Source organism: Salvelinus namaycush, chromosome 2 (genome assembly GCF_016432855.1).
Source record: "Salvelinus namaycush isolate Seneca chromosome 2, SaNama_1.0, whole genome shotgun sequence".
In the NCBI taxonomy this organism is placed as follows: Eukaryota; Metazoa; Chordata; class Actinopteri; order Salmoniformes; family Salmonidae; genus Salvelinus; species Salvelinus namaycush.
In genome coordinates this window covers 53,820,240-53,892,328 of record NC_052308.1, presented here as the reverse complement: position 1 = coordinate 53,892,328, position 72,089 = coordinate 53,820,240, and the positions used below count along the sequence as shown (strand labels likewise).

General features: G+C 41.7%; 4 protein-coding genes across 4 annotated transcripts; 1 reads left to right on the top strand and 3 right to left on the bottom strand.

Annotated features, from left to right (window-relative positions):
* Nucleotides 1-14,296: 14,296 nt before the first annotated feature.
* On the bottom strand, nucleotides 14,297-17,498 carry mych (myelocytomatosis oncogene homolog). Its single transcript, XM_038971419.1, has 3 exons — nucleotides 17,331-17,498; nucleotides 15,602-16,177; nucleotides 14,297-15,134 (listed from the first exon to the last, which is right to left on the bottom strand). The coding sequence occupies exons 2-3, from the start codon at nucleotides 16,164-16,166 to the stop codon at nucleotides 14,557-14,559; spliced, it is 1,143 nt and encodes a 380-aa protein (XP_038827347.1). The 5' UTR covers nucleotides 16,167-16,177; nucleotides 17,331-17,498; the 3' UTR covers nucleotides 14,297-14,556.
* An 11,839-nt stretch (nucleotides 17,499-29,337) lies between these two features.
* On the bottom strand, nucleotides 29,338-45,764 carry ergic3 (ERGIC and golgi 3). The gene is made up of 14 exons (XM_039015150.1): nucleotides 45,604-45,764; nucleotides 44,241-44,311; nucleotides 42,445-42,532; nucleotides 42,040-42,159; nucleotides 41,772-41,865; nucleotides 41,314-41,479; nucleotides 40,896-40,953; nucleotides 39,430-39,444; nucleotides 38,910-38,941; nucleotides 38,734-38,830; nucleotides 35,384-35,448; nucleotides 35,007-35,143; nucleotides 30,678-30,733; nucleotides 29,338-30,319 (listed from the first exon to the last, which is right to left on the bottom strand). Exons 1-14 carry the CDS (start codon nucleotides 45,689-45,691, stop codon nucleotides 30,240-30,242), a joined length of 1,167 nt encoding a protein of 388 aa, XP_038871078.1. The 5' UTR covers nucleotides 45,692-45,764; the 3' UTR covers nucleotides 29,338-30,239.
* Nucleotides 37,552-39,158, top strand: romo1 (reactive oxygen species modulator 1). The gene is made up of 3 exons (XM_039015143.1): nucleotides 37,552-37,711; nucleotides 38,111-38,241; nucleotides 38,450-39,158. Exons 2-3 carry the CDS (start codon nucleotides 38,111-38,113, stop codon nucleotides 38,556-38,558), a joined length of 240 nt encoding a protein of 79 aa, XP_038871071.1. The 5' UTR covers nucleotides 37,552-37,711; the 3' UTR covers nucleotides 38,559-39,158.
* Nucleotides 45,765-51,913: 6,149 nt separating the features above from the next.
* LOC120064530 (cytochrome c1, heme protein, mitochondrial) lies at nucleotides 51,914-66,193 on the bottom strand. The gene is made up of 7 exons (XM_039015142.1): nucleotides 66,088-66,193; nucleotides 59,469-59,659; nucleotides 59,102-59,228; nucleotides 57,330-57,487; nucleotides 56,096-56,256; nucleotides 53,153-53,253; nucleotides 51,914-52,244 (listed from the first exon to the last, which is right to left on the bottom strand). The coding sequence occupies exons 1-7, from the start codon at nucleotides 66,166-66,168 to the stop codon at nucleotides 52,140-52,142; spliced, it is 924 nt and encodes a 307-aa protein (XP_038871070.1). The 5' UTR covers nucleotides 66,169-66,193; the 3' UTR covers nucleotides 51,914-52,139.
* Nucleotides 66,194-72,089: the final 5,896 nt, after the last annotated feature.

Genomic DNA, 72,089 nt, shown 5'->3' with positions numbered 1-72,089 from the left:
TCAAATTGTTATAGGCTTCTATATAAATCTATGTACCTATGAATATATATAGTTGCTCTGGTATAAGACCCCTTTAATGTATTACCTATCATTGGTATAAAATGATCACATACACATACCTTTTCCTCTGCAAAGTGGATGAACAACACTATTTGGGGTGTGTGAAAGTTATTATATGAGTTTTGTGATATAAGAAAACTTTCTTGACAGAAAGTAAAAATTTGAAATAAGAAGCGATCCGTGAACCGGAATCTCACTTCATTCTGATTCTTTGTATGGTGTTCCTTTATAAATAATTTCCCCCCACGTAACATTTTAAACCTGACCAGAAAGAAATTGCGAAGGAAACTGAACTGAAAACTCAAAAGCTGACATTATGACACAGCTTCTCTGTGTTAACCCAGCACTATACAAAGAGTGTTACCACCAGTGATTCTCCTAAATGCATTTGTAACACATGACCAGTCCACCTCTGGCTTCCCATCCCTCCTTTCGATGGGAATTGGTCCGTCCATGACCGTAATGCTCTCTAGCGGGGTGGTGAAGACGGCCCAGTACATCACTGGTACCCTGCTCCCACCCATCCAGGACTTGAAACGGTGCCTGAGGAAGGCCCGCAGCATCATCAAGGACCCCACACACCCCAGCCACGAGCTGTTCATTTCCTTACCGTCGGGCAGACGGTATCGGAACATGAGGTCTGATACTAACAGTCTCAGAAAGTTTATATCCACAAGCCAGCAGAATGCTGAACACTTGAACTGGACTGACCACATGCTCTGATTCTCCGCACCTTAGCACACATGCACTCACTCTCGCACACACCCACACATCACAACTGCTGCTACCAGACTCTTATGATTGCTAAATATTGCACAATTTAAACATTTGCCCTCCATTCCCCCCTTTCCCAAAACATGTGTAAATATTGGACTATAAATTGCCTTCCTGTATTATACTTATGCTAAAAAATATGAGTCACTTTATGTTCGTATTGTTATATTTTATATGTTTTTATTGTTAATACATTTGAGAAGGAACCTGCAAGTAAGCATTTTGGTGGATAATGTATACCATATGTGTATCCAATACATACGACTAATAAAACTTGACACTCTTTCCTGTGCTGATTAGGTGCCCATTAGGTGATGACAGTGAGAATCTGAATGAAAAAGAGATTTCATGTTGGCATAAGAAAGGTAATTTTTGTGTCGGGAAAGTGGATACAGACTGACCTTTGACCTGTGGAGGATTTGGGTTCATTAGAAGATGACCCCCACCAACCCCCCAGGCCTCCCTCCTGTGGCCCTGAGTGATCTCTCCTGGATTAGTGCTCTTTGACCCAGCGGCAATGAGCTTACCTCCAGGGGTATCAAAGACATCAGGGGACAAAGACCTATGTATGTGAGAGACACACACACACAGAGCAGCGGCTCCAGCATTTGACTTCATTGAAAGGACATTGAAGGCACTCATCCATTCCTTTCAACACAACGATTTGATAAGCAGAGCGAATGGCTGTTCATGAATGTTAATGTGTGTTTTTTGTCATTGAATCACCATTGTCTTGAATCACTATGCATTGATTTACTCATTGTGATCAACACTGATTATAGTAGTGGATAAAACTTGAAACTGTTGCTACGGTATTTGGTTTTGCCTCTAGTACTGCTAATCAATGTGTAAATGAGACATTATATATATATTTTCGGTCAATATGAATTATCATGATTAAGAGCACTTATTACATCATTACATAGTCAACAGGGGCGTTCTCCACTATCAGTATACCTTAGAAGTACCATAGATGATCTATGGATTTCTATAAAGGCACTACATTCCTCAAACCAAGTCGTAAATAAAGTTAGTGCCAATCAATATTTGGAGCAGTTCAGGGCTCCCAAACCAAGTTCTACCATCCCTCATCCAGGGCCTCCTTCTGGAACTGTTCTGAGGAGTGCTCTTAGGCAGTGGGTCTCCCTGTAGCTCATTGCATTTGAGCATCGCCGTTATTATCATTCGTCTTGTCAGATGAGCCTCCGACTCATCTCCAACTGTTCTCTAGTCATGTTCTGATGGAACAGTGTACTTCTTTGTGGAATTCAACGGGGACCTTTGCACCCTCAAGTCTTCTGATACTCTCTGTGGATTGCTCCTTCATAAATCACTCACACACTCGCTCCCAAAAGGACCATATTGAAACACACACTCGGTAGCACGGTTTTCACACATGCATGCACACACACTTGCTTCTACACTCTCCGTGCAGAACAATATACCCCAAAGCTGACTCCTCCTCACCTGTCCTTGTACACAACTCATAACTGTCTCCTGCTCAGTTAAGTTATCATCCCACCAACGGGCTACGGTGTGTCATGGGAGAAATTACAACTATGTAGTCTACAGCTGTATGATACATTTGGCCCAAACAAATCATACGATGTATAGCTACAATCACATATAATGGAAGTTTGTGTTAACTACTGACTGAACATGAATTAGGAGAGAAAAATACTAGATTTAAAATTCGAGATTGGAATGAATTAGAAAATGTTATCCTATGAATTCCACCCAAAACCAATGCAAAAATGGAAAAGGAAACGCTCTATTGAATTATCTCTGTCATTCAGTCCAGCCAACGCTACACGGACAGGCTCCATTTAAAAAACCTCTTGTTGACATGTTAGGGCCCTGTTCGCAGGGAGGGAGACACTGAAGGATTTCAGAGAAGTGTTTGTCGGGCCCTGTTTGAAATTCACCAAAATCTCTTTCATGTTTTAGTGACTTAGGGGGTTGCTGGTGAAGGGGGGGTAAACAAATATAAAACAGCATGCAAAAGTGCACCCCCACCACCATCTAACCTCAGCCTCCACCCCTGTTCTCCCATAGGCTGTCTTAATCAGCAAATGGCCATAGCTGCCCTAAACACCACAAGTCACACCACAGTAAAAGGGAAGGGACAACCGTTAGCCACTTTTACACTATTACGAAGGGACAGCAAATACCACCACCACAGTTCTACTTCTCTATTCAAATTCCGTTCATCTTCTTCTTTACTGTAAGAAAAGCAAAATAATGTTATAGATTGACAGGGTTGTTTCACAGGGTTTATTTGGGCTCCCATGGCTTGAAGCACTTGTCAACCTGTGGCCAAATGTCAAAGCTGGATTCACAGCATGGAACTTCAGACAAAAGATGGCATTTTAAAGTTCTATATTGCGTAAAACTGAGTTGAGACCAAGAAGAAGGTAAAAGCGAGCGATAAAAAAAGTGTGAAGTTAATGTTTATATAATACAAAAAAATATTTAACCTTCGTTTAACTAGGCAAGTCAGTTAAGAACAAATTCTTAAATACAATAACGGCCTACCTCAGCCAAACCCGGACGACACTGGGCCAATTGTGTGCCACCCTATTGGACTCCCAATCACGGCCAGATGTGATAAAGCCTGGAATCGAACTAGGGAATGTAGGGAGCACCCCCCTATCCACATCGACGGAACAGTAGTGGAGAAAGTGGAAAGTTTGAAGTTCCTCGGCGTACACATCACTGACAAACTGAAATGGTCCACCCACACAGACAGCGTGGTGAAGAAGGCTGAAGAAATTCGGCTTGTCACCAAAAACACTCACAAACTTTTACAGATGCACAATCGAGAGCATCCTGTCGGGCTGTATCACCACCTGGTACGGCAACTGCTCCGCCCACAACCGTAAGGCTCTCCAGAGGGTAGTGAGGTCTGCACAACGCATCACCGGGGGCAAACTACCTGCCCTCCAGGACACCTACACCACCCGATGTCACAGGAAGGCCAAAAAGATCATAAAGGACAACAACCACCCGAGCCACTGCCTGTTCACCCCGCTACCATCCAGAAGGCGAGGTCAGTACAGGTGCATCAAAGCAGGGACCGAGAGACTGAAAAACAGCTTCTATCTCAAGGCCATCAGACTGTTAAACAGCCATCACTAACATTGAGTGGCTGCTGCCAACATACTGACTCATCTCTAGCCACTTAAATAATTAAAAATTGTATGTAATAAATGTATCACTAGTCACTTTAAACAATGGCACTTTATATAATGTTTACATACCCTACATTACTCATCTCATATGTATATACTGTACTCTACACCATCTAGCCTGTTGTTCGGCCATTGCTCATCCATATATTCATATTCTTATTCATTCCTTTACACTTGTGTGTAAAAGGTAGTTGTTGTGAAATTGTTAGATTACTTGTTAGATATTACTGCATGGTCAGAACTAGAAGCACAAGCATTTCGCTACACTCGCATTAACATCTGCTAACCATGTGTATGTGACCAATAAAATTTGATTTGATTGAGTGACGCCTCTTGCACTGAGGTGCCTTATACCGCTGTGCCACTCGGGAGTCCACAATAACTTCAGATCATTTGTTTCAGATAATCTGTTTTGGAATCATATATCATCTCAGTGAGGAATCAACAGGGCATAAGGCCTGTGTAGCTTGCTTGGGAGCAAATCCTTCCCCTCTTCTGCAGTCTCCAGTCAAAGCCAGGCCGAACCACAGAGGGCATGCTCCAACGGGACTAATCCATCACAATGACTAGGTGTGATGCATTTTACACCCCAAATGTATATGCATTTCATACACTCTCCCAGATTGCCACAGGGAATGTGGGGGACATGCCCCAATATTCAGAACAGCTTGATTCATCGCACCCAATAATTCATTTCAAATAAAATAGATAGCATATCAACACATCACAAGAAATGGCAAAATGTGTAGAATTGCAGGAAATTAGCTTTAAAGTAGCTGTCCAGTGTTTCCAGAATTCTATGAAATATGACCTATACTTAATTACAATATGAATGAAACAGTTTTCATTTCAACAGATTGCAATTAAGTATGTAAAAAAGCAGCTTTTCTGTGTTGGAATGGAGTGGGCATACCCCAACAACAGAATGGTGTGGGCGTATACCGGTCATTAAACATATTCATGCAAGTAGACTGCTGATTGGCCAGCTCATCCTCCATAAAGAAATAGCAAGCATTTTTGAAACAGTCTGTTTGAGATACAAGCTTGAGGTAGGTTTTTTTTTAGAGTTTTTTTCTTCAATTTATGCTTTGGCCACAAATAGGATGAGTCAACAACATTATTTGAGTAAGAGTAAACAGAATATTCACTTTTAAAAGTGAGATTTTCACTGGACAAGTACTTTAAAACTGAAACATGTTCTCTCTTTGCCCCATGTCAAAATGTGCAGATTTGCAGGAAATTAGCTTTAAAACGGCACCATATTCTCTCAGCCTCATGACATAATGTGTGGAATAGCATTGTAAAACTGCACATTTCTCTCTGCCCAATGGAGAAATGTGTTGAAATGAAGGAAGTTAGCGGTTTGACCCCCAAAAAGGAATGCACAGGCTTTAGCTCAGAGGGCTAAGACAGTCTTATGGTGGGTGGATGATTTTTTATTTCACCTTTATTTAACCAGGTAGGCTAGTTGAGAACAAGTTTACAACGGAGACCTGGCCAAGATTAAGCAAAGCAGTGCGACACAAACAACACAGAGTTACACATGGAAAAAACAAACATACAGTCAATAATACAATAGAAAAAAGTATATATACAGTGTGTGAAAATGAGGTAGGATAAGGGAGGTAGGCAATAAATAGGCCATAGTGGCGAAATAATTACAATATAGCAATTAAACACTGAAGTGATAGATGTGCAGAAGATGAGTGTGCAAGTAGAGATACTGGGGTAAATAAATAAATAAAATAAATAACAGTATGAGGATGAGGTAGTTGGATGGGCTATTTACAGATGGGCTATGTACAGACGCAGTGATCTGTGAGCTGCTCTGACAGCTGGTGCTTAAAGCTAGTGAGGGAGATATGAGTCTCCAGCTTCAGTGATTTTTGCAGTTCATTCCAGTCATTGGCAGCAGAGAACTGGAAGGAAAGGCAGCCGAAGGAGGAATTGGCTTTGCGGGTGACCAATGAAATATACCTGCTGGAGCGCGTGCTACGGGTGGGTGGCTGCTATGGTGACCAGTGAGCTGAGATAAGGCGAGGCTTTACCTAGCAAAGACTTAGATGACCTGGAGCCAGTGGGTTTGACGACGAATATGAAGCGAGGGCCAGCCAACGAGAGCGTACAGGTCGCAGTGGTGGGTAGTATACGGGGCTTTGGTGACAAAACGAATGGCACTGTGATAGACTGCATCCAATTTGTTGAGTAGAGTGTTGGAGGCTATTTTGTAAATGACAACGCCGAAGTCAAGGATAGGTAGGATAGTCAGTTTTACGAGGGTATGTTTCGCAGCATGAGTGAAGGATGCTTTGTTGTGAAATAGGAAGCCGATTCTAGATTTAATTTTGGATTGGAGATGCTTAATGTGAGTCTGGAAGGAGAGTTTACAGTCTAACCAGACACCTAGGTATTTGTAGTTGTCCACATATTCTAAGTCAGAACTTTCCAGAGTAGTGATGCTGGACGGGCGGGCAGGTGTAGGCAGTGATCGGTTGAAGAGCATGCATTTAGTTCTACTTGTATTTAAGAACAGTTAGAGGCCACGGAAGGAGAGTTGTATGGCAATGAAGCTCGTCTGGAGGTTAGTTAACACAGTGTCCAAAGAAAGTCCAGAAGTATACAGAATGATGTCGTCTGCATAGAGGTGGATCAGAGAATCACCAGCAGCAAGAGCGACACCATTGATGTATATGAGAAAAGAGGCGGCCCGAGAATTGAACCCTGTGGCACCCCCCATAGAGACTGCCAGAGGTCCAGACAACAGGCCCTCTGATTTGACACACTGAACTCTGTCTGAGAAGTAGTTGGTGAACCTGGCGAGGCAGTCATTTCAGAAACCAAGGCTGTTGAGTCTGCCGATAAGAATGTGGTGATTGACAGAGTCGAAAGCCTTGGCCAGGTTAATGAAAACAGCTGCACATTATTGTCTCTTATCGATGGTGGTTATGATATCGTTTAGGACCTTGAGCGTGGCTGAGGTGCACCCATGACCAGCTCGGAAACCAGATTGCATAGCGGAGAAGGTACGGTGGGATTTGAAATGGTCGGTGATCTGTTTGTCAACTTGGCTTTCGAAGACCTTAGAAAGGCAGGGTAGGATAGACATAGGTCTGTCGCAGTTTGGGTCTAGAGTGTCACCCTCTTTGAAGAGGGGGATGACCGCGGCAGCTTTCCAGTCTTTGGGGATCTCAGACGATAGGAAAGAGAGGTTGAACAGGGTAGTAATAGGGGTTGCAATAATTTCGGCGGATAATTTTAGAAAGAGAGGGTCCAGATTAGAGGTCGACCGATTAATCGGAATGGACTAGGGCTGAATAATTAGGGCTGATTTCAAGTTTTCATAACAATCGGTAGTCGGTATTTTTGGACAGCGATTCTTTATTTATTCTTTATTTAACTAGGCAAGTCAGTTAAGAACACATTCTTATTTTCAATGACGGCCTAGGAACGGTGGGTTAACTGCCTTGTTCAGGGGCAGAACGACAGATTTTTACCTTGTCAGCTCGGAGATTCGTTTTTGCAATCTTCCGGTTACTAGTTCAACGCTCTAACCACCTGCCTTACATTGCACTCCCTGAGGAGCCTGTGTGGCGGGCTGACTACCTGTTACGCGAGAGCAGCAAGAAGCCAAGGTAAGTTGCTAGCTAGCATTAAACTTATCTTATAAAAAACAATCAATCTTAACATAATCACTAGTTAACTACACATGGTTGATGATATTACTAGTTTATCTAGCGTGTCCTGCGCTGCATATAATCGATGCGCCTACTTCGACAAACGGTGATGATTTAACAAGCGCATTCGCGAAAAAAGCACTGTTGTTGCACCAATGTACCTAACCATAAACATCAATGCCTTTCTTATACAATCAATACACAAGTATATATTTTTAAACCTGCATATTTAGTTAATATTGCCTGCTAACATGAATTTCTTATAATTAGGGAAATTGTATCACTTCTCTCGCGTTCCGTGCAAGCAGTCAGGGTATATGCAGCAGTTTGGGCCGCCTGGCTCATTGTGAACTGTGTGAAGTCCATTTATTCCTAACAAAGGCCGTAATTAATTTGCCAGAATTGTACATAATTATGACATAATATTGAAGGTTGTACAATGTAACAGCAATATTTAGACTTATGGATGCCACCCGTTAGATAAAATACGGAACGGTTCCGTATTTCACTGAAAGAATAAACGTTTTGTTCTCGAGATGATAGTTTCCGGATTCAACCATATTAATGACCTAAGGCTCGTATTTGTGTGTTATTATGTTATAATTAAGTCTATGATTTGATAGAGCAGTCTGACTGAGCGATGGTAGACACCAGCAGGCTCGTAAGCATTCATTCAAACAGCACTTTCGTGCGTTTTGCCAGCAGCTCGTTGCTGTGCTTCAAGCATTGCGCTGTTTATGACTTCAAGCCTATCAACTCCCGAGATTAGGCTGGTGTAACCAATGTGAAATGGCTAGCTAGTTAGCGGGTGCGTGCTAATAGCGTTTCAAACATCACCCGCTCTGAGACTTGGAGTAGTTGTTCCCCTTGCTCTGCATGGGTAACGCTGCTTCGAGGGTGGCTGTTGTCGATGTGTTCCTGGTTCGAGGCCAGGTAGGAGCGAGGAGAGGGACGGAAGCTATACTGTTACACTGGCAATACTAAAGTGCCTATAAGAACATCCAATAGTCAAAGGTATATGAAATACAAATCGTATAGAGAGAAATAGTCCTATAATTCCTATAATAACTACAGCCTAAAACTTCTTACATGGGAATATTGAAGACTCATGTTAAAAGGAACCACCAGCTTTCATATGGTCTCATGTTCTGAGCAAGGAACTTAAACGTTAGCTTTCTTACATGGCACATATGGCACTTTTACTTTCTTCCCCAACACTTTGTTTTTGCATTATTTAAACCAAATTGAACATGTTTCATTATTTATTTGAGGCTAAATTGATTTTATTGATGTATTATATTAAGTTAAAATAAGTGTTCATTCAGTATTGTTGTAATTGTCATTATTACAATTTTTTTTTATATATTTTTTTTAATCGGCCGATTAATCGGTATCGGCTTTTTTTGGTCCTCCAATAATCGGAATCGGTATCGGCGTTGAAAAATCATAATCGGTCGACCTCTATGAGGAGGAAATTATGATGCACATGTAACCGGTTCTTCACCGGTACCTTTCTGTGTTGTGTTCTGGTAAGGTGTAGGTGGAAGATAAGGCTCTGGAAACAATTCAGCCGGTTGTCTCTCTTTTAATGACTGCATGGAATGGATACAAATACAAGGCAAAAGTTACTGCTGCAGTCTGGACTCCAAACAAGTATATTTGCCTCTCCTCATCATGCTCTGAGCAAACTCGTAGTAAGAGTATCAACAAAAAATACATTGTACATGTACATATTTTCAAAAGACTCATTATATTTTATAAATGTTGTACACCAATACACTAATAATTTACTAATAAGTGCAAAATATTTCTTCGGGTGTACTATTGTACAATTATACCTGAAGCCTACTAATGGAGCAACAACGCCATTTTTGACATGCGCTGACAAGTAACAAAATGAACAACTAACTAGGCACATTAAAATACAAAATCGTTACATTTCACAACATACCTGCATGGAATGGATACAAATACAAGGCAAAAGTTACTGCTGCAGTCTGGACTCCATACAAGTATATTTGCCTGATAAAAGACAAAAGACAGTGCAGAAAACTCATGAGAAAATAATTGTAAAAACTCACGATGTCTGAACCTGAAAGAGGCCCTCTCCCGCCACAAAGCTAATGACAGTTGAGCTAGCCTTGCAAAGTTGCACTCGAACATTATCCCCATTCACATTAATATAGTCCTATAAACAGTAATGCAACACTAAATCAGTGACGATATAACTTTTGCTTGTCTTTTCTTGTGAATTTGTGAACATGTGCATTGAAAAGACCGTGTCTTGTTTTGCACACTTTGTACAAAATAATAAAATGCAGTACTACAGGATATTTCTTAACGTAGCTCTTTATTAGCTTACCATTAGACCACCATTTGGGTGGTCTTAACCAATCATAGCACAGTATGATATGGCGGTAAAATGCATCCAATTATAATTCAGTATGTTTACACATATGAATATTACAGACCGGAGCACCTACCTCTCCTCATCACGTTCTGATCAAACTGAGGAGTAAGAGCATGGCTCCCGTTGATGACATTACAGCATTAACACAATTTAGAAATGAAATACAATAAAATAATTCACTCTTGAAAGTAATGTAATACATCTTACAATAACCTTAAAATAATACATTCAAATAAATATGAGGGATTTTCGGTGAAATACATAAAGTATATTTTACACCTGTTACACACAGCTCACTTGCTAGTGATGGCCGATGTGCTTGTGCCAAAAGCCTATCTCTCTCTTTTGTAAAACAATATTTGAGGTTGATCAAGTATTTTGGTACTCTACAGCATAGTCTTCTCTTTTCAGTAGGAGCCATTTGCTTTCCAACCTGTGTTTTCCTTTGATTGTATTTGAAATATTGTGAAAGGCCTGTTTTTTATCTTCATGCTGTTTTTTCACTGACAGATTTGCAGCGCGTTCCCAACTGTAGGCTATTCCTTGTTATTGGGCTACAATCTACAGCTAGGCTATTTAAAAAAAGAAGCTATTGATCCTATGTGGTGAAATTATAGGCCTTCTCATAGTGTAGTAGGCTATTCTGAATGATTTCATTTATTTCTGATCAGACAGCAGTAATTCTATAACTTTGGCAAATGTATTTCAATTAATCAGGGATCCTGTAGTTCCTTCAGAACCCTTCGCACAGCTATAATTCTACAAGGAAATAAATGAAGTGCAATGCTGGAGAGATGAGAGTTGCAGGCTCATGTCTATCAGAGCAGAGAGGGAGAGAGATCATAGAAAGTGAATCTCATTCTAGTTATGTGAGAGATACTGGCGCGCTTCTCACACAGCCACGCGTTGGTCTCAAACATTGGTTAGTTACTGTGTTGCGCAAACCCTGAACCCAGTCCGGCCCAACCCAAATCAACTCTTAGAATATTAGAAAATTTACTTTTTTACATTACGTTTTTTTTTGTGGGGACAGGAGAATTAGCTAATTAACTTTGATTGTTTTTAAGTTTATTTATTTTTACATTGCAAAAAGTGAAAATGAAGCACTGCACACGTGTCATATGTTATTATCAAGGCATAAAATGCAGATTTTTGGTAGGAATATTGTTCGATCAAAGAAAGGCTTGGCTATTTCTAAGACTGTATGATACACTACATAACAAAAAGTATGTGGACACCTGGTCGTTGAACATCTCTTTCCAAGATCATGGGCATTAATATGGAGTTGGTACCACCTTTGCTGCTATAACAGCCTCCACTCTTCTGGGAAGGCTGTCCAACTAGATGATTGAACATTGATATGGGGACTTGCTTCCATTCAGCCACAAGAGCATTAGTGAGGTCGGGCACTGTTGGGCAATTAGGCCTGGCTGGCAGTGGGAATTCGAATACATCCCAATGGTGTTCGATGGGGTTGAGGTCATGGCTCGGTGCAGGCCAGTCAAGTTCTTCCACACCGATCTCAACAAACAAGTTCTGTATGGACCTTGCTTTGTGCATGGGGGCATTGTCATGCTGAAACAGGAAAGGGCCTTCCCCAAAATGGCTGAGCAGTTGTCCTAGACATTTCCACTTCACAATAACAGCGCTTACAGTTGACTGGGGCATCTTTAGCAGGACAGAAATTTGATGAACTGACTTGTTGGAAAGGTGGCATTCTATAATGGTGCCATGTTGAAAGTCACAGTACGGGCATTCTACTGCCAATGGATTGCATGGCTATGTGCTCGATTTTAAACACCCATCAGCAACTGGTGTGGCTGAAATAGCCAAATCCACTCATTTAAAGGGGTGTCCACATGCAGTGCACTTTTTGTCAGTAATGTAACTCAACAATTATCTTTTGCCCTATTAATCTTAGAGAAGCAACACTTATTCGAAGTCACCAAAACCTGCACGCCTACCTCATATCACCACTGGCAGTCAGCGACTGTCCAGGGACGCATCAAGAGCCTTCAGCCAGCTCTACCAGACTCCTGGCAGGCAGGGTAATGTTTATTAATCACCAAACGTGGGAAAAAATGGACTGAAACAAGGAGGGACAGCCTGGACTTCTTTGCAAAAAATGTTTTAAAACATTTTCCTTTGTATGCCCTAATGAACACAACCTAGGAGTGGATATGATGACATCATGGACTAGCCCCAGGGCACTAGACAGACAGCTGACAATTGTGCTTATGACACAGCCAGGCAGGAAAAGCATCATAATCGGTCAGTAGGGTAACTCTTGGCCAGACATTACAGAAAAAGCCCACCCTGCACCCTCCGAGTTGCGGGTTGTTGTAGGTAATAGTTCACAGATGGGCTGTGTGCCATTCGTGACAGATGTGTTCACTACTTCTCTCTGAGTTATGCAACGTTGGTGTGTGCCATGAGAACCAGAGCTAGATTCTCAAAGTAAACTATAGCGGCAGGCAGGTTAGTACAAGATCTGGAGAATGGGGTGGGCGGGGCTTTCATTTGCTGTTACAATAACTTCTGTAGGTGGCCAGGTGCCAGGGTTCCCATGCAAGGAAACAATTTTGGTTAAATAAGTTTGTTTTCTTTCTGATAGTATTGTGATGTTGACGGTCATGCGGTAAATGTCAAAGTGAAGAACTGAGGTCATATGAATCTAGGTCTTAGGCAGGTGGTTGGGTGTATTCATGTAAGAAAGGTAGTGTCTCTCCATCTAAGCACACTGAACTTTGTGTATAATTTGAAAGCGTGACAGGAAAATTATTGCTTGTGTTATCAGTCACACCCCAGCTTGAGATAAAATTGGGATTATCTTTTGACAAGGCTTTGAAAATAGCTACGGTACCATTTCAATCTGGTACTGTGCAATCTTCACAACTGTCAATCATTCACCCACGCACCTTGACCCAAATACCATAAACTCCTACATAAGTACCATACACTGATTGTTCAATAGCTGTCTTCTTGGAAGCAAACGATATACATACACCTTGACACGATGCAAGGTATCACAGTCTGTATAATAACACGAATAAACTGATTTGTCCATTCTTTATTTCATTATAAAAACAAAGTCTGCTGATGAACAGAACTATTTACTTGCAAATAAAACAAGAAAAAAAAGACAAATAATTTATGATACATAATAAACAAAAATATATACAAAGATTTCTATATCGTTGCTTCTGAGAAACCAAACAAATTGTCAGGTCTGAGACCTGGTCGAGGTAGGTACAGTAAATCATATGCTTTTAACAAAACTTATAAAACATTGTACAGTTACGAGTCGACAACAGAATGAGTTTCAAGGCATTCAAGGCACACCAAATTCCTACCAACAGGTCGGGGCTTTAAAGTTTGTGAGTAAAAGAAGAAGTCTAATTGGGTAAATGAGACATTACATTTTTTTGCAATTAATGGCAATAATTGGAATACATCACATTCAACCCCTTATTAGAACTCAAACTTTGGATCCAGCCCAAAATACAAAATCCACAGCAAGAGAACAACCATGTTTATAACATATGGGGGAATGTGGAAGAGACCGTATTCAAGTTCAATGTTTCAGTAACAAATGGCTGCTCACTTTGATATAGCTTACTCTACAAAATAGACTGTTACATGTAGTCTACTTTATGAACAATGACTTTGGCAAATCGCTAGGACAATAAAAGACAAAAATTATTTTACTGGGCTGAACGTGGGCCTATTGCTCCAAACCAAACTTTTTAAATCAAATTTAACTGTCTCTCAGTAACATTCACTTCTTCTTCTTCTTTTTTTTTTTTTTCTAAAAATTTTCTCCCATTTTCTCCCCAATTTTCGTGGTATCCAATCGCTAGTAATTACTACCTTGTCTCATCGCTACAACTCCCGTACGGGCTCGGGAGAGACGAAGGTCGAAAGCCATGCGTCCTCCGAAGCACAACCCAACCAGCCGTACTGCTTCTTAACACAGCGCGCCTCCAACCCGGAAGCCAGCCGCACCAATGTGTCGGAGGAAACACCGTGTACCTGGCCCCCTTGGTTGGCGCGCACTGCGCCCGGCCCGCCACAGGAGTCGCTGGAGCGCGATGAGACAAGGATATCCCTACCGGCCAAACCCTCCCTAACCCGGACGACGCTATGCCAATTGTGCGTCGCCCCACGGACCTCCCGGTCGCGGCCGGCTGCGACAGAGCCTGGGCGCGAACCCAGAGACTCTGGTGGCGCAGTTAGCACTGCGATGCAGTGCCCTAGACCACTGCGCCACCCGGGAGGCCCTACATTCACTTCTTCTTGAACAGTCACTGCAGGGGATGGATGCCACCATGCAGAGTGTGCGCAGCGTTAAGCCTGAAGTCCAGACAGGTCTTCTCAACAGGTTTATTTAAATGTCTCTAAATGTTTGTGTTACACCTGTTTGTGTTACATCTCCTTGGTCCCACCATTACCTCATGAGCTGCTCCAGTTTAGCTTTGAGCTGCTCCTGCCCGTCTCTGAGCTTGTCTCGCTTGGCGTTCAGTCTCTGGCCCTCCAGCTCCAGGCCACGGATGCTGTCACGTGCCCTCTTCAGGATGACCACCTTGGAGGCCTTGTCGTTATTGGACAGCTCGGGTACGTTATCCCTGAGCCGCAGGAAGCAGTTCTTCAGCTCGTTGCGCCGCTGCCTCTCCATCACATTGTGGGTATGCCTCCTCTCCTCCTCATCTTCCACGTCCGGCGACTGCCTAGAGGAGCTGGGCTGGTGGTGACTGCTGAGGTAGTGGCGGGACGAGGATGAGCGGCCCGACGAGCCGTGGTGGTGGTGTCTGTGCGAGTCAGAGACCCGGGAGCGCTTGTGGTGGGAGTTTGAGGCGGTCGAGAGCTCTGGGCGGAGGGGTGATGTGGGGCAGGGGGCAGCATAATTGTGCTGCAGCTGGATCTCCAGGTGTTGTCGCTTGATGGCACGCCGTTGCCGCCGGCTCTCCTCTGCCGACTGGGAGGGGCTGGCAGTCCTCTTCACAGTCACTACGTCTATCTCCTCCTCTGTGGAGAAGAGAATCCACAAGAGATTGGGTTAGCAGTCATTTCCGATAACATTTGAACAACTGCAATTCAGATGCCTTGGCTTTAGACGACCACATTTTTAACTGCGACTTTCTGGACAATGTTGCCAACTTTCCTTCTACGTTGTTTATCATTTTGTATTGCAAGCTTGCACAACAGATAGCCTAACTTATGTTGTTAATTTTTGCAGAAGCTCTTGAGAAATAGCATTGAACGGTGCAAGAAAAACATGGTCCTAATTTAAAATTCCCTTATGAAATTATGGTGTTTAAAAAGCATGCATGAGGTCATCCACTCTATAGTACAACTGATGTGTCACTACCTATGTAAAATGGCCTAAAGTCACTTTATAACAGTTCCTCTTAACATTCTAGCAAATAACTCACATGCTAGTGTAACCTTTTCATTTACAAGCACAGCTCAGGCAAGAATGAGGACCAACTCACCAGTATCGCTAGCACTGCTCCCATAAGTTGAGAATTCGCCTCCCGCCGAGCCGTAGTCGGAGGTTGACTCGCTGCCTTGCTCCTGCCGGTCCAATAGTAAATCCTCATTCTCCAAAGCTTGGCACGCGAGTGCCGCGGTGTGGCAGTCCAGTGTGGAGCCAGCAATTTCCTCAAAGATTCTTGTGTCCATGTCTGAGAGCAGCGGGCTGCTGGAGAGCACAGACGATAACTTCTCTTCCATAGACTTATCACCGAGGCAATGCCACAAACAGTCGTCGGACTCCTCTGGCTGTTGGTCCTTTGTCACGGTTGCATTGCCATCGTACAAAATGTCAAAATTCCAATTTAGTTGTGGGTCTTGATCCTCCAGGAGTATATCAGAGACGTAGCTCAACTGGTCCTCCTTGGAAAGTGGTTTGGCATTGAGTCCAGCCTTCATCGGAGGGGACTGGGGTGGCGTGGGGAGCGACTGTAGGTCCTTCATCAAGCTCTGGCAGAATTCATCATCAAATAAGAGAGGCTCGGAGTAGAACCAATCTTGTGACTGAGAGAAACTCTGCAGCATTTTGGCTGACTCTGGGAAGAGGGAAGATAAAACGTGTTAAAAAGAACAGTAGAACGCACCACCGCAAAAAGGGCAAAATACTATGCAAGTGTGATGAGAGCTCTCAATTTTTAGTGGTGCTCTTAGTACTCCAACTGCAAGCACAACATTTGATTTATGTTTACATCCTTGCCCGCCCCAATGAGGGTGGTCATCAACCAGATGTTATCCCCATGACATAATTTAAACAGCTGGGGAGCTCAGTCTCCAAATTAACATTTTCCTCAAGGAAAGTTCAACATCTTCTCTCCCATTATGATTCACATTTTCAAGTTTTGTATTAGTCGTATGTACGGTATATACACAAACGAAATGCTACTTTTCGTTTCCTCCTCGACAATTCAACAATAAAAAAGTATTAAAGATAAGAATATTAACAAATTAAATGGCTCAGCAGACTAAAATATATATATTTTTTAGCATAAGTAGGCTGGCTATAATACAGGAACGCACAATTTATGGAAAAGAGGGGATTGGGGGACAAATGTTTAAATTGGGTAGTATTTAACAATAACATTTCAGAAATATCACAGATACATGTATATCAATCAACTAGAATTCATCTACCACAGTTAGTTGAATAGCTGACGTTTAATTTAACATTTAAATACCGCAGATGGGTGCTGAAAAACTACGGCGAACCAGCCCGCCCACACTTGTCGCCGCGGAACTCAATCGTAAATCGTGGCTAAAATACCAGTAGACGTTTTAAAGGGCTAAAGTGGTGCAGTTACTATAAACAAGCAGTAGGCTAGCAGAACAGAGAATAACTATGGCATAACTAAACTAACGTTACATATATATGGGCGTTCAACCTGGACATTTCATTTGATTAGTTAATCTAAATGTACAAAAATATAAAAAGTAGCCTAACATGCATCGACAGTTGCACATTAAAAATGTTTGTCAAAATAAAGAATTTAAGCTAAAAATCACTCATGCATTATAAATTACCCTTTCGTGCATTCTGTAATCTCTTTTGAAATATAAGTGTTTTAAACGTCTGATAGCGAGCTAGTTAGACAAACTACGAAAGAAATCCAGCTAAATTACCGGCATGTGAAAAAAAACACGTGAAAAAACCCATGTGAAATAAACTCTGACCCTGTAAATATAAACTCTTACCTTTATTCTTTCAAGGGATGAGAAAAGGAAGACGGCGCCTTTGCTTCGTGAGTTTTTAAATTCCAACGAAATTTAAACGGAGATAAACGAATGTAATTATTCTGCTGTATCTAAAAGTACTGAAGGTCCACTGCGTTTTAATCTAGCTACCATACCTCACGCACTATACCAGATCGATCTGTGGGTAGGTGTGGCGGCGAGACAGATTTCACTATATACTACCACAGCACAGCAGTATCCTTCCACAGCCCAAAATCGCGCCAAAACGTAACAATCAATATGGGACATTACATTTTAAATATTCTACTGCCTTTGTAATGTTTATTTGGTATAAATACGTATGCATCTGCTCGGAAAATACGGGGACAAAACACACACCGCAAAACGTGTTTATGGAAAGGTCTATACCGTCTGGAGACGCGGATGGATCTACTCTCCATGCGCATTATGGAATTCCAAGAAAATGGAGGCGGGCTGGGTACAAATTTACACGTGTGATCTCACAAATGCCGGGTGTCTCGTCTGGTTCTTAGCAGCAGCAATAATAATAGTAATAATAAGAATAATAAGGCATCTTCCGTTCTATGATATGGGAATGAGTTTATGGCCACGTTGGACATTTCAAAGCAATTCACCAGCCAGCCCAGGAACGCACCATAGATTATTTGCATGCATTTACGCCTAACAAAACGAAACTACTAAATAATAGTAATGATTTACACGGTTTAACCTTGCGAAAATGGAAGTAGAGGGTACCCCACTATAGTATTCACATTAGTTACATAAGGAAAAGCAAAACTCGGTGGGGAATCACAGATTAGATGATCGATTACATTGACCAGATACTGTAGTGGCCGCCTGAACAATGTAAAGAAACGTATTCAAAAATGGAAGGCAGTCGGGAGAAGAAAAGACCAGGTGGGACCATTCTAGCCAATAAGAGGGCAGATACGCGTGCACAGCGGTTTCCACTAGTTACCACAGCCACAAAGTAAAGATAATGCTAAATTGGGGTAAAAAATCATGAAAAGCCAAAATTGCTTTTTGGTTCTACTTCAAGGTTAGGGTTGGGCACAAGGTTAGCAGTGTGGTTACGGTTAGATTTAAAATCACATTTTAAGAAGATACATTGTATATATAAACTGGGTTTATGACTTTGTGGCTGTGGTAACTAGTGAAGACCAAGGACAACTCCTATAGAGTGTTTTTTCCTTAAAATTGCCTAGATGTCACGTCTCCTACTTATATCAGTACACTCGTAACAACCTAATCACTATGAAACTTCTATCCGATCAAATAAGCCACATGTAGCAAATAAACCATTACATGTTTTTTTTAAACCAAATTCTACACTCTCATTGACCTCCATACAAAAACTCGCTCGGTGAGCGGAAAAGAAAGTCCCCTGCTGGAGAAGACAGATTGTGAGCCCAGTTACCTCTCTCGCTTCGCCATTTACTCTCTGGGGAATGCACTGCGTAGTAGAACAAGGAGTATGTGCAGCCGGAGTTGCATCTGTTACAATTGTTCCAGACTACAAAGTGGATTTTTGCAGACACAATCTATTGTTTAAGGACAGAAGTCAGGAATTGAATCACTTTGCAATATACTCTATGCGAACAATCAACTTATTTTTGATTTTACATGGGTTTTAAATTAGATTTGCAATACAAATCTACCCTATTTTTTAAAAGCAAAATAAAATAATGTATTAATTTCTGAAAAACTATAGGAATTATGTCAGTGAGCCAATTTCATACATTATCATTGACATTGTCATGTGTAATTAGTGTGCCAATCAGTAGGCTACCTCAAATAGCATGAACAATATTGTCTATATGAGCTAAGATCAGTCTTTGTTAGGAGGACTGACTGGCTGCTGGCTCTTGCTCAACCAGGCTAATATGGGTGAACTGAAAGAGTGGGTTAATGTGCCACCTAGAAGTTGCTGTCAGACTGACCCACGACTAGAGTAGCCTGTAGTAGAAACTGAATGCACTATGCTGTCAGACTGGCCCACTGAACCAGTGTAGCCTGTAATAGAAACTGAATTAACTCTGCTCACGCCTCGGCTCGTATAATGTAAGCGCCATAGAACTGCTGCTTTCTCCCTGGCTACCTACAAACCACACCATGCATGGGCCTATTTCATATTTCAATTACATAAAACATGTTTTTTTGTAATCCCATTTCTTGCTGAAATGTAGAGTTTTATTCTGGTACTGTAGGCACACTGTATTCAAACACTGTATTCTATCAATGGACCATGGCTTAGATCTTAATAAATTCAATAACTTTTCTCCATCTACTTTCAATACGTATGCCATTCCCAATACAATACACTGAGGATCTTTCCACAAACGCTTGCCAAATAAATTAAGAGTAAAACTTTACTTTCGGACTCCAACTACCAATGAACGTGACAGGGTTGGATAATGGCTTGGTTACATCACTGGAACAAGCACATGAAAGCCAATAGACTGTCCTCTTTCCGTTTGCCAAAAGTTTATATACAGAAAATTGCTCTATGGAAATAACTTTTGAGTTATCATTATGTTATGAGAGAACAGAGACTACTTGTTCAAGCTGTACAGAATTCTTGTTCAAGTTGTTCAGAATCCTTAGAATAAGTTGTGAGAACATCTCTAGCTGAGGGCCAATTATCTAAATATTTTAGGAGGCTTGTCTTAGCTTGAGGTCTGTAACATCCTAACATTTTCTTGTCAGTGACTTAATAGTAGAAAAAAGTTTATTTCTGTGTAATGGAGAAACTTTTTTTGAGGTGGGGTGGGTGAATTTCGGTGTACATTTCCACTTGGGCCCGTTTTTATGTGGTGGGCGCTATGTGTGGTTGTCATGCTTTGTGGTATACATCAGAGAAACCAGTCTCTTTTGGGAATATATTAAAGTCCACTCGATTGCATTGCTGGCAGGCAGCTAACCCAGCAATAGCTCCCATATGCCTACAGTCTTAGAAAAAAAGGTGCTATCTATAACCCTAAAGGGTTCTTCGGCTGTCCCCATAGGAGAACCCTTTGATGAACCCCTTTTGGTTCCACATAGAACCCTCTCTACAGAGGGTTCTAGATTGAACCCAAATGTGTTCTACCTGCAACCAAAAAGGGGTTATTCAAAGGGTTCTCCTATGGGGACAGCCGAAGAACCCTTTAAGGTTATAGATAGTACCTTTTTTCTAAGAGTGTATAAAAGGATATGGAGACACAATAGAACAGTTTGTAATAGGGTCGTAGCGCAGAATCATGTGAATTAAACAAAGACTGTCATTGTTCCATTATGATATCAATGGTTTAACAGAAATCATTTGTCACAAAATGTACACAGACATTTGTTAACTGTACATCCCATATTGGAACTGGACAATGTTGGAGAGTGAAACGCTGATTGTGCATATAGCTGTGTAGCAAGGGTGAGGTAGGTAGGAGTTTACATGACTTAGCAGACAAAGGCTACTGATCTTTATTTGCACACATGAATAGAGAAAGTTATAATGGATGACAGCTGGGATAATGCAGTTGACATAATCACAGATAGGGTATTGTAGAGCCATTTACCGTACTGGGGCTCCCAGACACATATAGGCCGAGGTGCTCCACTTGCTGCTGCGGTCAATGTGGCCATTTCTTTGCAGTGAAACCTCGAATATACCCCAGACAACACAGAAGAACATGGATGCGTTTCCCAATTCACTTTGCCCTTCGTGTCTGTGAACAAAATCTTTATGTTGAATACATATCAAAAAGTAATAGGACAGTGATGTACATTGTGATGACCTGATGAAGATGTAAGGGTTGAATATATTATCACAATAAACACATTTGAGATATTTAGTAAAATAGATTTCTTATTTGCTGATGAATACTTGGATATCCACCCTGCACAAAGCCATTGGATGTGCCATGTGCATATGTTCTATCCCTTTGCATTGTGAGGACAATGAAAGCATGAGTAGGACAATGTGACACAATGTCACCATAGAGGCAAGGGAACATGCCACACGTCAGTGTTCTCCAGATGCCGACCGTTTCTGAGAAAAGGGTGACCCCTCTGCCTCTTCTGCCACGTCAGTTTTTGTAAGACACGGAGAACGGTTCCTCACCCCCAGCCTTGCGGCCTTTTTTGGCGAGGGAAGGGTCCCTCGCAACCTTGTGACATCTCCTCTGTGTCCCCCGATAGTGCAGTGAGGAGAGAGGAGGAGGGCGGTGACCAGGAAGGGGTTTGAAATGAAAACCACCAGTTAACGTTTCTGTTCTTTTAAAGAAATCTGCCATTTCAACATTGCCGGCCTCAACAGGTCTGCTATGGGCAGGGGTTCGGGGGAAATGGGTTGTGTTGCTTGTGGCTTTGTGATAGGGGGCTGTGTGGGGGACACAGATACCACTACAGAGTGATCCAGGGTCTTCCTCTACAGATTACCACACTGGATTTCCTTATCTCATTGGTGGCAGCATGCAACTGATTATTCTTGGGAAATGAAGCACAAATTAATAGGCCCATACGTGTCCTTTGGAATTTGCTTTCTCCAGAGGAGACAGGGAATGTCAAACGCAACATCAAATTGTCTATTGTTGGACAAAGTTTAATGAGGTGAAAAAACCACTCGTGCCATTTTAGATTTTTTTTAAATTAATGAGATATATCAATTGATTCCTCAAGAATGTCACTTATGAAAATTCTCATTGTGACCCCATGGACTGTCAGTTCCTCCATTGTGCCATCTATGAATTTGAGTGTGCATTCCTCCAGCTGCAGCCCTTAGCTTTGTAGCAAACCAAGTGGCTGCCGTTTATTTATTTATTTTTCATTAAGGAGTGGGCCTTTAATGTCAATACGAGCTTGGACAATTCTTGTGTTGGCTGAAAGAGTGTGTAAGATTCTGGCCCAAATGAACTCTCTTGTTCAACTTCATGTCTATGGTGGTCATGTTACTAAGATATGGGAAGTGCACAGGACAGGGAAAAAAAGAATAATGACAAGGTAAGAGAAATTAAGAGGAAGGAAGCGTCTAAACTGTTACAACTGAAGGCTACATTGACATTTTCGCTTCCTCGTTTTCTTAACATAGGCTCGATCTTAAAAGAACAGGACCATTAAAGGTGTCAAAAGACTCAATATGTACGGTACTATCTATAGTTTGTCTAGGGTTAATTTAAATGTTACTCTTTTGTATGCGGCATCTTGATTTAAGTTTATTTAAAAATATATTTTTTCATCCAGTGTAAAATCGCAGCTTTAGCTCAAAAATAATAACTATGAGCATTTGTAAGCAGTTGTGACAAATGAGGAGATGGGACATTAGTATTAAAGGTCAGTGAGTACACCAAGTTTTCAGGACGTTTTAGTGACCACCCCTACTCCCTTCTACCATGGAGAGACACCACAAGAGGAACAGAGGGGCACTGTGTTGGAATGAGAAACAGACCCCTGACTTATTCGTAATCAGCCGGCCCCTGCAGCGCAGACACACACACACACACACACACACACACACACACACACACACACACACACACACACACACACACACACACACACACACACACACACACACACACACACACACACACACACACACACACACACACACACACACACACACAGGGCCCCCAGTTGCTGAGCTCAACATCTGTTTCTGTGCACATGGAGTTCCCCCCTCACTTACTGTGTCTCTCACTATAAGACTTCCCTGTTTCTCAGAGTTGGGAGTTGATAGAGGAGCCTTTGGACTACATGGGACTCAAGTTACAAGCTGTCATTACAGTTTGTAGGTTGGGTCCCAAGAAATCACATAATTGTAGCACATGGAACATAGGTGGTCATCTAAATATACCCACACATTGAAATATATCATTGACAATATCATAGTATCATATGTATTTCACAGTATATATTCCCAACAAAAACAGTTAATTATCCAAAGAAGACATATTGATGAATCAACTAATTAATGAATTTGTTAGTTGGCAGGCACATTGATGGAGGTAGATTCCCTTATTGAGTTATTATATAGAACATTCAGGGTGAGGGCACTGTTCCCAAACTGCGCCCAGTACACACACACATACACAAAGAGAAAGAGAGAAACAGTGCTCCTGACTGGAGGAGAGATGAAGGAAAGAAGAGGAAGACAGACAGACAGGGCTGCAGGGGAGGTCACATGGATTACACATGTGTGATGATGTGGGTGAAAGTGAAAAAAAGGGCTGCAGGAGTTTTTGGGAAGTAAAGGGGCTCTTCTGTGAATCCTAAGGGAAATATTACTAGGAACTCTGCAACTGTGGTGAGAAAAAGGGCTGAGCAAAGAGAGGGGGGAACAGAGAGAGAGAGATAGAGTGTGGGTGGTGGGAGCAAAGAGAAAGAGAAACAGAAAGAGAGAGGTTACTAGTGGTGGAAGAACTCAGAGTCTGGAGCAATACCATAGTATTTATTTTTAGGACTGCTCTGACATAGATAGAGACAGAGAGAAAGAACGAGGGAAAAGAAAGAGGGAGGGAGGGAAAAAGAGAGGGAACGGAGAGCTGTTCCAGATGCCAGGGGAGTCTTATGACTGTATGTTCAGCGTGGCACATTGCTGCCTAGCGCTATGAGTCCTCGCCATATAGGGCAAAGCACTAGTCAGTTGGTGCCCGCACTTGACCCAAAACCTGACACCATGCGAGCCAGCGACATGCACAACCCCAGTCATTCATGGGGTGAAGTTCTGAGAAACACTGGGGCCAGTCTTATATGGCAAACTCCAGCTGCCGCGAGTGTCATGAAATTTAACAGCGTGTGTGCTGCTATATGGGCCCGATGAAATATGGCTTGCCAATGGAACTATGCACATAGGGGCTTTGCCCATTCAATTTATTACGAGCCTCAATTCATTATGAAACTCAATTATGGACAATCAAGATAAAGGAAATATTGGCAGCGGTGAAAACTGAAATGATGGATAGCACTGCACATGATGACAGAAATTGATTGGATATCAATCATTCATATGAATATGTATAAAATGTGTCCAATATCAATAAAATGCAAAAAAAGCTGTATGGAATTCCATTTAACAAATTATTCTGAGAGTAAGATTTTTCTTTTGTGAAAGTTCACCTGAGTTCTTTCAAGAATGGGAGGGTCAGGGAGCCAAAATTGTCATGACCCACTGAACTCCTCGCATTTCACAGCCTGTTTCACACTAAGAGTGAAGAGGAGCCCACCAGATACTCCAGACTAGCACTGCTGGACACCCTAGCCTTGCAATGTGGTTCCAAATAGTTCCAAATGATGAAAAAAATGTATGCTCTTTAGCATTTCGCCATAGCTTTCAATTTCTTTATTTACTACAATAACTTATTTTACATGGATGCAATTTCTATGTTGCAAATGAGGAGTAAGCTCAAATGCCAATTAAGTAATTGGCATTTGAGCGTACTCTTTATGTAACATAAAAACTTGACTTGGCTTACGTTACTTAAGCCCTTGGCTCCCATAAGAAGTGTAGGCTGCTGACAAATGTCCTCAATCTCATGTAAAAACTGAATCCATGTAAAAGTTATTCTGAAATGAAGTAATATAGAAGTGGGAAAAATATTGTCAAAATGGAACAATGGTGTCCCCTTCTCTGCCTATATCAAGCAGAGTTAGTTGTAGTCAAATAAATCTATATGAAGAATGGGGGGGGGGGAATGAAAAGCTGTAAGTGAAACCGACGTCAGTGTGCTGCTAACACCAGAGGTGGGACCAAGTCATTGTTTTACAAGTCACAAGTAAGTCTCAAGTCTTAGCGCTCAAGTCCCAAGTCAAGACAGGCAAGTCCGAGTCAAGTCTCAAGTCAAGACCGTCAAGTCAAGTCTCAAGTCCTAAACTTTGAGTTTCGAGTCCTAAACAAGTCATAATGTGCTCTTCACCAAATGTAAAAATTTCATATTTTTAACAAGAGTAATAGTTAGTATATTACATTTATGCAAATCATGAATGCTTTTAAAAAATATCTATATATTCATTAATTTCCAAATAAATGTTATATTTCCATGGAAATACATGGGTAGCCATGAGAAAGACCCCCCCCCCCCCCAATACTGATCGACTATCGAGGATCGCTATGGGGCGCAATCTGGCGATGTAGGCTTGTCTCCCAACCTTAACACACACACACTCTGTGTGGTTACAGTAGGCTATGTCAATGGTTTTAGGAACAGCAGTAACATCAGGCAGGATTGGGCTACCAACTGCCTAGCCAGTTGTAGCTCAATCTTGGGTGCAATGATCACATTCCCGCACTGACTGACTGTGTGGAGGCTCATTGATTTAACGTTACATTAGCCTACATGATACACTAGTAAAGTAATAAAATATTTAGCTGTCGGTTATATTAGCCACGACTTACCGTTCTTTGTGCAGCTTCAAATGTCGAACAGTTGGAAATTGTTGCGCCTCTGTCTGTAATTTTCTTCCCGCATGTTTTGCAAGTTGCAATCCGTTTTTTGTTGATACAGCGTTGTCTTTATATCCGAAAATAATAATTTTGGGTATCATCTTTCCAAGGGCTTTTTCTCAGCTGGCACAATTTGATTGGCTGCTGTCCGATTCAAACTGTAATCCGTTAAATGAAGAGTTGATGCGCTGCACACCTTTTTTAATAGCATAATGTTTTATATTTGGGCTTGGGGAGGGTATCAAGTCAGGTCGAGTCATAAGGCTCAAGTCCAAGTCAAGTCACGAGTCATTGGTGTTAAAGTCAAAGTCGAGTTGCAAGTCATCATATTTGTGACTCGAGTCCATACCTCTGGCTAACACTATAGCTTCCTCGACTTTCCCTGTCCCCATACCGGACTCGAAACAGTGGTCTTGTGATCGCAAACAAACGTGACCGTCCTACTTGACAATGTACCAACCACTTGAGCAATTGAAAATAATTCAATTCAATAGCTCCATCAGCAACATTTCAAGCTAGCTGTGAAGTGAGCTTATGGCACGTTCTTATCTCTGTTACATAAGCTCTCCAAGAACATAAACTCTCCTACTTTTGCACCTGACTGTATCTCGACTGTAATTTGCTGCCATATGAGGAGGGAGTCACTGGGTGCTTTCCAAATGGCACCATATTCCCTACATAGCGCACTTCTTTTGACCAGAGCTCTATAGGCATTCGACAAAAGTAGTCTGCTATATAGGGAATAGGGTGCCATTTGGAACACACACTAGTCCCAATATAGAGCACTACTTTTGTCGAGTGCCCTTAGAGCTCTGGTCAAAAGAAGTTCACAGCAACCACCATCCCCTACAGTTATCTTATGACACTCAATGCTGCAGCAGAGGACCCCTGCCCCCATCACACCTGGGTGCTACTCATGTCTCCCCCACTCATGCGCATACCCAAGACCATTTGCCAATCAATACAGCTTTAGTCTTATCCACTGTTCAATTGCTGGCCTGAGTGCCCTCTTGCATCCCTGAAAGACCCCCAAGCCAACACAGCAATCAATGAGGAATGCATTGAGAATTAAGGGTAAGTAAGCTGTTTTTAAATGTTCACCCCCCACTACCTCTGTCTTTTCTCTGTCTCTCCGAACCCTCTGCCCTCTGTTTAGAAGATGGGGTAAAGTCTGAATAATCTGTGGTCTGGTCACTTTATGTAGTCCCCCATCTAGTGATTCATTCAAGATTAGCCTCATAGATTACAAGGATGCCCAAAGTCAAATAGCACTTTAAATGCAATTTGATTATCCTGGAAAATCTATTGTCATAGCGATGCTTGTCATGGATCCAAATCCTTGTCATAGATTTCCAATGATGTAAACGCTTGATATGCAGCACTCGTCCAGGCAGAACTTTTGTTGATGTTGGTATAAACGCCACAATCACCTCCACTATAAAATGACTGGCCAGTGTAGCGTTTGCACTACTACCAAGTGCGCATTTGTCCACTATGTGCACTTGGTAGTACAAAACATATGACAAATGGATGACATGCTTGATTTATTTAATTGTAACACTGGAGTTAGATGCTGATTTTCTGGCTTAGGAAACATACAGACCGCATAGGTTTTCTTTGTGTCTCACTTTTCTACATTTCCAAAATGAAATCAAAAGTATATGACTAACTAACTGGAGAGGCCCATAACAGCTTCATTCATTCAAAAGCCCCCATTTAGCCTGGTGTTAATGTAGTGTGAACTGTAGGCCACTCGTCGCCTACCTGTTCAACGAAATGGTCATATTTTTCTCTCTGTGTGTTCAGTTGCTCTGTGTGACATTGAAGAGTAAGATAGCTGTGCAAATTATGTTTTGTGTCTGTCACAGTGATGTGATTGAAGTCAAAGTTGTAACAGTACCTTTTTTCAAGTCAGCTAAACCCTACACTATAGGCCTATACTTCCCCTGTCTTTCTCCACCCCCTATACTTATGCCTTAGAGCAGTAGTTCTCAACCTGGGGTACTAGTACCCCAGGGGGTACCTGGCCTATCCACAGGGGGTACTTGGCAAGACTCATAAGAACATAGGCCGAATGATCAGTTGCACTTTGGGTAGAACAAATTGTGATTGGGGGTTCATTAACTTAAAGAGGTTGTGAATCACTTCCTTTTGAGTATCCATTTGAAATAGTGGTCATTGAATCGTGTCATAGACAATCCTATCCTCTCTCACACTCCAAATACGCCGGCCGTGATGGGCATGAGCCAGATTCACTGACATTGCCTTTCCTTTCACCAGACTCATACAGCTCCCAGCTAAGCTCAAAAAAACATCCGTAACTTTTCAAAGCCGTTTGCTTAGCGCCCCTCTTGCTCTTGTGTGGATGATTGCATCACAATCCAAACGGCAGGATGTGGGAGTTAGAGGCCGAGCTTCCAGTGAATACATGCAATGGAAAAGCAATTCCAGCTGTAGACTCCCCAGGGAATTAGCATTGTATGAGTGTAACTACGGAATAATGCATTTGTACAAGCATATTGTGGGTCAACATTGGGCCCCCATTTAAAAATAAGCCATTCAAGAGCAAGATGGCTCATAGATACGTGGCTGTGACACATATACAGGAAGTTACTCACAATAATTTTATTCAGCTGTCTAGGATGGTATTTCACTATTTTTTTTTATTCCCACAATTATTATCGTACTTAGCTGGGTATATTGAAAGAACCGGTGCTCCCCCTTGTGGCTGAAACATGAAACCTCTTTGGAAAGGATATTGAACAGTAACCTACTTCGACAAAGACATCACTGAAAAGAGACCGCTATAGGCTCATACAGCTACAGTGATCATTTGGTTGGTAACCTCTTCGTCCTTAAGCTATTGCACATGAGCTTGGAGAGGAAGTGACATTATCACTGACATTCCACAGATATCAGTACTCCTTTCGCAACAGAGTAGACAGTAAGATCTCTAACTTGTATAGCAGGACCCATATCTTTTTATTGTAATGATGACTAAGTACTTCACACTAGAGAAGAAGTAAATTAGTCAAGGCCCAGAAGAGGGATGAAAATAAAGTCACATACAATACTTAAGCAATAAGACCCGAGGGGTTGTGGTATATGGCTAATATACCACGGCTAAGGGCTGTTCTTAAGCGCGACGAAACGCAGCCCTTAGCCGTGGTGTATTGGTCATATGTCACAAACCCCCGAGGTGCCTTATTGCTATTACAAACTGGTTACCAAAGTAATTAGAGCAGTTAAAATAAATGTTTTGTCTTACCCGTGGTGTACCACAGTTGTCAACCAATCAGCACTCAGGGCTCAAACCAGCCATTTTACAATTGTATTTAAGGGTGTTCAATAAGAAACCCCTAACCCAAATAAATGGTCCCCTTCAGCTGTATATAATTCTATGAAGGGCAAAGAGCTAAAGCAAGCCGTAAGCAAGTGAGTTAAAAGAAATTCCATACATTTTTCAGTTAAGGGTTCTAGATCTCTGAAATCTATGTCACTTGTGGTTGTTCCTGGGATAGGAATTGGACAGAGGACACATTGTGTACACAAAATGTCAGACAAATCATTACATTACAGGCTGGTGTATTCAACATTTATTTGTAATTTTAAAAACAGTAGAGGACAATCAAAATATAAATACATCTCTCCCACACACAAAATAGGCTGTGTACAGCACCAGACAACACATGCGCTCACACACACACACGTGTGCACTCTTGCACACACACTCCTTCACTCAACCCAGGCCCCTGAATAGGATCTCAAAATGTGCAATCACAACAAATGAACAAAAACATTATTAAACTGCATAATCCAGTCTCCTCAAGTAGTCCTCTCAACGACAGGCAGAGCTTCCATCAATCTGGGGTATTCACTAAGAACCAACTGGAAGCAAACAGGCCAAAACGGGGAGGGACCTACCTGAACTTGTCCAATAAGAGTTTCTCGTTTCCATTGCCAAACTTTTTGCTTCAGTTTGCACTAATGAATACACCCCTGAACACACGTTAAAAAACACATTCACCCTGGCCGGGTCGCATATCATATCAAATACTTAATTTGTGATGGGGAAGCAATACAGATGTAAAAGAAGGGTACATGTTTAGAAATTAAGGCTTGGGATAAACTTAAGGATAAATATGTCAACTGGCCACTGAAGTATGTTTAGGGTAGCTGAGAATGGCAAGATAAAATATCAGGGAACCAACTGATAGACGTACAGTTTGTTAGGACTGGGGATGAATCTGGTCAGTGATTCTGTCTTTCATTCTTTGTATGGATGGGGATGTAAAACGAACAACATAGGAGACAGAGCAGTCAAAGTTCCATTCCATATTGAGGGAGATTTTTCAGATTCTTAGTGTTTTTTGCCATGTTAGGAAGTGTGAGTCAGTTTGTAGTCACTTCCTCTTTCCAGATAGGCCCCTCCAGAGACTGATGAACAGGCTGGTTTGCTCGTGTCAAACACTCCACTAAGATGCTTTGCCCAGTTCAATCTTCTTCTGGATGGCTTTTGCAGAGTGGTATATCAATGAATCAATGAGTCCAGCCACTGGGAAAAATATACAAGATACAGTATATAAAATGACATATCATTGACACATACAGTAGAACCACTGTCCATATGGTTCATTCCAACAAATGAATAACATCTACCTCCAATACTGTATGGTACCTCAACTGAGAAAGCCATCACTAATTATAAACAAGATTCAATTATATTGAAGATGTAGTGAGTGAAAAATGTGTTTGCTATGTGTACTGCATTTGTAAAATGTGAAAGTCAAAACATCTGTGTACGCTATCCCAGTGAAAATAATAAAAAACATTGAATAATGAAATAAGCTTTATGCAACATCTTTAGCAAACCCATTACACCCTTTTGTTTGTCTGAATGCAGAGGTGCCCACCTGTAAATACACCGCCTATGATGGCACACACTCCTGTGAGAAAATGAGTGAATGATCTGAAAAAAAGAGCAAACATGTTAGATGTAACACACATCTTACTATTTATATAGGCTACACACTGACAATGCTACAGTTGAAGTCAGAAGTTTACATACCCTTATGTTGGAGTCATTAAAACTCATTTTTCAACCACTCCACCAATTTCTTGTTATCAAACTATAGTTTCGGCAAGTCGGTTAGGACATCTACTTTGTGCACAACACAAGCAATTTTTCCAACAATTGTTTACAGACAGATTATTTCACTTATCATTCACTGTATCACAATTCCAGTGGGTCAGAAGTTTACATACACTAAGTTGACTGTGCCTTTAAACAGCTTGGAAAATTCCAGAAAGTGATGTCATGGCTTTAGAAGCTTCTGATAGGCTAATTGACATAATTTGAGTCAATTGGAGGTGTACCTGTGGATGTATTTCAAGGCCTACCTTCAAACCCAGTGACTCTTTGCTTGACATCATGGGAAAATCAAAAGAAATCAGCCAAGACCTCCACAAGTCTGGTTCATCCTTGGGAGCATTTTCCAAACGCCTGAAGGTACCACATTCATCTGTACAAACAATAGTTTGCAAGTATAAACACCATGGGACCATGCAGCTGTCATACCGCTCAGGAAGGAGACGCGTTCTGTCTCCTAGAGATGAACGTACTTTGGTGCAAAAAGTGCAAATAAATCCCAGAACAACAGCAAAGGACCTTGTGAAGATGCTGGAGGACATAGGTGCAAAAGTATCTATATCCACAGTAAAACGAGTCCTATATCGACATAACCTGAAAGGCCGCTCAGCAAGGAAGAAGCCACTGCTCCAAAACCACCATAAAAAAGCGAGACTACGGTTTGCAACTGCACATGGGGACAAAGATCTTACTTTTTGGAGAAATGTCCTCTGGTCTGATGAAACAAAAATATAACTGTTTGGCCATAATGACCATCGTTATGTTTGGAGGAAAAAGGGGGAGGTTTGCAAGCCGAAGAACACCATCCCAACCGTGAAGTACGGGGGTGGCAGCATCATGTTGTGGGGGTGCTTTGCTGCAGGAGGGCCTGGTGCACTTCACAAAACAGATGGCATCATGAGGGAGGAAAATGATGTGGATATATTGAAGCAACATCTCAAGACATCAGTCAGGAACTCAAAACATCAGTCACTCTTCCAGCGCCGACAGAGATGGCCGCCTCGCTTCGCGTTCCTAGTAAACTATGCAGTATTTTGTTTTTTTATATGTTATTTCTTACAATGCTACCCCAGAAAATCTTAGGTTTTATTACATACAGTCGGGAGGAACTATTGGATATAAGAGCAACTGTAACGGATGTGAAATGGCTAGCTAGTTAGCGGGTACGCGCTAGTAGCGTTTCAATCAGTTACGTCACTTGCTCTGAAACCTAGATGTAGTGTTGCCCCTTGCTCTGCAAGGGCCGTGGCCTTTGTGGAGCGATGGGTAACGATGCTTCGTGGGCGACCGTCGTTGATGTGTGCAGAGGGTCCCTGGTTCGCGCCCGTGTCGGGGCGAGGGGACGGTTTAAAGTTATACTGTTACATTGGTGCCGTGACCCGGATCACTGGTTGCTGCGGAAAAGGAGGAGGTTGAAAGGGGGGTGAGTGTAACGGATGTGAAATGGCTAGCTAGTTAGCGGGTACGCGCTAGTAGCGTTTCAATCAGTTACGTCACTTGCTCTGAAACTTAGATGTAGTGTTGCCCCTTGCTCTGCAAGGGCCGTGGCCTTTGTGGAGCGATGGGTAACGATGCTTCGTGGGCGACCGTCGTTGATGTGTGCAGAGGGTCCCTGGTTCGCGCCCGTGTCGGGGCGAGGGGACGGTTTAAAGTTATACTGTTACACAACGTCAACTCACCAACATTACGACCAGGAATACGACTTTCCCGAAGCGGATCCTCTGTTTGGCCTACCACCCAGGACAATGGATCGGATCCCAGCCGGCGACCCAAACAACGACGCCGTAGAAGGGGCAGACGGAGCGGTCTTCTGGTCAGGCTCCGTAGACGGGCGCACCGCTCCCGAGCATACTACTCGCCAATGTCCAGTCTCTTGACAACAAGGTAGACGAAATCAGAGCAAGAGTTGCCTTCCAGAGAGACATCAGAGACTGTAACGTTCTTTGTTTCACGGAAACATGGCTCACTCGAGACACGGTATCTGAGTCGGTACAGCCACCTGGTTTCTTCACGCATCGCGCCGACAGAAACAAGCATCTCTATGGTAAGAAGAAGGGCGGGGATGTATGCCTTATAATTAACGAGACGTGGTGTGATCATAACAACATACAGGAACTCAAGTCCTTTTGTTCATCTGACTTAGAATTCCTCACAATTAAATGCCGACCGCATGATCTACCAAGAGAATTCTCTTCGATCATAATCAGTCGTATATTCCCCCCCAAGCAGACACATCGACGGTATGTAAAATGGAAACCACATATCCTGAGGCTGCATTTATTGTAGCTGGGGATTTTAACAAGGCTAATCTGAAAACAAGGCTCCCCAAATTCTATCAGCATATCGATTGTGCTACCAGGGCTGGCAAAACCCTAGATCACTGTTATTCTAACTTCCGCAACGCATATAAAGCCCTCCCCCGCCCTCCCTTTGGAAAAGTTGACCACGACTCCATTTTATTGCTCCCAGCCTATAGACAGAAACTAAAACAGGAAGCACCCGCGCTCAGGTCTGTTCAACGCTGGTCCCACCAATCGGATTCCATGCTTCAAGATTGCTTCGATCACGTGGACTGGGACATGTTCCGCATAACGTCGAACAACAACATTGATGAATACACCGATTCGGTGAGCGAGTTTATTAGCAAGTGCATCGGTGATGTTGTAACCACAGCGTCTATTAAAACATTCCCCAACCAGAAACCGTGGATTGATGGCAGCATTTGCGCAAAACTGAAAGCGCGAACCACTGCTTTTAAGTGGTTTTTCAGGGCAAGGTGACCGGAAACATGACCGAATACAAACAGTGTAGCTATTCCCTCCGCAAGGCAATCAAACAAGCTAAGCGTCAGTATAGAGACAAAGTGGAGTCGCAATTCCATGGCTCAGACACGAGAGGTATGTGGCAGGGTCTACAGTCAATCACGGACTACAAAAGAAAAACCAGCCCCGTCGCGGACCACGATGCATGCTTCCATACAGACTAAACTACTTTTTTGCTTGCTTTGAGGACAATACAGTGCCACTGACACGGCCCGCTACCAAAACCTGCGGGCTCTCCTTCACTGTAGCCAACGTGAGTAAAACCTTTAAACGTGTTAACCCTCGCAAGGCTGCAGGCCCAGACGGCATCCCCGGCCGCATCCTCAGAGCATGCGCAGACCAGCTGGCTGGTGTGTTTACAGACATATTCAATCAAACCTTATCCTATTCTGCTGTTCCCACATGCTTCAAGAGGGCCACCATTGTTCCTGTTCCCAAGAAAGCTAAGGTAACTGAGCTAAATGACTACCGCCCTGTAGCACTCACTTCCGTCATCATGAAGTGCTTTGAGAGACTAGTCAAGGACCATATCACCTCCACCCTACCTGACACGCTAGACCCACTCCAGTTTGCTTACCGCCCCAATAGGTCCACAGACAACGCAATCGCCATCACACTGCCCTAACCCATCTGGACAAGAGGAATACCTATGTAAGAATGCTGTTCATCGATTACAGCTCAGCATTTAACACCATAGTACCCTCCAAACTCGTCATTAAGGTCGACGACCCCGCCCTGTGCAACTGTGTCCTGGACTTCCTGACGGGCCGCCCCCAGGTGGTGAGGGTAGGTAACAACATCTCCACCCCGCTGATCCTCAACACTGGGTCCCCACAAGGGTGCGTTCCCAGCCCTCTCCTGTACTCCCTATTCACCTACGACTACGTGGCCATGCACTCCTCCAACTCAATCATCAAGTTTGCAGACGACACTAGAGTGGTAGGCTTGATTACCAACAACGACGAAACTGCCTACACGGAGGAGGTGAGGGCCCTCGGAGTGTGGTGTCAGGAAAATAACCTCACACTCAATGTCAACAAAACAAAGGAGATGATCGTGGACTTCAGGAAACAGCAGAGGGAGCAGCCCCCTATCTACATTGACGGGACAGTAGTGGAGAGGGTGGAAAGTTTGAAGTTCCTCGGCGTACACATCACGGACAAAATGAAATGGTCCACCCACACAGACAGTGTGGTGAAGAAGGCGCAGGTGTATGTAAACTTCCGACTTCAACTGTATATGGATTTTCAATTTTGTTTGAAGCTACCTACCGCTGTTTCTCTGTGAATTTCACCATCATAGGGGAGAGTTCATATAATACAAACACCCCAGGTAGGCCCTGGTCTCCGATCAGCCCATTGGCTACTTTCTCATGTCGGGTGACAGAGAATTGGTTTGTTTTAACCACCTGTAAGACACAAGCAATACAAAAGACGTCCCTGTTTGTCCATGACGCCTAAGTACCTTTCTTAGCATGCATAAACAGTCATGCACAGGGAAATATACAACAATTAATAATGAATTCACTTAATTTAAATGTGATATAGCTATAAAAATAAACTCCATCAAATAGCTACAATTTGTAGGTATGGTCAATAACTACCCACCCGAGTTCATTTCACAGCTGTCATGTCTAATGTATACTCACCTCTCCATCCCATTTCACGTAGATGGTTGGGACAATCTTCACAAAGTACTGATACATCATGGATGCTGGAATAAAACAATTGATTGTTTTGTAATGTGTAGCGGCAGAACCCATGTAGTCTGCAGAAATGCAACATTTCACTCAGCATGAACGCAGAGTGGCGCTATAGATTGACATCACATAATTAACAGGCATTCTGAGTCTTTTTGGTGAGCAGGATCTTTTAGCTCTGTTCACCTAAAAGAGCCATTCACTTGGCTCACAAACAACTCTTCATTCAGTGCTTAAACATTTATGAAAAGAAAAATAGCATATTTCTAATGTAAAGCCTAAAACTTTGCCCACCATTATCTCAGATCGTGAAATGCGAGTTCAAATACATTTTTTACATGACAAAATTACATTCACATCAACGGGGCTGTAGTGGAGCGAGTCGAGAGCTTGAAGTTCCTTGGTGTCCACATCACCACCAAACTACGATGGTCCAAATACACCAAGACCGTCGTGAAGAGGGCACGACAATGCCTTTTCCCCCTCAGGAGACCAGATCCTCAACAAATTCTACAGCTGCACCATCGAGAGCATCCTGACCAGTTGTAACACCGCCTGATATGGCAACTGCTCGGCATATGACCGCAAGGCTGCTACAGAGGGTAGTGTGTACGGCCCAGTACATCACTGGGGCCAAGCTTCCTGCCATCCAGGACCTCTATACTAGGCAGTGTCAGAGGAAGGCCCCAAAAATGGTCAAAGACTCCAGTCACTCAAGTCATAGACTGTTCTCTCTGCTGGTGACTGTTCTCTCTGCTACCACACAGCAAGCGGTACCGGAGCACAAAGTCTAGGTCCAAAAGGCTCATTAACAGATCATGTTGATCTGTAGGACAATAAGACTGAGCAATTAATCAAATGGTCCCCCCCCCTTTGTTTTTACACTGCTGCTGCTCCGTGTTTTAGCTATGCATAGTCACTTTACCCCCACCTACATGTACAAATTACCTTGACTAACCTGTACCCACACACATTGACTCGGTACTGGTACCCCCTGTATATAGCCTCGTTATTGAGTTACTTTAAAAAAAAATACTTTATTTAGTAAATATTTTCTTAAAACTGCATTGTTGGTTAAGGGCTTGTAAGTAAGCTTTTCACGGTAAGGTCTACTGTTGTATTCGGCGCATGTGACAAATACATTTTGATTTACAAAAAATAAAAATAAAAACATGATAAAAAAATGAGTCAAGAATTACCATCTTCAGAGAATGTTAGTATAACTTATCTACAGATAATCGATGTCTGGGGCTCAAATTTGCAGTATATCCTATCACAGATGCGATTCGGTTCCCGACGTTCACAAAAGGGATAATTTCAAAAGGACCGGGTTTACCCATCAAGTGACGGGAAGTTCTGATTTGTACTGACTCGGATCTTTTCAACTCGTCCAGTCAGAAGAACGAATCTGTTGACCAATTTCGTTCATTTGAGTCAGTAATGCCCAGAGCACGATGGACCCCTACCGTCGAACGATGAACACATCCCCCCCGAAATAGGCATGATTCTACAAGCCTCTCGTTCATCATCATCAAGGGGTTTATTGGAGCTGTCATTTGTGACACTTTTAGAAGCGTGCTTTAAACAAATGTACATTTGTTGAATACTAAGCTTACAAATACGACTATTTATTGGTACATTTGAAACGGAGATCTAGTTTGGCCGCAAAAGGACTAGATCGTGAACGACTCTTGGCGGAATTCATTGCTTGACTGCCGTGAGTGTGATACGCACAATTCATTCGCGAAATGCAGGAACGCAAACGATTCGTTCTCGAGTTTGTTGAGCAGAGTCTGTGTATGTTATGGTTCTTCAAAGCTGTGTCCATCATAACATTCAATAGTCAATTAATTGCATTCATTTTTGCACCATGCTATCAACTATCTATTCCAGGTCGCAGTTGTAAATGAGAACGTGTTCTCAACTAGCCTACCTGGTTAAATACAGGTGAAATAAATAAATAAAAATATCTGTTCTCTATGCTGCCTGCAGCATGATCTATTTTGCCTGCGCACATATGACAGAGTTGTTGGTCGGAACGCGTTTGAATCCTGCTGTAGAATTCATTGCAGCTAGCAGGTCAAAGGAACGACTAAAATGAACGACTCACTCAGGAAAACGAATCGTTCACGAACTGATCTTTGTCTCTACTGCGTTGGTTTCGCAATCCTCTCAAGTAATGGCCGCCTGTTAGTACAGCATTTCAAGCTACCTAGTCTCATCGAAAAGGGTTGTCTTCTCTAGTGACCGATAACTCACATTACGCAATAAACCAAGGTAAGTGCTGCTTAGAGCGAATAATAGTGATGATAGAAAAAATATATAGTCGGGCGTTAACCATCTTTTCAAATGTCTTCAAGGCCTGACCTAGGTGACATGCAAACCAGTTAGCCAGCCAAAACGCTGCTAGCTAGAAGCTGGGTAAACAGAAGCTCGAGATAAAGGGTGGACAACGTTCGTGACATTAGCTAACGTTAGCTACATATCAATCTGTTTTCGGTGGCAAATGTCTGTCTTGTGCAAATAACGTTGATAGTTTAGCTAGCTAACTTGCCGTTTAAGCTTAGCCACTGGCGTAGTGTTATGACGTAGCAAGCTAGCTACAAACGCCTAGTTAGCGCAACTGTTTCATGAACCTGCCATGGATTTTGATGGTTGTGCTTTCTTTCAATACAGATGCCAGTGGCAGTAGGACCGTATGGCCAGCAACAGCCAGCCTGCGTTGACAGAATTAAAATGGGATTCATGATGGGCTTCGCTGTTGGGATGGCAGCTGGTGCTATGTTTGGAACATTTTCCTGTCTGAGGTTAGTTAAGTTAACCCAACGTCTTACTATTTACCTATTACAAGTAAGCCTACACTGAAATGCAATACACTTTGTAAGAATGCCATAGTCTGTGCTTGGGCGTTACATGTTTTTGTTGCAGCCATCCACACTGCATATTGTGGTTTGTTCAATAGAACTCGATTGTTTTTTCATTTTGTTCAAATGCTGTATTTTTTTCTGCCCTCAGAGTTGGCATGAGAGGCAGAGAGCTGATGGGAGGAGTTGGGAAGACGATGATGCAGAGTGGAGGCACATTTGGTACATTTATGTCCATTGGGATGGGCATCCGCTGCTGAGACCACCTACCATACTTACTTATAATTACATAGTGGGACTTTTGTCATAACTCATTCCCATGTCACACTTTGTCCCAGAACTATGGAGAAATTATGTCAATAAATGCTGTGATTTCAATTGCTGGTAGTAGGCCAAATGTTTGGTGTGGCGCTTTTGTTAAATGGGATGACTAACCTTGTGGTGCTGCAACATCGGTGCCATCCAAAGGATTGACGATACCAGGGTAGTCTCTCCCGAAGGATAGATGTTTAATAAAGTGAGTCATGTTGATCTGTAGGACAACACAAATAAGTGCTCACATGTATAAAGAACATTGCTTGGGCAAGACAAGATTTGTCAAATGTACTTACGTTGTCTAGTCCAAAACTCTGCAGATCATGAACTGAAAATAAATTGAGACAAGATGTTAGTAATGCTGTGATCTGATAGCATCATCAGTTATGTTCTGTTTAGAGTATGAGGGCTTACTACTCAATTTACGACTCTCCCATTACAAGTTATAATTGTTGAGCCCTGAGAAATGTGATCTAGATTACTGCTTGTACCACCTCCAATAAAGATCAAACCAACAATCACACGTTGGTTGTTTTAAACCACAAGTAAGAAGCAGCTCTGGTGTTTTAATTAAACAGGGTCAATTCTGACTGACAACCTCTTCATAAACAAAGTTTGATATTTGACTGGACAATTTAGAAGGGAGGGATGTGGCCTGTCAAACAGACTGGGATTGCCAGTCTGTTTGTGCTCTTATGCCAACTCATTGTCATGACAAGGACAGCAAGGGAGTAGACAAGAGCACAAACAGATCTGGGACCAGGGTAGGGGGGGATGTTTACTACCAAAATAAAAGCTACAAAAAGATGGACTTACTTTCCACAGCGTGCACTGCAGAAAGAAGAGAGAAGAGTCACTATATGACGCATGTTGGGCTACATAGAAAAAGCCACAGTCCTAAGAGGCTGGCCAAAGGCAATACGCCTCTGAAGGGGGTTCATCACATCTGGTATTTCATATATGGCCAAATTCTTATCAAAAAGGGATTCTTGTCTCTTATTTCTGCCTTTAAGCAGATATGGACAGTAGTACTAGTCTAGCAAATAAAAATCAGCATTGAGCTGGTGAATCCTTCTGCTCTATGCTTTCTGTACATGGTGTTGATGACAAAAGACACCTTTCAATGCCTCCAAGCAAGTTGAGAGTATAGTACTTTGGTCCTACAACTTCATCTGGTTATGTACCATGCTACTCTATCAGCAATTCTTGAGAAATTAGTTATTAGGGTAAATGAAATTACAACAGTGCCTCAATGACAAATATGTCTGTATTGTCACACAGTTACAAAGGTTACATCAGCGAATTTTTATAGTAACGACTTCTGTTCTTATGCCCGCTTCCACAGTTGGAGTGCAATTCAGACTTCTGTCAAGCCGAGTAACATTATTTAATTTGTAAAATCCATTGCAATAAATGTTTTGCAATCAGTTTGCCAAACAAATTAATACATTTCACATTCATATTTATCCAGAGTGTAAGTGTCAATGCAAAATAACTTGATTAGTATGTTAGTGTTATTAGTAGGCAACAATGATAAAGCAAGTGAGTCAATTATCCATTTACAGTCAAAACGTTACGTTTATATGTTGAAAAAAAGAGCTACTTAGTTTGACACATTTTCACCTCTGCCATAAAGATCAGATGTTTTCATGAGATAAAAAAAAGAGCTACAATTAACTACTTAGATTGCAACAGATCCTATTAGGAAAGAAGGGAAGAAGTCTAGCATATGACAACGAAAGGAACGATGAAAAAGAAAAACATGCACCATTTACAAAAGGATTTACGAGTGTTTAACTGGAAAGATTAGTTATGGATGCACTAGAAATGCCTTTACTGGCATAGTGACTTGCAAGTGAACTTACCGGTTAACATTGGTCTTTCCTTGCTATCCTCTGAGAATGTGCTAACTACACTACAAAAGGGTCTGTACCTGGTCTGAGACAGACTGTTTTAATAAATCACAAGGTGTTTCTGGTAGCAAGTAAGCAATTTTCGATTTCCAACCCAAATCAGTCTGCTACCTGTTTGTCTTTATGTCATGGGTATTGATGGAAAACAGAATTCTTATTTTCCTTGGATAATTGATATCAGACCAGGGGACCAACCCATTTCGACCAGGGTTGCATTTACATAGGCAGCCCAATTCAGATCAGTGTGAATGCACAAATCTGATATGGTGCACATGTAAAATTTGTGGACAGTCAGAAAAAAAGATTGGATATAGAAAGAAAATCAGATTTGGGTTGTCTACACTTAGGACAGTAAAATGCAGATCTTACCATGAACATGGGACTGCTGGAAACTCTTTCCAGGGGCAAAGTGGAAATTTCCTGCCACCTAACAAAAAAACAGACAAAGTAAAGAGTTTAAAAGAAAGTCGGACAATGAACATAATATTTGCAGATTGAAATTGTATATAAATGCATTAAAGCACCTCACAAAATATAACTCCCAGTTACAGTACACTTCCATCCCTATTTCTTTTTAAATAACCACACAGAATTATGCCCTCAAAAAGTGATGATTCATTTCAGATCATATGTTGTTTCTAACCTGACCATTTGAAGACCAGGCAATGGTTTAAACACTGTCAGCCATTAAATAAAACATCCCTTTTTGGAGTGTAAATCAGAGTGCGAGTACTGACTATTCTTTTGATTATGAACTTAGCCAAATTATCCGTTTAAGACTAGTTACCTTGTTGACCTCCAGAAAGCCGTAGATCTGGCAGCCCTCGTTTTTCTGCTCCTGCATCTTCTGGCTGAAGCCCTCCCTCTTGCACTGCTCGATGGTGTCGGGGTTCTTGAAGGCCCAACCCCGCCTGCGATAGGCTTCTCGTACATCATCGCAGGTGTTACAGCACCTACAGAAAAGCACAGGAAATATGTCAATGTCACACTCAAATTTTGGACAATAGATAAGCTCATTCATTCATGGTCTATGTTCTGAAAAATATCTAAGGTCTTAAAAAGGTGGGGGGCAGTCATATTTTAAAACAAAACCTCAAATACATTGTAGCAAGTCCAAGTTCACAGTCAAGGGACTTTAGTTATGAAATTGACAGAAACCCCCTTTTCCGTCATGGGAAGATGGTGTAGTAGATGCACTGTATGTTCTGTAATGTCTTGGAAGACATTCCCGTCTTGGAAACTCACTTCAAATCTTCCATCTCTGCTCCGTAGCAGCTTTCACAGCGCTCAGGGTCTAGCTTACTGGGGTCAAAAATGTCACCTTCCTCTTTTCCCAAATCTACATGAGATGACAAAACAAATTCCATGACCCAGTGAAAAACATGAACTATTTAATACAATTCATACAGCTTATATTTTCCCATGAGGGAAAACCGCACTGCTCTCCATGGTGTAGAATGCTCTTCAAGAAATATAATGAAATTGCAAGCAAGCTAATTAACAAGATGGTTACCATGCTTCTCTGCCTCTGTAGTGACAGGATTGCTCTCCTTGTCGAGCCTTTGCTTGAACAGGTTGTGTTCCACATCCAACTGCTGCTCTCCAGCAACGTCCATGGCATCAATGCTTAGATCTGAAGGACAAGGTGGTTACAAATGTTATATACTTCCAACTGTGCAATTACCCTATAGCTTCATGTACATTCCTAAAGATATTACCGAAGATTTTAAGTTGAAGTAGGTCTAACCTTACACATTCAGTTAAAATGTCATATTTTGTTCCTTATTCATGTGACATTTTGTTGAACGGTTTATGATATCACATAAACAAGCACATATAGGGGTTAATTGTGCACATGTAAGTTAATGTGATGATTCATGCTAGGTCTGAACACAATTCATTTTCTAAAGTTACTTACAGGCACATGGCATGTTAGGAAATATCACATCAATGTTGATTTTCAGTTTGTCTCCTCGTGATGTGTCCACAAACAATTCAGGATGGACCTGGATTGGCAGAACGATATGAATTTTTGCAAGTCATAAAGCAGTGTACTTAAAGTGTGGACCGGGCCCCATAGCTGGAGTTTCAAAGAATTGTGGGTAAAAGTTATGACAGATGGCTTAATAAGAAAAACATAACATTTGTGATATTCTAATCATCCTCAAATAGGCCAGTCATTGTATTTTAGCACTATACCCACCATTGATATGTTTACTACTCCCAGTTGCCCAGGTGGCAATGGAGTGGAAATTAACTTTGTCTGATTAATCAGTCTATAATACACAATTAATTGTTATATACAGCCTGAAACATTGAAGTGAAAAATCATGTAAATGTACCTTACAATCCAGAATGTTGAATATATATATATTTTTTTATGTACTCTGACGGTTGTCTGCGCGGCTTGTCCTGCAGCCGCCCTACATTTTTTACAACATATCCACATGAAAGTATTGTTTACACTACTTTTTAGAGAGCTGGTAGGTATATGGTTCTGTTGGCTTGTATTTCCGGTGTGTATTTTCAATCTACTGACACAACCGATGTAAACACTACCGAATTATGTTCCCTCACATTCAGCTAGCAGGGCAAACCTACCAGCTCTTTAAAAAGTTGGGTAAGCAATACTCTCCTTACTCTACCGGTTGCACAGACAACCGGTAAAGTTCTAATGTAATTTTATTCAACATTCTGGCTTGTAAGGAACATTTAAACGATTTTGCACTCCAATGTTTCAGGCTGTATATACCAATTAATCGTGCATTACAGCCTGATTAATCAGACCAGAATTTTACTTGACATTTAATTACACATTTTTTGAAATCGCATAGGGCTTGGCTGAAAAAGTTTGAATACCACTGTCTGTCTTAAGAGTTTACAAGTGTGACATGCAAAGCTTGAACCTAAACAGAGTAGCTAGCTAGATGTTTAGTTCCCTGTTCTCCTAGCCGACTAAACTCAACGATTTACAATGGAGTTGAGCGACGACTAGTGTAAATGCAAGCTATTCTGAAATATAATGCTTTTGATAAAAATGTTATTTTATGCGATGTCGGAACTCCAGTCCGCTCTCACAATTCGCCGCTCAACTCCATTGTTCTCCTAGTTGCCTGTTCTCCAGTAGAGAATCGTTCAGTATGGTCCACACAGAGTTAGCCTCTTTTATTAATTAACTTTTTTCTCCCAAATTTCATGGTATCAAATTGGTAGTTTACAGGCCTATCCTATCACTGCAACTCCTATACAGACTCGGTAGAGGCGAAGGTCAAGAGCCGTGCGTCCTCCGAAACACAACCCAACCATGCCGCACTGTTTCTTGACACAACGCCCGCTTAACCCGGAAGCCAGACGCACCAATGTGTTGGAGGAAGCGCCGTACAACTGGCGACTGTATCAGTGTGCATTGCGACCGGTCCGCCACAGGAGTCGCTAGTGCGCAATGGGACAGGAACATCCCTGCTGGCCAAACCCTCCCCTAACGCGGCTGACGCTGTGCGCCGCCCCATGGTTCTCCCGGTCGTGGTCCGACAGAGCCTGAACTTGAACCAGGTTCTCTAGTGGCACAGCTAGCACTGCGATGCAGTGCCTTAGACCACTGCGCCACTCGGGAGGCCCTAGAGCTAGCTTCTTAACCACATACCTAGCTGGCATACCTACCTAGCGTACCTGCGTACCTGACTATTTTCAGGAAAAAAAATCACATGAACCCACCTCCTTCGTGAGATAATATTGCAACTCTGAGAAGAACAGGATCAACATGATGAGACCACTTATGATGGTGACTGTAAAAGGGGGAAAGACAAAAATGCATGTCAGAATATCACCAAATCCCATTGATTTTTAGCAAACTATTGTAGCTAGTCATCCGTTTCCCCCCAGATGTAGAAACACTTAAAATAAGGTCTATGTTTCGTGTAGGCTCACCCTGGAGTGACGTTTTGATAACCATGTAAATCTCTCTCCGACAAGGTGACTTTTATCAAGATATATGGCTCTATTTGGAAAATAATAATTCATTTTCCAGATTGGAAAATGCTAATTAGCATCAAAACAAATCCCTGCAAGCACCCATCTTTAGCTTGCACCTTTGCTAAGAGGTAAATCTAAAGAAATGTAGCCAATGTATTAATTACTACATTTAGCTAACATTAGATAGTTAATCCAGAGATTTTTACCGTTGTCTCAATTCGGCAGTCTCCTCCAGATCATCATGTCATTTGTAGTTATTTATGAAAGCCACATTAGCAGCTAATTTGTGTTTCATTTGTTGGGGGTAAATACAGGCAAATAAATTGATGCCACCTTGTCTGAGAGAGTTACACGGTTATCAAAATGTCACGCCAGGATAAACCTACACGAAACACAGATCTTATTAAATGGTTCTAGAATCTCCTATGGTAAAATTGAATTGTGGAAAAACGAAAGTAACCATTTCCCTGTTTGACCGCTAGGTTTTATGGGTATTACACTCATACTGTGGTACTCTATAGTCCAAGGACTTAGGCTCTGGCAGACAAAACAGCCAATACTACCATACAGATTCTCAATTACGGTACGGTTCTAGAAACCTATAAAGCCCTCACATCAAAATAATTTCACAAATGCTAAATATACACTTACTGTACCCTGTTTTAACAGTTGCAGCTGACAGTATTTTTCAGTGACAACACGTTTGTGTCGTCTTCTTCCGTTTACACACAGGTGTTCGGAGACTTAGCTAGCTAATTAGTACGCCTCTGCCTTCTGTCTGTTTTCCGTAAACAATAGCTCTAACATGGAAATATGGCTGTGTGGGAACCCTAACTCTATAAAAGGTTTAGTAATGTAAAATTATTTCTGGGTGATATGAAAAGGTACGTTCCTTTTGTTTCCAAAAGCCGTACCGCAAGCGATGCGTTTTAACGTTCAGAACGAACGTCGGGGCTCTTAACAAAAGTTCGCCGGCCAGAAGATAATATCGTCAATATAGGCGCTCAAGGTAGTTAGCGTCTATGAATGGGTTATGCTACTGCTAGCAATTGGGGATAGTATTAGTGTTATGCTTGTAACTAGAACTTTGCACAAAAACACTCACCCGTAGCTCCACCGCATGTTTTAATTCGGAAATCCTCAAGAGTTTTCGGATATGCATCAAATTGTTTCAGTTTATTTAGTGTGTCCATCTTCTTTCATACCATCGGCTGAAAGAATTCCTGACACATCAGTCCTCGACATTCACTTCCGGTACACAAGGCATGCATGCGTAAGGAACCAATCAGCGTTGACCGCATAAGGGTCAGTATATGAATTTACTTGACTACAATTTGGGAGTTTTGTATAAACTAGCAGAATTAAATGCGCGTCATGGTCAATCTGATGTCTGCATTGGCCATGCAGTATTTACAGCAGAAGGCAGGGCATTCATACTTCTTGCTCTTTGCAGAGCTGGAAATTGTCTAGGAAGTGAGTTAGTGTTTATACACAGGGCCGGTCCTTGCCGAGACCAACAAATGACACCCTGCAAAACTAGAATAGTTCCAGTAAGCAAAATTACGTCTAAAATACGAATTTTCCAGACTTTGAAGTTAGGTTCAATTTAGGTTCTGAATGAAAGGGGGAAAGTTTTTTTTCCGTATGTTTAAAATGTTTATTTTCCAGGACGTTGAAAAGGCATATTTTCCGGACGTTGAAAAATATGTATTTTCCTGATGTTGAAATCCGGTTCATTTTCAGTTCTGAATGAAAGTTGAAAATAAGTAATTTATAGACGTTTATGTTTGGGCCAAATCAAGTCTGGTCCAGACCTGACAAAGTCTGAACCATACATAGATGTCTATGATTGGTTCAGATTTGGTGCGGACCGGACCAAAAATATGTCATTGGACTTTAAAATCAAGGCCTGTCTGGACTGCACCAAATTTGAACCGAACATGTTTTAGGCCCACCGTTTGTAAAACAGGCCATTGCATTGGCGTTATTAATCCTGATTCCTGTGACTAAATACATTTGGCTATTTAAACTCTGAATATCAGCTACCCAACTTTATCAAGAGTTATCGCGAGCCTATTTGCAATGTATTTACATAGCGGGAAATGCAGAAATATTTTATTTTTTGATATGATCAGCTTGTCAAAAATGTAGATACAAACTTGAAACCACTGATCATGACAATAGGGTGAAACTCCTGGACATCATTTGTGATTGTCAATTCCATACTGTCCATTTTACTTTGACCTGTCCTGTTTTTACGATATGTTGTTTGTTAACATGTCAGCGCATTGTTTATTTGATTGAGCGCCAATTAGGTTAGGCTATTTGATCGGAGAAACCTGCATGATGTAAAAAGTGTAGGTCCTCATTACGTTGTCATACACTTTATGTCCAGCCTGTAAGCTACAGAAAAAGCCACATTATTTCTACCATATACTATAACTGATACATGATTTATGTTCGTTTTTTGGGGGGACAGAACGTTGGTGGAGCGCTGGGAATGGACAAGCACAATATTTTGTGCCTTTGATAAAGTGGGCATTGCTTACCTAAAAAGTACATATGCTACTGGTTGAGAGAAATAGTTTTTGGGCAGAATTATGTGAGGTTTTATGTGGTCTTGGTCAATTTAGCTCAGAAAAGGCTGCCCTCACCAACCTGCCGCCTAATAATGAGCAGGCTGACGGTGTTTATACAGGACCTCCCGCCTCACCCACCACCAACCAATCATGTCAAAGCGAAGCTCTAAGTAGCCCTCCACAAAGTTACAAAATTTGAGAGGCGCACAGCGGAGCTGTTTGGAGCTTGATTTGGCCTCTGCATGCCTCTGAAGCTCCGCGATTGAGTCACATCCTCCAACCACATTTCGGATCAAGCATAAATTGGCTTTTAGAAAAATAGTTTTCAGTAGTAAACAGACGCTGCGGTTTAATTCTAACATTAGATTATTCAAATATGTAATACAAATATCAAAACTTGTTTTATTTTATAGCGCTATATAATGCTTCAGGGCAAATTTTGTTAGCATTTTGGCATGTTTTTCTAGATTCAGAACTTAAAACATTTATAAAGGAAACATTATCCCTTAGATCTAGCACAGCAAATACGTCAATAGTGTAAGCATATGTTGACAAAGAACATCTTAATAGCCATCAGTGACGAAGTTAACAAATACTCAAAAGACATATTGCCTCAAAATAAAAGTTCAATACAAACATTTGTAAACTATGAAATGATTCCTGCCATTATTGAAAGAGATCGTGATACCTCACATCTCAAAATAGGGTTACTTAATGTTAGATCCCTCACTTCAAAGGCAGTTATAGTCAATGAACTAATCACTGATCACAATCTTGATGTGATTGGCCTGACTGAAACATGGCTTAAGCCTGATGAATTTACTGTGTTAAATGAGGCCTCACCTCCTGGTTACACTAGTGACCATATCCCCCGTGCATCCCGCAAAGGCGGAGGTGTTGCTAACATTTACGATAGCAAATTTCAATTTACAAAAAAGAAAATGACGTTTGTCTTTTGAGCTTCTAGTCATGAAATCTATGCAGCCTACTCAATCACTTTTTATAGCTACTGTTTACAGGCCTCCTGGGCCATATACAGCGTTCCTCTCTGAGTTCCCTGAATTCCTATCGGACCTTGTAGTCATAGCAGATAATATTCTAATTTTTGGTGATTTTAATATTCATATGGAAAAGTCCACAGACCCACTCCAAAAGGTTTTTGGAGCCATCATCGACTCAGTGGGTTTTGTCCAACATGACTCTGGACCTACTCACTGCCACAGTCATACTCTGGACCTAGTTTTGTCCCATGGAATAAATGTTGTAGATCTTAATGTTTTTCCTCATAATCCTGGACTATCGGACCACCATTTTATTACGTTTGAAATCGCAACAAATAATCTGCTCAGACTCCAACCAAGGAGCATCAAAAGTCGTGCTATAAATTCTCAGACAACACAAAAATTCCTTGATGCCCTTCCAGACTCCTTCTGCCTACCCAAGGACGTCAGAGGACAAAAATCAGTTAACCACCTAACTGAGGAACTCAATTTAACCTTGCGCAATACCCTAGATGCAGTTGCACCCCTAAAAACGAAAAACATTTGTCATAAGAAACTAGCTCCCTGGTATACAGAAAATACCCGAGCTCTGAAGCAAGCTTCCAGAAAATTGGAACGGAAATGGCGCCACACCAAACTGGAAGTCCTCCGACTAGCTTGGAAAGACAGTACCGTGCAGTATCGAAGAGCCCTCACTGCTGCTCGATCATCCTACTTTTCCAACTTAATTGAGGAAAATAAGAACAATCCAAAATTTATTTTTGATACTGTTGCAAACCTAACTAAAAAGCAGCATTCCCCAAGTGAGGACGGCTTTCACTTCAGCAGTAATAAATTCATGAACTTCTTTGAGGAAAAGATCATGATCATTAGAAAGCAAATTACGGACTCCTCTTTAAATTTGCATATTCCTCCAGGGCTTAGCTGTCCTGGATCTGCACAGCTCTGCCAGGGCCTGGGATCGGGAGAGACACTTAAGTGTTTTAGTACTATATCTCTTGACACAATGATGAAAATAATCATGGCCTCTAAACCTTCAAGCTGCATACTGGATCCTATTCCTACTAAACTACTGAAAGAGCTGCTTCCTGTGCTTGGCCCTCCTATGTTGAACATAATAAACGGCTCTCTATCCACCGGATGTGTACCAAACTCACTAAAAGTGGCAGTAATAAAGCCTCTCTTGAAAAAGCCAAACCTTGACCCGGAAAATATAAAAAACTATCGGCCTATATCGAATCTTCCATTCCTCTCAAAAATTTTAGAAAAAGCTGTTGCGCAGCAACTCACTGCCTTCCTGAAGACAAACAATGTATACGAAATGCTTCAGTCTGGTTTTAGACCCCATCATAGCACTGAGACTGCACTTGTGAAGGTGGTAAATTACCTTTTAATGGCGTCAGACCGAGGCTCTGCATCTGTCCTCGTGCTACTAGACCTTAGTGCTGCCTTTGACACCGTCGATCACCACATTCTTTTGGAGAGACTGGAAACCCAAATTGGTCTACACGGACAAGTTCTGGCCTGGTTTAGATCTTATCTGTCGGAAAGATATCAGTTTGTCTCTGTGAATGGTTTGTCCTCTGACAAATCAACTGTACATTTCGGTGTTCCTCAAGGTTCCGTTTTAGGACCACTATTGTTTTCACTATATATTTTTCCTCTTGGGGATGTTATTCGAAAACACAATGTCAACTTTCACTGCTATGCGGATGACACACAGCTGTACATTTCAATGAAACATGGTGAAGCCCCAAAATTGCCCTCGCTAGAAGCCTGTGTTTCAGACATAAGGAAGTGGATGGCTGAAAACTTTCTACTTTTAAACTCGGACAAAACAGAGATGCTTGTTCTAGGTCCCAAGAAACAAAGAGATCTTCTGTTAAATCTGACAATTAATCTTGATGGTTGTAAAGTCGTCTCAAATAAAACTGTGAAGGACCTCGGCGTTACTCTTGACCCTGATCTCTCTTTTGACGAACATATCAAGACTGTTTCAAGGACAGCTTTTTTCCATCTACGTAACATTGCAAAAATCAGAAATTTTCTGTCCAAAAATGATGCAGAAAAATTAATCCATGCATTTGTTACTTCTAGGCTAGACTACTGCAATGCTCTACTTTTTGGTTTGTGCTGTGGTGGAGATCTTTGTGGGCTATACTCGGCCTTGTCTCAGGATTGTAAGTTGGTGGCTGAAGATATCCCTCTAGTGGTGCGGGGGCTGTGCTTTGGCAAAGTGGGTGGGGTTATATCCTTCCTGTTTGGCCCTGTCCGGGGGTATCATCGGATGGGGCCACAGTGTCTCCTGACCCCTCCTGTCTCAGCCTCCAGTATTTATGCTGCAGTAGTTTGTGTCGGGGGGCTAGGGCCAGTTGGTTATATCTGGAGTACTTCTCCTGTCTTATCCTGTGTGAATTTAAGTATGCTCTCTCTAATTCTCTCCTTCTCTCTTTCTTTCTCTCTCTCGGAGGACCTGAGCCCTAGGACCATACGTCAGGACTACTGGGCATGATGACTCCTTACTGTCCCCAGTCCACCTGGCCTTGCTGCTGTTCCAGTTTCAACTGTTCTGCCTGCAGTTATGGAACCCCTACCTGTCCCAGACCTGCTGTTTTCAACTCTTAATGATCGGCTATGAAAAGCCAACTGACATTTATTCCTGATTATTATTTGACCATGCTTGTCATTTATGAACATTTTGAACATCTTGGCTCTCTCTAATTCTCTCCTTCTCTCTTTCTTTCTCTCAGAGGAACTGAGCCCTGGGACCATACGTCAGGACTACCGGGCATGATGACTCCTTGCTGTCCCCAGTCCACCTGGCCTTGCTGCTGTCCCAGTTTCAACTGTTCTGCCTGCGGTTATGGAACCCCTACCTGTCCCAGACCTGCTGTTTTCAACTCTTAATTATCGGCTATGAAAAGCCAACTGACATTTATTCCTGATTATTATTTGACCATGCTTGTCATTTATGAACATTTTGAACATCTTGGCCATGTTCTGTTATAATCTCCACCCGGCACAGCCAGAAGAGGACTGGCCACCCCTCATAGCCTGGTTCCTCTCTAGGTTTCTTCTCTTCTCTTTATCCATTCAAGGGGTACACAAAGTAACAATTTTGTTTTTCCTAAATTGCTTCGAATCTAAAAACCTTATTAAAATAAACATTTGAACCAAAATGCAGATCTTATCTCAGGCAGCTAGAGTTGACAGTATATGGTTGTGATCATGGTGATTTCAAAATTGTTAAAAATAAGCCATGCTCATTCATGATTAATTTAGGATTTTAGACAAACGTCAGAGGGCTATTGCAAGAAACTACATTAGATCATTTTTTGCAGTTAATATTAATTGCCAGTTTTTAGAATTTAACAGAGTTTGAAATTAGGATATTTTGCTCTAGACAAGGGCAATTCTCGGCCTAGAGCCGACATGGAAATGAATATTTAAACAATTCCAAAAGCAAAACTTTCCCCTCAACTAAATGTAAAAATTAAGCTCAAATAATGCAACATTTTTTAACTATAAAAATAAAGTTTCCTTGCTGGACAAGGATTATCCAGACTTTTAAGAATCACTATAAATTAGTGCATAAATTAAATATGTAGAAAGTGAATGAACCACATCAAGACAAGAAATTTGTGGCGTAGGTGCATTGCAGAACATGGTCACAGGTAGCATCGAGTTATAACGGTTTATTCGGTACACCAGTGTTTATTCAATATTTACACAACAAAGTGTAGAGAACCCATGATGTGACAGATTCCCAACAGCACAAGGTTGCAGGACTTGAGTCCCATCAAAGAACAGGTTAACCATTAGACAACAACCTGGACACGTTTCTTTTGATAATTTATTTTGTACAGTAAAACAGTATAGAGGTTGTGTTTACATCCTTTCCCGTTGGAGGAAATAACTCATTGAGAGGTTACCCAGAAAGTGAATTAGGGCAACCATATCATAAATACATGTTTTTTTTTTTTTTTTAAAGGACAATCGCAAATCAGAGGGGTCAGAATTTTAGCCGAGAAGCAACATGGGCAGTCAGAATGCAGCTGTCTTTACTTTGGGGGTCTGTAAGCGATCTTCCTGCTCTTCAGCACCGACCACCTGTGCCTCTTCATGTAATAGACCAGGGGGATCAAGATGGCGGAGCCCATGAGCAGCTGGGGGAAGAAATTGTTTGAGTGAGATGGGGTCAATGTCAACTGTGATGAGAGTAATGTAGAAAGGGAGCAATTTGGAAGCAAGGGCCAAAAAGACCAATCCAAAACAGGGGATTTGACTTAGTGACTCCTTTCAAACTTCTTATTTTATGTTTTAAAACATGACAAGTAGTGGTTCCATACATATGAAATTGAATGTAATGAATATAATTTAAAAAGACTTGAGGGATCCAAGCAATGCCCCACATAGACCTACCAATTTTTAAGACTACAAAGGTATTGTGTCAAACAATGGAAAGGAATGTCCTAAATCAGGGATGTATTCACTAGAAACCAACCAAAGAAAATCCAAAATAGAGGGACTACCTGCATTTGTAGCCCCCCCCCATTTTTTTTCTCCATTGTTAAACATGTTCTATTGAAAAACAGTCCGTGGGGCGACGCACAATTGGCCTAGCGTCGTCCGGGTTAGGGAGGGTTTGGCCGGTAGGGATATCCTTGTCTCATCGCGCACCACCGACGCCTGTGGCGGGCCGGGCGCAGTGCGCGCTAACCAAGGGAGCCAGGTGCACAGTGTTGGTGCGGCACATTGGTGCGGCTGGCTTCCGGGTTGGAGGCGCGCTGTGTTAAGAAGCAGGTTGGGAAAACAACTTGGTTGGGTTGTGTTTCGGAGGACGCATGGCTTTCGACCTTCGTCTTTCCCGAGCCCGTACGGGAGTTGTAGCGATGAGACAAGATAGTAATTACTAACAATTGGATACCACGAAATTGGGGAGAAAAGGGGAAAATTTATATATATAAAAAAAAAAAAACAGTTTGCACTATTGAATACACCCTAGGTTGCAAATACATTTCTGATTACAACTATCTCCATTACGGCAGTGGCTAGCGCCTCCCTGCCAGCTTACCTTCAGGCCCATGCGTTTGCGCTGGTCGTGCTCAGGCTCGGCCGCCCACCGGAGGAAGGTGCACACGTCCTTGGCCACCTGGCTCATGGTGGCTGGGGTTCCTGTCAACACATGAAAATGGAAGGTTTTACTTGCAATGACTGTGATGTGATCGTCTTCTCTACTTTAGTTGAACGCACTGACTAAGTTGCTCTGGATAAGAGCGTCTGCTTAATGACAAAAATGAATGATGTAGACTACACTGAACAAAAATATAAATGCAACGTGTTTCATGAGCCGAAATAAAAGATCCAAGAATTGTTCCATACGCACTAGAGGTCGACCGATTAATCGGAATGGCCGATTAATTAGGGACAATTTCAAGTTTTCATAACAATCAGTAATCAGCATTTTTGGACACCGATTATGGCTGATTACATTGCACTCCACGATGAGACTGCGTGGCAGGCTGACTACCTGTTATGCGAGTGCAGCAAGGAGCCAAGGTAAGGTGCTAGCTAGCATTAGACGTATATTATAAAAAACAATCTTAACATAATCACTAGTTAACTACACATGGTTGATGATATTACTAGTTTATCTAGCTTGTCCTGCGTTGCATATAATCGATGCGGTGCCTGTTAATTTATCATTGAATCACAGCCTACTTCACCAAACGTGTGATTTAATAAGCGCATTCGCGAAAAAAAGCACTGTCGTTGCACCAATGTGTACCTAACCATAAACATCAATGCCTTTCTTAAAATCAATACACAAGTATATATTTTTAAACCTGCATATTTAGTTAATATTGCCTGCGAACATAAATTTATTTTAACTAGGGAAATTGTGTCACTTCTCTTGCGTTCTGTGCAACAGTCAGGGTATATACAGCAGTTTGGGCCGCATGGCGTGTTGCGAACTGTTTGAAGACCATTTCTTCCTAACAAAGACAGCCAACTTCTCCAAATGAGGGACGATTTAACAAAAGTGCATTTGCGAAAAAAGTACAATCGTTGCACGTACCTAACCATAAACATCAATGCTTTTCTTAAAATCAATACACATAAGTATATTTTTTTTTAAACCTGCATATTTAGTTAAAAGAAATTCATGTGAACAGGCAATATTAACTAGGGAAATTGTGTCACTTCTCTTGCGTTCATTGCATGCAGAGTCAGGGTATATGCAACAGTTTGGGCCGCCTGGCTCGTTGCGAACTAATTTGCCAGAATTTTACATAATTATGACATAACATTGAAGGTTGTGCAATGTAACAGCAAAATTTAGACTTATGGATGCCACCAGTTAGATAAAATACGGAACGGTTCCGTATTTCACTGAAAGAATAAACGTTTTGTTTTCGAAATGATAGTTTCCGGATTTGACCATATTAATGACATAAGGCTCGTATTTCAGTGTGTTATTATATTATAATTAAGTCTATGATTTGATAGAGCAGTCTGACGGGCGGTGGTAGGCAGCAGCAGTGTTCATTGTTCATTCAGTATTGTTGTAATTGTCATTATTACAAATAATCGGTATCGGTGTTGAAAAATCATAATCGGTCGACCTCTAATACGCACAAAAAGGTATCAAATTCTGCACACAAATTTGTTTACATACCAGTTAATGAGCATTTCTCCTTTGCCAATCCATCCACCTGACAGAAGTGGCATATTATGAAGCTGATTAAACAGTATGATCATTGCACCTTGTGCTGGGGATAATAAAAGGCCACTAAAAATGTGCAGGGTTGTCACAACACAATGCCAGTTGTCTCAAGTTGAGGGAGCGTACAATTGGCATGCTGACTGATGGAATGTCCACCAGAGCTGTTGCCAGAGAATGTAATGTTAATTTCTCTACCATATGCTTGCCTCCAACGTCGTTTTAGAGAATTTGGTAGTACGTCCAACTGGCTTCACAACCGCAGTATGGCGTTGTGTGGGCGAGTGGTTTGCTGATGTCAAAGTTGTGAACAGAGTGGCCTTGGCGGTGGGGTTATAGTAGCGGCAGGCATAAGCTACAGACAATGAACACAATTGCATTTTATTGATGGCAATTTGAATGCACAGAGATATCGTGTCAAGATCCTGAGGCCCATTGTTGTGCCATTCATCTACCTCAATCACCTAATTTTTCAGCATGATAATGCACGGCCCCATGTCGCAAGGACTTGTACACAATTCCTGGAAGCTAAAATGTCCCAGTTCTTCAATGGCCTGCATACTCACCAGACATGTCACCCATTGACCATGTTTGGGATACTCTGGTGTACGACAGCGTGTTCCAGTTCCCGCCAATATCCAGAAATTTCGCACAGCCATTGAAGAGTGGGACAACATTCCACAGGCCACAATCATCAGCCTGATAAACTCTATGCGAATAAGATGTCACGCTGCATGAGGCAAATGGTGGACAACCCAGATACTAAACCATGCCCCTACTTTAAAAAAAAAAAGCCATCTTTTACCAATAGATGGATATCTGTATTTCCAATCATTTGAAATCCATAGATTAGGGCCTAATGAATTTATTTAAAATTGACTGATTTCCTTATATGAAATGTAAATCAGTAAAATCTTTGAATTTGCGTTTATTTTTGTTCAGTATATATCCAATATCGAATCATTTTATTTAACTAGGCAAGTAAGTTCAGAACAAATTCTTATTTACAATGTCAACCTGGACGACACTGGGCCAATTGTGCGCTGCCCTATAGGATTCCCAATCACGGTCGGTTGTGATACAGCCTGGAATCGAACTAGTGCCTTAGACCGCTGCGCCACTCTGGAGCCCTTAGTCTATTAATCTATAACCAGAACCTAGATATTTAGTCTGGCATGTCAAGGGTCAAAATGGAGTCGTGCGAGCGATGCAAAAAAAAGAAGCACTTTCTGAATTGATTTATCATTATATTATTTCAAGTTAGTGATCCCTAGCAGAGGGAATCTTACTGACCGTCCTCAAACTCCAGGACCTCATTGTAGATGGGGGGAGCCATGCCGATGGCCTGGCCAGGGAAGTAGGGGTTGTAGTAGAGGCCCTCTCTCACCTCCACTCCAGCAGGGGGCTCACAGTAGCCTGTCAGCAGGGAGAACACATAGTCTTCACCTCCATGTCTGGAACAATGGAGAAAAACAACTTAGGACATAGCACTTGCAAGCTAAGGTATAATATCATGGTAATAGCAGTGGAGTGTCTTGTGGATTTACAAAAGTATTATCCTGCTTTATAGACACTTAAAAACATTTTTGGTGAAGAAAAGGTTACAATATATTCTACCTTGAATCTAACGTTTCGTTTACTGTCGATATTCCCAAATCACCAGATACTCTGGAGCACGGGTCTCCAACAGGTCAATCGTAAGCTACCGGTAACTCGCAGCCCACCTATGAGTAGCTCGCCAAACAATTCTGAAAATACATACATTTTCCACTGCAAACTGTCATAAACAAATCGTACAAGTATCAGACACCGCAAGCTCCCATCTAATCAATGTACCATTGACATTATCCCAACGCTGGTTAGCCACTATTGGCTTAAAAAGCCAAACCTAACACTATCTGACAATTAATTTCCAGCAATATTGCCCGCCTGTGTGGTGAGTACATTTGTCTATCACTCCGTGTGTAGCGAGTTGATGTGATAACCATCTTGTAGGTTGACAGATACTTTACCAAAAACCTTATCAATTCAAATGTTAACTGCAACGTAGGCTTACCAGGCAGAAGTATATAATTTGTATCTATTATTTGTTATTTATAAACTTTGCCATGAAATGAGCAGCAGCAGTGCGGAACCACCACTAGACCGCCAAATTCCTCACGCACTAGATGTGCAATTTAAGGGGAATTAGTCAGATCAAAATCTCTTTTTTTTTTTTTTTTTTTTTTTTTAGGTCTGGAAGAAAACAAGTCTTCTGATGTGATTTAAGCATTGACATGTACTCAGAACATCCAATGTTGTTTCTCTATGAACAATTGTAATGTTGAGTGAAAAACAGAACATATTCTGATTATTATTTTACCAGGCATATTGACAGAAAACAGTGTCAAAGAGAAAGTAGTGCACTAAGGACCCAGGGAAGGAGAGAAGAACGTGCCTATTAGAAAGCTACCAAAAAAAATAGTAGCTTGTGCTCTCCTGCTAGAAAAGGTTGGAGAATGTTGCTCTGGAGTGAGCAGCACAGTACCTGGCATTGACAATGTAGCTGAGATCTGGGGGCAAGGCTCCCCCGTTTGCCACACGGGCAGCTTCTGGGTTTGGGTATGGCTTGGGGAAGTAGTCTGAGAGCTTTCCTGGACGGGTGAACATCTCTCCTGACTCGTCAGGGCCATCCACCACCTCAATCTGAGCAGAGAAGACAGTACTCAGTGACATGGAGAAAGACCAAGATGTCCCTAGAAACTGATAGGTCAGCTTTTAATTTTTCACTCATAATGGTTAAAGTTAGGATTTGGAAAAGCTGATCCTAAAACGTTGCCCAAGGACACGTTCTAGCCAGTGACTGACAGTCATCTATAAGGCCATGACCTTGTTTAACTTCTTATGGCTGCAGGGGCAGTATTGAGTAGCTTGGATGAAAGGTGCACAGAGGTGCCCAGAGTAAACGGCCTGCTCCTCAGTCATAGTTGCTAATATATGCATATTATTATTAGTATTGGATAGAAAACACTCTGAAGTTTCTAAAACTGTTTGAATTATGTCTGTGAGTATAACAGAACTCATATGGCAGGCAAAAACCTGGGAAGAAACCTGAGGTTGGTCGATTTTCAACTCAAAGCCTATTGAAAACACAGTAGGATATGGATCTGTTTGCACTTCCTACAGCTTCCACTAGATGTCAACAGTCTGTAGAACCTTGAATGAAGCTTCTACTGTGATGTGGGGCTGAATGAGAGGGGAATTAGTCAGTGGTCTGGCAGAGAGCCAGGTCCTGGTCACGTTCCATTACTTCTATAGACACAAAGGAATTCTCCGGTTGGAACGTTGAATATTTATGATAACAACACCCTAAAGATTGATTCTATACTTAGTTTGACAAGTTTATTCGACCTGTAATATAACTTTTTGAAGTTTTCGTCCGACATTCGGCTGGACCTGCACGAGCGTTTGGATTTGTGTACTAAACGCGCTAACAAAAGTAGCTACTTGGACATAAATTATGGACATTACCGAACAAAACAAACATTTCTTGTGGAAGAGGGAGTCCTGGGAGTGCATTCCGACGAAGATCAGCAAAGGTAAGTGAAGATTTATAATGCTTTTTATGAGTTTTGTTGACTGCACAATTTGGCGGGTAACTGTATGGCTTCCTTTTGTGGCTGAACGCTGTTCTCCGATGATTGAATATTGTGCTTTTGCCGTAAAGATTTTTGAAATCTGACACAGCAGTTGCATTAAGAACAAGTGTATCTTTAATTCTATGTAAAACATGTATCTTTCATCAAAGTTTATGATGAGTATTTATGTTATTTGAAGTGGCTCTCTGCAATTTCTCCGGATATTCTGGAGGCATTTCTGAACATGGCGAGGTTTTTGGATATAAATATGAACTTAATCGAACAAAACATATATGTATTGTGTAACATGAAGTCCTATGAGTGTCATCTGATGAAGATCATCAAAGGTTAGTGATTCATTTTATCTCTATTTCTGCTTTTTGTGACTCCTGTCTTTGGGTGGAAAAATAGCTGTGTTTTTCTGTGATTTTACGGTGACCTAACAATCGTTTGTGGTGCTTTCGCTGTAAAGCCTATTTGAAATCGGACACTTTGGTGGGATTAACAACATGATTACCTTTAAAATGGTATAAGATACATGTATGTTTGAACTATATTAATTATGAGATTTCTGTTTGAATTTGGCGCCCTGCACTTTCACTGGCTGTTGTCATATCATCCCGTTAACGGAATTGCAGCCATAAGAAGTTAATTAATCTAATGGCCAAGGACAAACCCTTACCTCCTCAGCCAAAACCTTCACTTCGGCCTCTGTGTGCGACACGCCGACCAAGTTACGGAAGGCCAGGTACTCCATGCTGTGACACGCTGAACACACTTGCTTGTACACCTGATATCCACGGCGAATGCTGCAATATAAAGAAAAACAGACATTACATCCAGTCCTCCTTTTCAGGTAAATATGATCTAGCATGTAATAAGATTCCTTGAGAAAAATTATATTTCCTTAAAATTCTAAATGTCTCAAATCAAATTTCCTATTGCTAGCACTGGAAAAAGCCTTAGTGATATCATATGATGTAACATGCAATTACACGAGATATGTTAAAGTAATTGTATGGCCCTCATGGTTAGGAGTTAGCTAATACCTGGCGTGGTCGAGGGCTGACAGCATGCCGCTGTGGGTCCAGGGGTAGTTGGGGGGATGAAGCTCCAGGTCTGAAGCCTTAACCGACTCCTGCAGCATCAGAGCCAGTCCGGCCCCTCCAGTTGTCAACACACCCAATGTTGTCAGGGCCACCTTCTTTGACCTGGGTAGACTGGCAAACGACATGTTGGCCTGTTGAGGAAGAGAGTTGACATAGAATGAATGTAGCTAACAAACTGAATGTAGATAACAAACTGACATTTGTTATCCATTTGCTCATTTGAGGTATTCGTCGCCATACTTTTTGCCTTAGCCAAAATAACCATAATATTGTGGTCAATCTTTGTTGGTTCATGAGATCACTGAATATGCGTCCCATGTCAAGGCAAAGGCATACAACTAAGCACTTATGAAACTGCCCTTTATCCATCCTTGGTTTCACAACAGATACCAAAGGAGTCCGCCTTCTAGCATCACTGAGGACTGGGGTAGGCAAACAGCAACATAGATAGCATAGCTAGTGATTAATGAAGTTGCATGAAGTCAGTAGGATATCAATTTGCTATACTGGCTGGCATCAAATACCTTTCACAAGTATAATGATAACCACACATGAAACACCGAGAAACAAGCTCACGTAGTTAGGAGGACGTTTCCCAGTTTGCAGCCTCATAAAATACTGACTAATGTTAGCAAGTCTCGAATCAATTGTTTTCAAACTGGCTATCTAGCTACCGAACAACGTTAGCTATGGAAAATTCAAACTACCTCTGCTCTGGCTCAGTTAAAATCTCATAATGCTGGCTACCTGGGTCTTCCTTTCTAGCTTGCTAGGTAACTAATACTATAGTGTAGGGATGTAACAATTCACATCGGTCCCTGATTCAAATGTATTAGATACAAGTGCATCAGTCAGCAGACCCCAAACCGATCCAAACGTAGCATGCATTGGTCAGAAAAATCCATTCAAACGTTACAAATCGCCAGTTCACACAAAAAAAGTTTGCTCATATTATAATCTTTCTACCTTACGAAAATACCTCATTTTGTGACAACCGATGCTTTCTCTCCGTCAGTGTCGAACTGCATGTAACTGTGTTGAGTCATTGATCTAAAAGTCATTTTGGATGCCGATCAACCACAGGCAACATCAGTAGCCTGGTCAAACTGCGCACTGACCAACGCGAGGTAGACGGCCTGTTCCTGATCTTGTACATCTACGTGGCACCTTCAGCATTCAAACCCCAAAAAGTCTTGTGTGATATTAAGCTTTAGTTGAGTAACAACCGATGTACTGTTGACTAACCCCATTTCGTACAAATTTGCGCAACCGCTGCATTCAAACGAGGCTGCAATAAAAACGAATGGGACTGTAGCGACTGTGTTAGCATCAAAATCTGAGGTGTGAACTACGTTTATATTCAAGCATTGATTAACATGGTAATGGCCCGATAATATTGGGAAAAAACTGACCCTTCGGCAGACATTTCTTAGCGGATATTCAATTCGCAATGATTGTACTATGGGGCGTTTCAAGCCCCGAAGTGAGCATAATTGTACACTCGCAAACTCGATCAAAAACGAGGGCTGAGGGGCTTACGTTGCAAACTTCTCGTTTGGCTAATCGTTTGGACCGACGTCCAAGATGGTGACGGGGATTCCCCCAAGGGCATAAAGCGAGGGTGTCTTGAGTTTGAAACGCAGCACTAGTCAATTGTACTGAATGCATTCATTTTTTGCGTCATCACGACTCTCAAAAGCCGCCGTTTACTTCTCAAAATCAAATCTAATTTTATTGGTCACATACACATGGTTAGCAGATGTTATTGCCAGTGTAGCGAAATGCTTGTGCTTCTAGTTCCGACAGTGCAGTAATATCTAACATGTAATCTAACAATTCCACAACTACCTAATACACACATCTAAGTAAAAGAATGGAATAAGAATATATACATAAATATATGGATGAGCAATGACAGAGGGAAGATGCAATAGATGGTATAAAATACAGTATATACATATGAGATGAGTAATGAAAGATATGTAAACATTAAAGTGACTAGTGATCCATTTATTAAAGTGGCCAATGATTTCAAGTCTGTAAGTAGGCAGCAGCCTCTGTGTGTGAGTGATGGCTGTTTAACAGTCTGCTGGCCTTGAGATTGAAAAACAGCTTCTGTCTCTCGGTCCCAGCTTTGATGCACCTGTACTGACCTCACCTTCTGGATGGTAGCAGGGTGAACAGGCAGTGGCTTGGGTGGTTGTTGTCCTTTATGATCTTTTTGGCCTTCCCGTGACGTCGGGTGCTGTAGGTGTCCTGGAGGGCAGGTAGTTTGCCCTCGGTGATGCGTTGTGCAGACCACACCACCCTCTGGAGAGCCTTGCAGTTGTGGGCAGTACAGTTGCCATAACAGGCGGTGATACAGCCCGACAGGGTGCTCTCAATTGTGCATCTGCAAAAGTTTGTGAGGGTTTTAGGCGACAAATTGAAGTGGGTCTAGGCTGACAGGTACGGTGGAGGTGATATGATCCTTGACTAGCCTCTCAAAGCACTTCATGATGACAGAAGTGAGCACTACGGGGCGATAGTCATTTAGTTCAGTTACCTTTGCCTCCTTGGGTACAGAAACAATGGTGGCCATCTTGAAGCATGTGGGGACAGCAGACTGGGATAGAGAGCGATTGAATATGTCTGTAAACACACCAGCCAGCTGGTCTGTGCATGCTCTGAGGACGCGGCTAGGGATGCCGTCTGGGCCAGCAGCCTTGCGAGGGTTAACACGTTTAAATGTCTTACATCAGCTACAGTGCAGGAGAGCCCACAGTCCTTGGTAGTGGGCCGCGTCGGTGTCACTATCCTCAAAGCGAGCAAAGAAGGTGTTTAGTTTGTCTGGTAGCAAGACGGTGTCCATGACGTGGCTGGTTTTCTTATTGTAGTCCGTGATTGTCTGTAGACCCTGCCACATACGTCTCGTGTCTGAGCCGTTGAATTGCGACTCCACTGTCTCTGTACTGACATTTTGCTTGTTTGCCTTGCGGAGGGAATAACTACACTGTTTGTATCTGGCCATAATCCCAGTCACCATGTCATGGTTAAATGCGGTGGTTCGCACTTTCAGTTTTGTGCAAATGCCGCCATCTATCCATGGTTTCTTTGTTAGGGTAGGTTTTAATAGTCACAGAGGGTACAACATCTCCCATGCACTTCCTTATTAACTCACTCACCGAATCAGCGTATACGTCGACATTATTCTCTGAGGCTACCCGGAACATGTCCCAGTCCGCGTGATCAAAACAATCTTGGAGCGTGGATTCCGATTGGTCAGACCAGCATTGAATAGTTCTTAACATGGGTACATCCTGTTTGAGTTTCTGACTATAGGAAGGGAGGAGCAAAATGGAGTCGTGGTCAGTTTTGCCAAAAGGAGGGCGGGCCTTGTATGCATTGCAGAAGTTAAAGTAGCAGTGATCCAGAGTTTTGCCACCACGAGTACTACAGTCAATATGCTGATAGAATTTAGGCAGCCTTGTTCTCAAATTTGCTTTGTTAAAATCCCCAGCTACAATAAATGCAGCCTCAGGATATATGGTTTCCAGTTTTCATAAAATCCAGTGAAGTTCCTTGAGGGCCGTCGTGGTATCGGCTTGAGGGGGATATACACGGCTGTGACAGTAACCGAGGAGAATTCCCTTGGGAGATAATACGGTCGGCATTTGATTGTGAGGAATTCTAGGTCAAGTGAACAAAGGGACTTGAGTTCCTGTATGTTGTTATAATTACACCATGAGTCGTTAATCATGAAACATACACCCCCGCCCTTCTTCTTCCCAGAGAGATCATTATTCCTTTCGGCGCGACGTACAAAGAATCCAGGTGGCTGTATCGACTCTGACAGCATATCCCGAGAGAGCCATGTTTCCATGGAAAAGATTGTTACAATCCCTGATGTCTCTCTGGAAAGCAACCCGTGCCCTAATTTCTTCTACCTTGTTATCTAGTCTGGACATTAGCGAGTAATATACTCTGAAGCGGTGGGTGGTGTGCACGCCTCCGAAGTTTGACCAGAAGACCGGAGATAACTTTAGCCCCGCCCTAAAAAACAGTTTCAAATTCAACACAAACCTTCAAATAGGTATATAATGACACATTATATAAACTCTTTATAGTGTTTTATTTACATTTTTGCAGTGATAAGCTAGACAGATAAGGTGAAAAAAGCAGTTTGCACACAAGGCTTATTCCTATCCCGCAGTAGGTGTCGCTTCTCCACCCGCCATTTTTAAAAAGACCCGACAGAGCTCATTGCCTTCTTCAATCATGCAGACGGCAACATGAAGGTCTTGTCATTGATTTTGCTGGAAAGGGAAGAAATTCAGCTTTACAATGGTATTCATATTAGTTAACCTGAAAGTATTATGTTTTTTGGGATGTTAAAATAAGGTAAATTGTACATTACAGCGCAGTGTACAAAAGAGCGTTAGCTAATTATAATTTGCTATGTTATTTTCATCTATGCCCTGTTAAATTGTGTTTTACCGGAATAAAAGTAAGCTAGTGCTACCGGAAACAAATCTGGCTATGCATGCAGCACAGAGCATACAATAGATTTGATTTTGATTGTTCAGGTTCACCATCAGTAATAGTTTTGGTAGTTTTGCTTTAAACAATCAGTGTATTTCATAATCAACAACTTTAGCATTTTAGCAATTTTTAGGTTAGCTTGTTAGCTAACCCTTCAAGTTAATCCTTAACCTAACTCCTAAACTTAACCCCTAGCCCAGCTAACGTTAGCCACCTAGCTAGAATTCATAGTAATTTTAATTTGTAACATATCATATGAAATGGGTGATGGACACAAATAAATTCATACCCGTGCTTGACCTGGACTGAAATAGTACTGTTTATATTTAGGTGCAGGACCTCCACAATGCTTTTGAGCTAATATTCAATAAGAGGAACAGGAGATCAAGCTGTAGAACGTGTGGTGCCGGTGTTGTGCCGACCCCCCCCCCCTTTCGCGTGAACGCGTACGCACTCAATTCTTCCTTGCTGCGACTTGCTTGCTAGTTGAGATTTCTGATTACGTTTTGCTGCGTTTCATTTTACATGTCGGTTTGATCGCACGGGAGGCACTAGTAATGTCTGCAATTTTCAGTTTGGCTATTTGTTCATGTGTATTAGTCCATAAATAAATCACCCCTAAAAAAATAAAATGAAACACAGCCTAATGTGATCAGAAATCTCAACTAGCAAGCAAGTCGAAGCAATGAAGAATTGAGTGCGTGCGCGTTCACGCGAAGGGGGGGGATTCTGGCAGGGGGGAACTTTTCGGCACAACACCGGTAACGTAAACTCACCCCATTCCGTACAAATGTGCGCAACCGCAACATTCAAACGAGGCTACAAAGAAAACTAATGGGACTGTAGCGACTGTGTTGACTTCAAAATCTGGGGTGTGAACTACGTTTCTATTCAAGCGTAGATCAACATGGTAATGGCTCTATAGTATTGGAGAACAGTTGAAAAAACTGACCCGCCTTTACATCGTGACGTATCATGCCATAACATACAGCACACATAAAGCAACTATTTCTGTCATACAATCTCTCTCCACCAGGTGTAGCACTTCTCTCTACCATTTAAAAACAAGAAATGGACAATGACAGGGGTAAGGGGGATACCTAGTCATTTTTTGCTTCATCACTGCAAGCAGTCATGACTCTCAAAAGCCACTGTTTACTTCTGAAGATCGCTTTAGCACCGCCCTAAAAACCTGATTCAAATTCGACACAAACCTTCAAATAGGTATGTAATGACACATTATATAAACTCCTTAGTGTTTTATTTACATTTTAGAGGCGATAAGTTGGTCAGATCGAGAGAGAAAAAAGCCATTTCCCCACACGACATCTCTCCTTCTCACTATCACGCATTAGTTTCGCTCACCCACCCACCATTTAAAAAAAAAAAGACCAGACGGAGCTCATTTCCTTCTTGAATCATGCAGAAACGGGCAGCGTGGAGGTCTCGTCAATGATTTTGTTAGAAAGGGGAGAAATTGTGCTTTACAATGGTATTGACATTACAGTTGATCTGGAAGTATTACATTTTTTGGGCGCTAAAATAAGGTCAATTGTACGGACCAAGGCGATGCACAAGAGTGAGTTAGTTTACGTTACTCAGCTCAGGTGAGCTCCCGTCCAAGTCAAGTACTGATTACACACCATACTAAATGGATGTCCCGGATTTATGTACAGAGTAATACGAAATGCTATGAGACCAGGTTGGTGATACCGGCATCGGCACACTGCTTTGATTTTAAAGTAAACTGCTTTTCGATTTCAACACATGCTCCGGTATCAAACGTAACATCACTATTATCAACCATCCATCACGTCAAATATAGCAACGTTCGTTCGCACACTGAGTTGCACTTTAACATGTAGCTATCAACCTCACACTGGGTAACGTAATCATTGGTCGAGTGACCTTGTCTGTGTAAGCTAGCTACCCGGCTAGCTGTCAGGGTGGCTTTGAACGTTTTAAAAATTTTTTTTTTTTTATATATTTTTTTTTAGAAACGAACAAACTCCAAAACAGCATAAACATGTTAGCATACCCGAGGAGCCTTGATCATTTTTGGCGTGCATAGGAAGGCTCGTCCAGTCCCCGATAGTACGACCACTCGTAGTGCCGCCATCTTTTTGTCGTCTGATGCCTCGAAAGACAGCGGAACGCGGCTGAATCCACTGCCCCTCCCCTTCCCTACAGAAAATTACACAAGATGTGTTTATACAACCTTGCCTTGCTTTAAGTGTTTGACAGCCGATTTTGTGTCATGTGTATCGACAATGTCTACATAATCATGTTTTATTGTTCGAACGAATGAAATATAGCGAATATCAGACGTTATTTGAAGTTAATTCATAAAAAGTTTTGAAGGCCATAATAAAAACGGCGACACCTATTGGTCGGGGGACTTTAAGATGACATAACTGTGTTTAACTGTTTAATTCTTCTTGAAATTATTGAATAGTCTTATTTGGTCATACAGCCAGAAGTTGCAAGAGATGGCAGCATTGGTTTGTAAGCTTGTAGATAGCAGTGTAGTGTGTTCGTGCAGCAGCTGTCCTACAATAACCCTCTGCCCTGGAGAGTGCAGGGCCTACTTTCCCCTCCCAAAAAATCTAACATGCAGCCCATGACTGTCATATTTGTAAATAAAAGGTACACTGGTATAATCATATGAAAATATTTGTTTTTGCATGTTTCAAGCATGCTGTAGGTAACATATTGGGTCGACCTGAATAGTGAGATAGACCAGTAGATGGAGTCAAAGCCCCATAAAATCAGCTGTCTGGTAAAATTTTGTCAACAGTGTGCAAAATGGCAATGATTTGTCATTCTGCTTTACAAGAGCTGTAATGTCCTTCCAGCAGTAGCGGTGCCTGGGTAAAAACACTGGGGAAGCCAAGCCCCCCCCCCCATATTACAACCTACACTGTGTGTGTTGTCATAATTGCGTTGTTTGCTGTTAATTCATATGCCTTGTGAATGTGATCTAAAGGCTGAGACAATAAGAAGATAGTGGCAGAATAAATTCAACCACACCTTTGTTTTATCACAAAACCAGATAGCAACCTCTGTCCGGTGATGTCCTTGACGCATATTGCATATCACAGACAGTTACATGACCTACAGCATGGTTAAGCAAGTTAATGTTTCCGACATTTTCGGACAACTACATAACTATTGATTTATAACCATAGAGCGTTACCGCAAGTCGCAAAGAAAACAGGAGCTGCCTCCACTAATCCAGCACCATTTCAACTTCAACATTTCAACATCATCAAATCACCTCTGCTTAGTCTAACACAGTGACAACTAAAAGATACCAACATTTTTTTTGTCCAATCAACATAAGCTAAATATGATGTGGCTGTCCATGGTTCTGATTTCTGTTTGAACGCATGTACACGCGCACTTTTATTTTTTGTTGTCCTAGGCTACCTGGCTAAAATGCTTCCTCGCTAGCCTAACTTCCATTCATGGACAACATTAGCTAGTTAATATTAGCCTTCTACATCTAGCTACTGTACATATTGAATTTCTATCCTCTCAGGCCAGTGTATGAATTAATGGTTGAATCGCTGTTATAATCATTGGCCAATACGGAGAATTAAGTCAAACCACAAGTCCAAATCCCTATCTCCATCCATGGCTAATTTAGGAAAGGGACTATTTTTGCTAGCTAGCTAGCCACCGGAGAACAACCACACAACGAGATGCAACAATTCAAGTTGTTTCTGTGAAGGACGTGTGCTCTTAAAGAGATTTGATAGGAGAGATGCCAAATCTAAGTTGGCTTCTCTTGACACTTATTCTTTTCCGCCACCATTCACAGTTGAGCTCGCTCAGTTTAGCTCAATGCTGATTGGCTAACTTCTTATACTTTTATACTTTTTTGTCAAGGGAGGCCAAATGCTCGCTGGCTTCCCTTGCATTCAATGCTACTGGCGGCAACAATGTCATACTCGTTTGGACCAGACCGTATCAGATAGATGACCTACACATAGAGAGACAGAGGGGCGCTGTTTCACTCGTTTGGATGCGTTCTCCTCTGAGATACATTCAGCCTCTTGCGAATTGAATGAAAATTATGAAACCCAGAGCGAAGCCTTGCTTCCATTGAATACACACCACTGCCTTCCATGAAGGGTATTTTTACATTTTGAGTAATTTAGCAGACACTGGTGCTGAGCGATTAACCAACATTTTGTGTAGTTTTTTCGGTTAAATTACTTTAATTGTATTTAGTTTTTTTTTTTTGTGAGCCCAACACACCATTTCTCTACAGAGAAATAAACACAAAAAAACTATGTGGGACGCTGGGCTGAAGGGAGTTGTAGTTTTCATTAAGCAAATATTCAACCTAGTTCAGGGCAGAAACGTGGTAATTAACTACAATGGAAGAGATGGAGGCTCGCACACTGTAAAAAAAAAAAGAATACATCCAATACTGAGGCTTGAATGCAAAATAAAGATGTTAAATCTATGATTCAGTACCTAGTACAATAGAATGCATGATCTATATTTTATACAAAATATACAAAATCAGACAGAGAAATATCATAAATTATTGCTTTTACATATGCCATTTGAACATTTCCTCAGAATAAATAACACAGGATTGTAAGAGTATAGAGCTAGAGATACCACCAGATGGGGGTATTGAACACCAGTGGGAGGCAAAATACCAGTTACAGAAAACACTTCAATAACAATTCTTCATTGTTACGCGAAAGTTATATCTGCTGTATAGCACAGAAGGACATGGAGGAGACGGGTTGACCAGACTCTGAGAAGTTACGTGCAATAGGGGATTTAGGGTAATTTCTCCTTGCAGCACTCTTGTGTTCTATAATACCTGTTCTTATCTGTCTACTGGTTTTGCGCACGTATTGCTTATTGCATGGGCAAGGGATAAGGTATATGATGTTAGAAGAGCTGCATGTAAAGAACTGTTTGATAGTATATTGTTTGCCAGTGGCAGAGCTGCTCAATTCTCAAACTTTTTTTTACAGGAATCCCTACATGTCGCACAACTACGGCAGGGGTAGAAGCCAGTCACCTCATCCAGTCTTCCATCATTTATTTACAGGGGGACATGAGTGTCAGCCCAAACAATGAAGTCCCTGACATTCCTGGCACTGTAGTGTGAAAAGAGAGCAGGGTCAGAGACAAACTTTTGGCAAGCAGGATCAGCCATGAGCACATTCCAATGTTTCTAAATCGCTCCATTGATGTCATCACTCAAAGGAGAATATGTAGTGGAACAGACACATGAATGTTTAAAAAATAACTTGTATCCCTTCTGGTTGAAGTCTCATCAATGGTACGTACTCTACCAAGAGTATCATCAAGCCTCAAACGGTCTATACATTTTCATAGCCTAATTTTCAAAGTCTGTTTTACCAGTAATGTGCTTCAGTCTCAGAAATTGTGTGTACGGTAATCCCTCCTTCAGAAATGTGGGATGCGCACTAGAGACATGTAGTATACTGTTCTTGTCTGTAGGCTTTGTATACAAGGTAGTGGACAAGGACCCTACTATTCTATTGTACTAGGTACTGATTCATGTGTGTTCTTGCTTGATCATGTGATATATGCAATTATCCTAGAAATAGAAGCCAGGTGTGTGTGCCAACGATTCACACTGATGATGGCCTGAGGCCGAAACATTTCTGTTTTGTTTTCACCTTTCATTTATGCACTGATTTATTTTTGGGGCACCATGATATTTTAATAAACATATTTATTTTGCATTCAATTCAGTTTTTTATGTTCAGGCAGGTGGATAAACTTTTGCTCGTGTTATGCTAGGTTAGATACACAGAGAAGAATGTGCACAACACAATGACGAGAGAGAGGGACCGTTCATGAAAGTATGCCTTGTCTTCTTTGAATAACTAGTAAAATAATTTTGTCAGACAGCTCTGCAGCTAGCCTAGCTAAATATAATGACAAAAGACAGAACAGTATTGGGAGTACAGAGATAACGTTGTTTGGCTGCTATTGTCTGAGCAGAGATGAGGACTTTAAAAAAAGTAAAGGCATCAAATAAAAAATAAGTAATATACACAACTGAAATATTGTATTATTTGATTGTAATTTCCTATTTTTCTATTGATGTCTACCCAATGTGGACCTGACAGAGACAATGGAATATTTAAAGTATTTTGGCAATTTTAATGTTCACTATTTTTGGCTTTGGAATTTCCATTAAAAAGCAAAACAATTATTAGAATTTTTATTTTACCTTTATTTAACTAGGCAAGTCAGTTAAGAACAAATTCTTATTTTCAATGACTGCCTAGGAACAGTGGGTTAACTGCCTTGGTCAGGGGCAGAACAACAGATTTTTACCTTGTCAGCTCGGGGATTCGATCTTGCAACCTTTCGGTTACTAGTCCAACGCTCTAACCACTAGGCTACCTGTTATTTCATAATGCATTTAATGAAAGATTTTTTTTTTCTCCAAAACCTTGATTATTTCTTCCATAATCGAACCAAAACCAAACCGACCCAGAAAATAACTAATTGCTCAGCACTAGCAGATACTGTTATCCAGAGCGATTTACAGTAGTACAATTAATTATGTCTTAATTTCTTGTATTTAAATTTGTTTTACTTTGGGATTATGTGTGCATTTTTATTGTATTGCAAGATATTGCTGCATTGTTGCGTCTAGAAACATAAGCATTTCGCTGTACCTGCGATAACGTCTGCAAAACTGTATACGCGACCAATACACTTTGATTTGATTCATTTTAAGAAAGCTAGGTGAGACAAAAACATATCACCATTTTTATGAATGTGAAATGACGAATACCCGAAGAGCATCATGCTGAGTAAAGTAATTGAAAACTATAGGTAGAAATTGAGACACCTGTCTTCCCATCCAGTGTCTGCTACTAGAAAGGTTGATCCAAAATAATGTATATATTTTCTCTAACCACTTTCAGATCGGGGTCAACATATTGTCTGCTGAAAACTGCATCGCCTCTCCATATCTGTATGGAAGGGTCAAACACAAAACATGATATAGGTAATATAATTCTACATATGTGAAAACGGCGCAATTCTACATTCTGTAGTCAAAAAGAAAAGGTCCCACTTGATGATGTCATCAAGAGCAAAAACAGTGATTTTCAAAATGTGCTAAAAAAAAAATCAGTCAGGGTGAGGGCATTTTCCTGCTTTCTCAATCAACGTGAACGTCGTAGACTTTGCATATCAATGTTTTTCTTTTGATGACATTATCATTCAATAATCTTTTTAAATAGAATCCAAATTAAGAATATGAATAGTAAACAGGTTTGGCATTTTTATGTGTCCCCTGGTACACTACAAAAGTAAATGGACACCTGCTCGTCGAACATCTCATTCCAAAATCATGGGCATTAATATGGAGTTGGTCCCCCCTTTGCTGCTATAACAGCCTCCACTTTTCTGGGATGGCTTTCCACTAGATGTTTCAACATTGCTGCGGGGACTTGCTTCCATTCAGCCACAAGAACATTAGTGATGTCGGGCACTGATGTTGGGCGGTTAGGCCTTGCTCGCAGACGGCGTTCCAATTCATTCAATTCATGTTCAATGGGGTTGAGGTCAGGGCTCTGTGCAGGCCAGTCAAGTTCTTCCACACCGATCTTGACAAACCATTTCTGTATGGACCTCGCTTTGTGCATGGTTGCATTGTCATGCTGAAACAGGAAAGGGCCTTCCTCAAACGGTTGCCACAAAGTTGGAAGCACAGAATCGCCTAGAATGTCATTGTATACTGTAGCGTTAAGATTTCACTTCACTGGAACTAAGGGGCCTAGCCCGAACCATGAAAAATCCCCCCAGACTTTACAGTTAGCACTATGAATTCAGGCAGGTAGCGTTCTTCTGGCATCGGCCAAATCCAGATTCGTCCGTTGGACTGCCAGATGGTGAAGCGTGATTCATCACTCCAGAGAATGCATTCCCACTGCTCCAGAGTCCAATGGCGGCGAGTTTTACACCACTCCAGCCGACGCTTGGCATTGCACATGGTGATCTTGGGCTTGTGTGCAG

Bases quoted from the DNA above. Each gene is read 5' to 3' on its own strand.
- mych (XM_038971419.1), bottom strand. From the start codon at position 16,166: ATGCTGCAGAGTTTCTCTCAGTCACAAGATTGGTTCTACTCCGAGCCT. The intron at 15,135-15,601 runs GTGAGTTGGTCC...TCTTCTCCACAG, and splicing joins GAGCAGTGCTAGCGATACTG to AGGAGGAGATAGACGTAGTG.
- romo1 (XM_039015143.1), top strand. From the start codon at position 38,111: ATGCCAGTGGCAGTAGGACCGTATGGCCAGCAACAGCCAGCCTGCGTT. The intron at 38,242-38,449 runs GTTAGTTAAGTT...TTCTGCCCTCAG, and splicing joins GGAACATTTTCCTGTCTGAG to AGTTGGCATGAGAGGCAGAG.
- ergic3 (XM_039015150.1), bottom strand. From the start codon at position 45,691: ATGGACACACTAAATAAACTGAAACAATTTGATGCATATCCGAAAACT. The intron at 41,480-41,771 runs GTGAGTTTCCAA...GCTTTTCTGTAG, and splicing joins GCAGAGATGGAAGATTTGAA to GTGCTGTAACACCTGCGATG. The intron at 30,320-30,677 runs GTGGGCACCTCT...TATTTTTCCCAG, and splicing joins CATAGGCGGTGTATTTACAG to TGGCTGGACTCATTGATTCA.
- LOC120064530 (XM_039015142.1), bottom strand. From the start codon at position 66,168: ATGGCGGCACTACGAGTGGTCGTACTATCGGGGACTGGACGAGCCTTC. The intron at 59,660-66,087 runs GTATGCTAACAT...CTTCCTCAACAG, and splicing joins AAATGATCAAGGCTCCTCGG to GCCAACATGTCGTTTGCCAG. The intron at 56,257-57,329 runs GTACTGTGCTGC...CCATTGTTCCAG, and splicing joins AGCTACATTGTCAATGCCAG to ACATGGAGGTGAAGACTATG.